At 36.0% G+C, this 65,577-nt stretch overlaps 2 protein-coding genes across 2 annotated transcripts; both read right to left on the reverse strand.

Annotated features, from left to right (window-relative positions):
• Positions 1–33,141: 33,141 nt before the first annotated feature.
• On the reverse strand, positions 33,142–34,283 carry LOC112999587 (uncharacterized). Its single transcript, XM_026125904.1, has 3 exons — positions 34,038–34,283; positions 33,865–33,961; positions 33,142–33,743 (listed from the first exon to the last, which is right to left on the reverse strand). The coding sequence occupies exons 1-3, from the start codon at positions 34,281–34,283 to the stop codon at positions 33,142–33,144; spliced, it is 945 nt and encodes a 314-aa protein (XP_025981689.1).
• A 12,585-nt stretch (positions 34,284–46,868) lies between these two features.
• LOC100813156 (FCS-Like Zinc finger 14) lies at positions 46,869–48,281 on the reverse strand. Its single transcript, XM_003546467.4, has 2 exons — positions 47,427–48,281; positions 46,869–47,211 (listed from the first exon to the last, which is right to left on the reverse strand). The coding sequence occupies exons 1-2, from the start codon at positions 48,053–48,055 to the stop codon at positions 47,046–47,048; spliced, it is 795 nt and encodes a 264-aa protein (XP_003546515.1). The 5' UTR covers positions 48,056–48,281; the 3' UTR covers positions 46,869–47,045.
• Positions 48,282–65,577: the final 17,296 nt, after the last annotated feature.

The raw sequence follows: 65,577 nt of genomic DNA on the forward strand, positions 1-65,577 counted from the left end.
TACTTGTGCAAATGTTTTACGGGATCATAATGGAATGTGGATGAAGTTTTTTCCCCAGAAATATAGGTTTTTGCGTTGTTCTTATGGTAGAGCTTTGGGGAGTCAGAACAGCTTTGGAGATAGACTGGGTGAAAGGTATTCGTAATCTTTGTATTGATACAAATTCTACTGTTAGTATGAAGCTTCTTACTGGCCCTCCTATTCACAACAATTACTATGTTCATATGGTAAGGTATATTAAGCATTAGTTGTCTAAAGATTGACATGTGAAAATGGCTCAAACTTTTCATGGAAAGATTCCTTTCTAGTTCTAACTGTTAGTCTCTTATTAATAATAATAATAAAAATAACTTTGCAAATCACCTGCAACAAATGGAACGTTAGAAGAAAAAGGGATCAAAGGCCCACCAAATACGTGTTGCATGGCAGCAATCTCTTGCAAGTCTCCAGAGAAAAGCTCGCCCCCTTTGAGTTCCATCCCATTTCCACACCAGCTTGAATATATAGAGGGATACTTGGCATCGTTTGGTTATTGGAAACCACTTTCGGTGCCGGTCCTGGGCATAGCTTAGAAAGGGTCCAATTTTTTTTTAAAATATATTTATAATCATGTAGTATTTTTTTATATATTATTTTATGTTATTTTTATAAAAAGATTAAAATTGCTTCCTTGTTTTGTATCTTGAAAATCAAATTAAATATGATATATGATTATAAAGCATAAGAGATTTAATTTTTTTTGCTAGAAGAGTTATATTCATAAATTTATGTTAAATAAATTTTTAAGTAAATGAGTGCTGATAATATATTTTCTAACACACTTTTTTAAATATACACTTTCAAATAACTATAAGTCTATAACATCATGTAATGTAATGAACTTATTATAATAACTCAAAGTGTGTGTTTTTAATCAGATAAGAAATACAAATAACAGTTCAAATTATAAAAAAATTTAAACTAAAATTTAGTATATTAAACTGTGCCCATTTTAATAAAATTACATATCTATTTTTTATGCAAAATAAATTTGTAATTCTAAATATTTTCATATAAGAATCCCTTATTTATTATTTTGCCTCTGGGATCCATAAAGTATCAAGACATTATATATATATATATATATATATATATGAAAAGTCCGACGAGGTCAACAAAAATGGATTTTTGATCGTTATAAAAATTTGAGTTTATATAAACATTTTTGTATACCTTTAGTCGATCACTTATTTTGTATTAGCCTAGTTTCTTAAACTAAATTATAATTGTTAAGGGTGTGTGGAATGGAAATACACCTCAATACATATATATTTTGGATGATGTGATTACTATAAGAAATATTATGTGACATCACTTTTATGTGACATTTTTATGATGTGGCAATTAATATTACATGATAATCAAAACATAAATTTAATGATTTTGAGAAATAAAAATCATTATACCTTTCCCTTATTTTTATATAAGTGGCCAACAATTTAAATAAAGAATTATATAACTAGACATTATTTTATATAAGTTGCTAGCAACTTAATGAAAAAAAAATAGAAAATTAGTGTAACTTTTCCTCTTCAAAATCACTGAATTCATGTCTCATAACAATCACACGAATGTGTCATGTGCACTAATAGTTTATAATTTTAGGAATATTTATTTTCTAATTTTTTTAAATATTAATTTTAGTCCTTATAAAATTTCCACTTTTTATTTATTTTAGTCTCTATAAAATTAAAATTTCATTTTTAGTCTTTAATATTTTTTAATCTTACTTTAGTAATAAATTTTAAAAATCTCTAATATCTTTATTTGGACAAAAGACTATTTATAATTCTTAATTATCTTTATTTTTTAGAAAAAGAAAATAAATTTTTAAAAACTAAAAAAAGATAAAAAGCATTTTTGATAGAAAGACAAGGACAATCATCCTACTATGACAATTGACAAAACACTATGTTTATTGAAATGTATAGGTTTATAAATATGTTTATACAGTCTTATCAAGTTTACAAAAAACATGTGTGAAAATGTATAACTACATCGACTATTCCTAGAATCGATGTAGGAAATGTGCCAAAAATTGAATATCTGCTAGGTTTTAACCGATGTAGACTATACTAGTACAACATCGGTTTTTTTATAAACAAAGCGATGTTGTATATAAACTTTCTACATCGTTTAGTTACATAACCAATGTAGAATGTTATTAAAAAAACACGATCCTCTTTGTTTCCCTCATAATTTTAAAGGACACGTTAAAAAGATTAAACAAAAGTTAATTTAATTTGTGGAAACCACGAATCAATTTAATTTAATACCAGCACTATTAGAAAATATATTTTTTACATTGGTTATTTATGACTTTCAACATCGATTTTTGAACCGATGTTGAAAGTATCGACGTTGATAGTATTATCGTTAACATCGATTTTTAAAAAATCGATGTTAACGTAAAATTACCAACATCGGTTATATAAATAACCGATGTTGCTAATATGAATTACACCCAAAAAATGTATATTAATGTTGAAAGTTAACATCGGTTTTTACAAAAAACCGTAAAAATCTATGTTAATGAATGTGTTACTGTTGATAGTTAACATCGATTTTCTGTAAAAAACTGATATTAACGAATGTGTTACTATTGACAGTTAACATCGGTGTTAACGTTAGTTAACATCGGTTTTCTGTAAAAAACCGATGTTAACGAATTTGTTAATGTTGACAGTTAACATCGGTTGTTTGTAAAAAAATCGATGTTAACGAATGTGTTACTATTGACAGTTAACATCGGTTTTCTGTAAAAAACCGATGTTAACGAATTTGTTAATGTTGACAGTTAACATCGGTTGTTTGTAAAAAACCGATGTTAACGAATGTGTTACTATTGACAATTAACATCGGTTTTTTCAAAAAAATCGATGTTAACGAATGTGTTACTATTGACAGTTAACATCAGTTTCTGCAAAAAAACCGATGTTAACGAATGTTATTATTGACAGTTAACATCGGTTTTTTGTAAAAAACCGATGTTAACGAATGTGTTCCTATTGACAATTAACAAAACCGATGTTGTTTTCAGGAATTTTTTTTTAAAATAATGTCTCTGTTTTTACAAAAAAACCAAAATTTAACCTGTAAATTTAAAATCAGACCACATAACACACAACATATATCATTTGCATTCTGTTTTCAAATAGGTTTTAGCAAAAAACTAACTATCAACAAAGGTTATTCAATGTTAAGATGAAACAACAATTATAAAAAATGTAATGCAAAGTATGTAAACTAATTAAGTAACCTAAAGTTACATAGTTGCCTAACATCCTATGTTTGATTTCTAACTTTTAGATAATACTGTGTCCACTGGATGCGAAGCGCCTTGAATCTCTCTGCTTCCGATGGTCTAACTTCATTAAAATACTGCATGATCAAATAAAAAAATAAATTAATAATGTAATAACAATTATAAAAAACCAACTTTGTTTGAAATAAACAATTACCGTCTCCCAATTATTTCTGAAAGATCCTAAGATTATCGTGGACATCCAGTGCATCACGTAGTGGCCACATTCAGTGATTCCTTTTTGTCTATTACACTAAATACATAATGAAATTTGGATATTAATTAAACGTTAACTACAATTAGTGTACACACACATAAAATATATATAAGTAGAACTTTTATTTAAATCACGTATCTTAACAACAATCCACCTAGCAGCAGCCTTGGATTTCGGTTGTGGAGTATCATCAAGTTCTTTCAAAGTACTAGTGTTGAATATGAGGAACATTAAAATATTGATGTTGTTGAGTTATGCCAATGAAAATGTATTGAAAACAATACTGACTTGTTAATTATTCCCTTAAGGTAGTTGTTTGGCCTGTTACGTAAAGAACAAAACCAGACAACTAGGTTTTCCTTAGGCAGAATGACGACCATTTGCCAGTGTCCGCTGCAGTAGAGATGAATATGGGTTATTGTAGTAGTATAGATTATTTAAATTCAATTATTGTGTTTGACTTACCTATTCAGGTAGGCTCCAAGGTAAACATCTCATTTTGAACTCTGTATCCAACTCTTGATGTAACTTTCGGATTCAAATTGTGATTGCCCAAATCTCTGAATGGACTGTGGCTCGAGGAATCCATACACATAAGAATTTCCCACTCGCACACTTGTCTCAGTTAGATGACTATGTTGTTAAGTCAAAGTTAATTATGTATGAATTTAAAACAATTACTTTGGTAATTAATAGTAATCTAAAATGACTTATAGAATCCACAACTGTATAACAGATATGCTGAGACATTGACCACCATGTGCAATTTCAGAGAGATCTTCGTGCTTTATATACAACGGGAAGTTTTGATTAAACACCTTGAATATGGTAGCATCCCACATAACTTGGAGAGGCTTCAAAAACAGTTGTGGGATGGTCAATGTCATCAGGTACAGAGGATCATCGACCTCTTCATCCGGGCTTTCTGGAGGTTTTGCTGGAGACACAGCTGCCTGTTGATAAAACATAGTTAATTAGCAAGTTTTGATTACAGTGAACAAGTTAATTGAAAAAAATAAATATATAATCAGAGTAAAATACCTGTTCTGATAAACGCTTCCCAAGATGTGTTGGCCAAGCAAGGAAGGTGTTAAGTGTCTGCCCCACTAAGGTAACCTCGTCAGTGGGTACAGGAACGAGAGCCTCTGCATCTTTAACCTCCTCAACACCAACCTTGACTTAGCCATGCAACAAACGGATGTTGTGAACTGTTGTGGATCCCTCATAAAGTCTTCCTAGGGCAACCAGGCGGGAAGGATTTTCTTCAATGTATAGCCCGCATTTGTCTAAGTCACCCGTCCCTGGATCGTTCCCTGTGGGAGCAACACAATTCTCCTTTGTGCTAACACAACCGTCCAAACGGAAAATTCAAGATTGAATACAATGATTAATGCAAACTATCCGCAAGAATCATTGCATCCAATCTCAAACGTGAATCTAAGGTTCACTCATCATGAACACAATTTGTATAGCATATATCAATTGTCATTAATGGCAGTGAACACGTAATAAAAATATTCATTGGTAACAAACATTTGTACCTGTGATGATGAGCAACACGGTCCAAAATGAAAGCAAGAATCAAAGAAATAACTGAATGAACACCTACATCAATCATCATTCCAAAAAACAAATATCAATATGAATGCTACACTCAGAAGCAAAACTCTATAGTATCAACTCATGTAATTGCTACTCAAAGTTAGTTTAATTGCCACTCAGAAAAAAATTCCCTCTCTATTTGAGTAGAAACTCCATCCAAATTGCCAATTATGGCCACATTGAATGATGGAGATCCTATGCTATGAAGTATCATAAAAAAGTCACATTTGGTTGTATCACAATAATGCCACCTCCTGCAATCTCCCCATCCCCATCCAGGCTATTATTTCCAAATTCAAATGCCACTAACTTCACATGGAAAATCAATTAATATCTCCATAAATGGTCTTCTAGTTGTGTGTTTGCGATGACAATGCCATGACTACAAGACTTATCCTTCATGCATGTCTTTGGTTCGTGCCATATGTTTTAGAAAGGTAAAAAAAAAAAAAAAATCCAATCCAATTGGATATTAAATTAACACCTAACATGTGACACACATATATCTAATATCGTTAATATCATTAAATGAGAGAGATCGAAGGATAAAATAACTAAAACTTAAGGTTTAAAAAAATTACTATTAATTTTTATAAAACAAAAAAGATTACATAAACTAACAAAAAGGACTAACATAATTTTTTTTAAAATGTCTTAAAAATTACTTTAGACTTCAATAACCATTGAGTCACCTCTGTGCTAAACCATAAACCTTAAATACTGTACCTGAATATACGAAGGAGTTGTCGCAGCTCGGAATCACCTAGAAAGAGTGGTTGTTTGGTGACAAGTTCAGCTACAATTGAGATGCAATTAGTATTATTAGAAAAGCCTCTACAACTCTTCCTAATATACAAACCAGAAGATCCTTGAATCCTCATGTTCTTACCAAATATGCAACCAACAGACCACTTGTTGACTGTTGAGTAATGGGTAGCTCCCAAGAGGACTTCAGGAGCTCTATACCATAGGGTTAAGTGCCTGCATCAAGACAAACATGATAAAACTACTAGAAAATTAATGTAATTTTCTCTAATACAATAATTTTGATTTAAGTATACTTTGAATATAAAACAAGATTATTTATTTCCTTTTGTTTGAGATGAATTATGAATGATCGGGAGTGTGGCTCAGGGGAGTGTTCTCCTCATATGGGTTAATTAGTTGCTTCACATATCCATGGCTTCCACTGCACTCTAATTTCATATAGTGAGGGATACGTACCTGCAAGGACTTCAACACTTTAGTTTGAGTTTGATAGAGTAATAACAATTTAGGTGGTTTGATAGGCTTTTATCCTTGGATGATGCTAAGGTCACAACCTTTAGGTAATAAACAATAATGGATTAGTCCCTTCCATCAAAGACACAGGTCTTAAGGCATAGTGTCAGTCCTGTCGTATGCAAAACTTTACAACTATGTATGAACTACTTGACATGATAATAATAGTAGTGAGATTGATAACGATGAGACATCGAGTGACAATCCTTATGCTAAAGATGTGTGAGTGATTAACAAGGTGTGTTTGTAGGTTGTCCAATCATGGCTCGGGCTAAGTAATTGACCTTGTTATTTCTATAAAACACCTTCTAAAAAAGTTATTGATATATAAATCGCATTCAAATAAATATATATTATAGTATTTCGATAGTAAAATAATCAAATTGGCTAACTCTACATTACAATTAATGGTGAGAAAATTCGGTAAGTATGCTGGTCACCTATAGTAATATATAAAAATCATTCAGCCATTGCTACGTATCACCATCTGTGCATGGCACAAGCCACTACCTAGTATATAAGTAATAAAGTAAAGAATAAGATAGTCATTACTAATGGAATTTTTGTGTGAGGTATACCATATTTATCAAATCATTGTTATTTATAAAAAAAAGACAAGACATATTAAGTGAGTAAATATAAATTTGCATTCCATGTCCTACAATATACGGATGAGGCTTAGCAATAAAATACATTATCTTAAGAATAGGGTACTGAACTTTCATGCCTTTTCATACGCTTTCATCAAATTTTCAAATCAGCCTATTAAATTTATCAAAAGAAAAAAACTCATTTATAATACATTGTCGAAAAAAATCAGCCTATTGAATAGGTGCTCCCACCCAAATTAAACCAAAGCCTAACCAGAAAAAAATATATACAAAATTATATACAAAATCAGCCTATCGATGACACTAGTAATTAAATTGACTAATGTACAACAAAGTCAAGGAATAAATTGATTAATGCACAGTTGCACAATAAATTTAAGAACCCAAAATAACTAATAGTAGTTGCTAAAGTCTGTGATTAAAATGATTTAGAAACTAAAATAAATAATAATTTAAGGATTAATTTCTTTATTTTTACAATTTTTAGGATTAAAAATTATTGTTTATTATAATTTCAAGGATTGGTATAATGGTTTACTCAATATTAAAGACAAACTTATTTTGTTTAGAATTTTAAACATGATAAATAGTTTAAGGAGCTGTACTCATTACAGGATTCACGAAAATGTTGAGTCCATTACAAGCTACATAGAGAAGAGAAGGGATGTGAATCATATGATGCTACTATATGTCTAACTTGAGGCATTTTTCTCACGGAGTGACTATTTGCTCTGTAGTGTAGATGGGAGCTCCTAAAACACCATACAGCAAAATCGAAGATAACCTTTTAACAAATATGATAACAAATAAGGACTTCTTCGAAACTTCTAAATAAAAGGAACGTCAGTAATTCCACCTAAATATTTTAGTTGTTATCTAAAGAGTATGAAAGAGTGTGTTGCTGACATTTTTCTTGGGACAAATATTTAGATGAAAAATCATCATTCACCATATATAAATATCAATGATGAACCTACATAATCCTCAAGTAGTAGAATGGAAACTCACCTACACTAGCAATCCATCCAGAGAGGTCTAAAGGTGCCAAAGCCTCTAAAATTAGCAAAATAGTTTTTATATCCTGTTCGATCCTAAAGATAAAAGAAAAAAAAAATTAAAGTTAAATATAAGTTGGATCTATTTTATAGAAGAAAAAAAAATAAATTAAGTAAAATGGCGCTGTGTTCACAAAACCAGCAAAACCCTCTCTCTCTCTCTTCGCTAATCGTGGCTTCGCTTCTTGATGGCGTTGTGTTCTTTTTCTATCTCTTTGCTTTTGGCAATTTTAATATGCACTGAGTTCACGCATTGAAAAATAAAGCTCGCTACTTTTCTTTCTTCGAGTGTGTTGGCGACGTGACGGGAGCCAAACGACCTCGTTTTGACTTTTTTTATTTATTTATATTTGAAATTTGGATTTTCTTAGAACATTTGGACTGTAGACACTACTAGAAAAAAAGGTTTCAACATCGGTTATTTAAGACTTTCAACATCGATTATTAATTGATGTTGAAAGTACCGATGTGGAAAGTAGTACCGTGAACATCGATTTTTCAAAACCGATGTTAACTAATAAATACAACATCGGTTATTTAAATAAGCGATGTTATATGATAAGAATTATGAAAAAAAGTTATAAATCTATATATCAACATCGGTTTTTAAAAAAACTGATGTTGTAAGTGACATTTAACATCGGTTATTTTAAAAACCGATGTTAAATGTGACATGTGACATCGGTTTTTAAAAAATTGATGTTGTAGGTGACATTTTACATCGGTTTTTTAAAAAACTGATGTTGAAAGTCATATTTAACATCGGTTATTTAAATATGTGATGTTATATGATACGAATTATGAAAAAAAAAGTTATAAATCTATAAATCAAAAAAATCGATGTTGTAAGTGAAATTTAACATCGGTTTTTAAAATAACTGATGTTAAATGTGACATTTGACATCGATTTTTAAAATAATCGATGTTGTCGGTGACATTTCACATCAGTTTTTAAAAACTGATGTTGTACTTAACATTTCACATCGGTTTTTAAAAAACTGATGTGAAATGTTACTTACAACATCGGTTTTTTTAAAAACCGATGTTAAATGTCACTTACAACATCAGTTTTTTAAAAAACCGATGTTAAAAAATGTTGAGGTAGGTGACAATTAACATCAATTTTTAAAAAAACTGATGTTGTAAGTAACATTTCACATCAGTTTTTTTAAAAACTGATGTTGTTTTAGAATATTTTTTTTAACATTATGTCTGTTTTTCCTATAAATCCCAAAAATAACCTGTAAATTTTAAAATCAGACCACGCAACATATAATTTTCATTCCGTTTTGAAACAGTTTTTACCAGAAAATTCAATGAGAAATTTACCAATTACTATGAATTTAAAACATATTTAATGTTGAGACATGAATTGTAAATTAAGTAAGTAAATATAAACTACAATTACAAAATTGTCTAAACATCCTAAGTTTTATTTTTCACTTTCAAGTAGTACTTTGCCCACTGGTTGCGAAGCGTCTTCAATCTTTCTGGTTCCAATGGTCTAGGATCAGTGAAATACTGCATGATATAATAAAACATAAGTTAATAATATATTAGCAATCATAATAATATGAAATTTGGTGAATTAAAAATTATCATTTCCCAATTATTCTGGAAATTTTCTAAGATTATAGTTGACATCCAGTGCATGACGTAATACCCACACTCAGTGCTTCCTTTTTGTCTATTACACTAAATACATTATGAAATTTAGATATGCAACGACCAGTACAAATTAGTCTACACAGTACTAAAATATAAGTAAAAACATATTGTTTAAATAACTTACTTTAACAACAATCCACCTAGCAGGAGACTTGGATTTACTTTGTTGAGTATTGTCAAGTCCTTTCAAAGCACTATTGAATACAAACATAGATTCTTATTGTACATTTAAAATTTTGATTTACCTGACTAATGCTAATGCAAATGTATTGAAAAACAACACTGACCTATTAATTATGTCTTTGAGGTAGTTGTCTGGCTTATTATGCAACGAACAAAACCAAATGACAATATTTTCCTTAGGCAAAATGACGACCATTTGTCAATGTGCACTGCAGTGGAGACCAATATAGGTTATTATACTATTATACATTATTTGAATTCATTTGTTGAGTTTAAGTTACCCATTCAGGTAGGCTCCTAGGTACACATCCCGTTTTGAATTTTGCATCTAGTTCTTAATGTAATTTTCTAATTCAAATTGTGATTGGCCAGATATCTGAATAGACTGTGGCTCGAGGAATCCATACACATCGATATTCCTGGCTCGCATACTTGTCTCAGTTATATGCCTATTGTTGTTAACACAAAGTAAATTATGCATAAAGGTAAAACAATAAATTAGGTAATTAACAATAATCTAAATTGACTTACAGAATCCACAACTATATAACAGATATGCTGAGACATTGACCACCGTGTGCAATTTCAGATAGATCTTCATGCTTTATGTACAAGGGGAAGTTTTCATTAAACAGGTCAAATAAGGTAGCATCCCACATAACCTGCAATGGCTTCAGAAAAAGCTGTGAGATGGTCAATGTCATTAGATATAGCGGATCATCGACCTCATCATCCGGCCTATCTGCAGGTTTCGCGGGTCCCACAACTCCCTGTTTATCCAACATAATTAATTGACATAATTTAATCACAACAAACATTTTAATTAGAAAAATAAGCATTTAATGACACTAAAATACATGTTCTGATAAACACTTGACAAGATGAGTCGGCCAAGCAAGGAATGTGTTGAGAGCCTGTCCCATGACCTTAACCTCTTTCGTGGGTACAGGAATGGGAGCATCTGCATCTCTAATCTCCTCAACACCAACCTTGACTTGATCATGCAGCAAAGGAATGTTGTGAATGGTTGTGGATCCCTCATAAACTCTTCCTAGGGCAACCAGGCGAGAAGGATATTCTTCAATATACAACCCGCATTTGTATGAGTCATCAGTGTCTGGCCCTGAGGGATCAACACAACTCTCCTTTGTGCTGACAGGAGCAGCTGAAGGACCAATATCAGGTTCAAGAGGCAGTGCGAGTCCCTGTGGTTGCATTTGGCCGAGGGATAACATTAGCTGTTGAGTGACTTTTTCTGTGATTGAATCCTCCAATTGGTCCTTGATTTGTTGCGTCAACTGTTGCAGGTATTCGGGAGCAATGGAGGAGGTCCTTGAAGTTGATCCAAAGTATTGCTTGATGGTTATACAGGCTCTTACAGCATGCACACGACCAGGGTGTTCTGGTCGCCCAATGGCAGCAGTCAGTATATCATGACGTCCATGGGTAACAAAAGAACCCTGTGAGTCCTGCTCCTCAAGCGCATCCTGTGAAGAACACATCTATTCTATACTTAATCACACAATAAAAAAATAATTACAGTTATGAATTGAAAGTGACTTACAATCTTGTCAGCAATTTCCTTTGGTGCTTCAGATGTCATGTCACCAGTTTTCTTGGTGCGGGATAGCTTTCACTTCACGTGTCGTTTGATAGGAGATGGAGGATCAATGACGGTGTCAGTGCTTCCGGATTGAGTAGCTTCCTCTAGTTTTTTCTTTCTCTTCTCATCCATCAACTTTTTTTCTATATATTCATAACCCCCACGAGACATCACGTGAGGGGCAGTGTTTTGTTTTTGGACGGCTTGTGCTTTTTTTCGCACATTCTGTAAAAATGAAACATTAATGAAACTCATGATTACAATGTATTATAATAAGTTCATTTAAAGTTAAAAAAAATGAAAATCACAAATTAGTCACCTCCCATGAAGGGTCTCTAGGGCTTTGAAAAAATTGGGTCCATTTCTCATTGCTAATGCCGTACATTTTGCATACAGTGTCATCGACACTATCCTTGTCAGCTGCAAGTGCCCATTTCGACGTCAAATCAGACTTAAACTGTCTCCACCGCTCCCCCACAGTCTGAAGTATTTTCTTTTTTGTCCTTAAATCAGATGCTTCAGGGATATCAAATTCAGCATAACAAAGAGTAAATTAGGTTTTATTAATACTAAATTCAAATATTTGGCTAACAAACAATATGGAACATGAAATAATACATGATACCTGAATATCCTCCCATATCAAATCCTTCTGAGTAATAGGGACATGCTTCCAATTTTCGTATGTGACATCCACCTTATCACGAGCAACGATCCCTAAATATGTTCTAAATTTCTTGCTGTGGGGACCGTCTGCTTTGCCAGTAACAGGATCCACATGGACAAGGGGTCTCTCTGCCCCAACTGGTCTAGTCGCCAATGATCTTAGGCGTGAGGCCTTTTTAGTCCGCTTCAATGGTGGTGACGACGAATGCGATGCTACACCAGTGGAAGGAGGAGGAGGCGGAGGAGAGTTTGGCTGTGTAGCCATTTGGCTTTAAAAAAAACATTAATTCAATATGTTATAAAAAATAAATGCGTATGAATGTAATTAAATGAATTGAAATTAAGTACAAAATAAAAAAAATTACATTAGACGATGTTAATTAATTCTCCTTCATCGTGATAATTACGATTAGCATGAACATCGTCAGTTTCTTCTCCGACGACATTAGGTGTCAGTTGTGTGGACAAATGACTAACATAAGTATCAATGTATGAATAATCATCTTCAACATTGACACCTATTGTTTTCCCATGTAAAACCACTGACCATGTTTGATCACAAGGGTCTTCGACATAAAATACTTGTTTCGCTTGTTCTGCCATAATGAAAGGATCATTCTGGTAAGCGAGTTTGTTAAGATCCACCAACGTAAATCCCACATCATCGGTCCGTACACCGGTATTACTGTCAACCCACTTACATTTGAAAACACAGACAGTGAATTTGACATAGTTAAGCTCCCAAATTTCTTCAATGAAACCAAAGTAAGGGATGAAAGCTACACAAGGATTGTCATCATGTACACTAGCGAAGTGTTGAGATTCAGCCCTTAGGGTAACCCCACTGTTTTGCATTATACTTTTTTGGTCTTGTGCTTTTGTATAGAAGGAATACTTGTTTATATCATATCCTTGCCAAGTTATAACATTTCTTTTAGGCCCATCTGCTAGCTTTCTCAACATTTCAGAAGCATTATCATCAGCCAAGATTGTGTGTTTAAACCAATCTAGGAAAGTCTTGTTATGTTTTTTCAACATTGAGTTCTTCGACATTTTTGGATTACTTTGTTTGACTAAATTTTCATGACGAACTATGTATGGCAAAACTTCATTACTATTATTCAACACATACAAGTGAGCTTGTTGCAAATCTTCTACACATGGAGTGATGACATGCAGTCCTCTTGAACCCTTACCTCTTACTCTTTCGTCATGCCGAGACTCGGGAAGCCCAACAGGTTTAGCTTTTTCAATGTACTCTGAACAAAATTCAATGGCTTCTTCTGCAATGTACCTTTCAACAATAGATGCTTCAGGACGGTGTAGATTTTTTGTATACCCTTTTAAGATCTTCATCTATCACTCAATCGGATACATTCACCGCAAATAAACAGGACCACAACATTTGATTTCTCTGACTAGATGAATAATTAAGTGAACCATGATGTCAAAGAATGCTGACGGAAAATACATCTCCAACTCACACAATATAATAGTAGCCTCATTTTCCAGTTCGTCTAACTTCACAGGATCAAGAACTTTGCTACATATGGAATTGAAGAAAAAACACAGTCGAGTTATGGCAAGCCTGACTTTGTTAGGCAAAATGTCTCGTATGGACACCGATAACAATTGTTGCATCAAGACGTTACAATCATGAGACTTTAAGCCTACCAACTTAAGATCATTCAAATGCACAAGACTCTTAATATTTGAAGAGTATCCTTGTGGAACTTTGACCCGTCGTAGGAACTGACAAAAACTGATCTTTTCCTTTCTGGACAAAGTATGACAAGCTGGAGGCAAGTATATTTTTCTACCATCAGACCTTGGATGTAACGACGCTCGGATACACATCTCAGCTAGATCTTCACGAGTATTCAAACCATCTTTCGTCTTGCCGTGAATGTTAAGGAGCGTCCCCATGAGACTATCACATACATTTTTCTCCACATGCATAACATCAATACAATGTCTAACATCTAGATCAACCCAGTACGGAAGATCAAACAAAATCGACCTTTTCTTCCATATGCAAGTCTTATTTTTGTCCTTCTTTTGGATCTTTCCAAATATTGTATTTAGGTGTTGAACCCGCTGGAAAATCTGGTCACCAGTCAACGGTACCGGTGCATTTTCATGCTCTTGACTTCCATTAAATGCTTTTTTCAATCGTCGGTAAGGATGATGAGGTTTAAGAAAACGTCGATGCTTAGTGTACACTGTTTTTCTTCCATGTTTCAATTTTATGTAGCTTGTGTCTTCTTCACAGATGGGGCATGCACGATGACCCTTAACACTGTAACCGCTCAAATTCACATGCATTAGAATCTTGGAAAACATCAGAGCTTTAATTTATTATTTACCGTATTATTTATTGTCAAAGACTTTAGGTCACAAAGCAGGAATTTTAAAATCAATTAAGTCAATGGCTTCAATTACTAAAAGAATATTGGATGACGTACATAGACCTTTTCTTCTTCTTTTTTAACCCTTAGCTTGGTTCAATGGTTTAAAAAAAATTAGCATCAAAATATTAATTAATCAAAATAAAATTCTAACAAGTCGTTGACCAAAAAAAAGATTCAAAAAAAATTTGATTAAATGAAAAAAAATTAATCAATACATTCAACTTCATATAATAAAATAATAAATTAAAATACTAATTTTTCAAAAGTTACACATGTGTCATGTGAAAAGAACAGCTGACATCCAAGGTTAGCGTCAGATTATTAAGGTCATATTAGGGGTGATTTTTCATTTATATTTTAAAAAAATTTAAAATCAAAATTATATTTTGTTAAGTTTTCGGTTTCAATTTATTTTGGTTTTTAGTTTTTAAAAATTTGTTGAAAATTAAAAATAGATAAAAATAAGTCAAATATTCTATCTCATCTTACTCCATTACAAAATCATGAAATATAAAAAAATAGACTAAAAAATAATATAAAAAAGAAGTAAGAAGTAGAACTAATGTTAAGGATTTAAAGAAGAAATATCATAAATTTATTAGATACTTCAACATATATACAATTAAAAGAAATATAAAAAAAGGATTGCTTACATGTGATTTCATAAGGATTAAAAAATAATGACAAAGGACTTAAAAAAAGACAGAATTAGAACTAATGATTTCAAAATGCAAACACTATTTTTTATTAGGTCCTATCACGCATTTAGTGACTCTGAACCAGCAAAAAAACTCACTAGAATAGCATGTAAGGCTAGGAGTACATAATATTTAAAAATCACAAAATTAAAAAAGGTGTTGTTTTATTTGTCACGAAATTAAATAGGAGTTCAAATCACAACCACGACCAAGATTCAAAGTCCTAATTCAAAGCATGAAAATAAAAACAAAAAGAAAAATATGAGAACAAGGTACACGGATAATAGAGACGGTGAAGCCAAAAGAAAATAGAGCATTGAAAATAAAAAAACAAAAATAGCATACCAGAAATACCAAACGATTCCAGCCACAGGTTCCGCTAACGAGGCCACGAACCAGTGCGACGGTGACGGCGGTGGCCACAGCGCGATGACGACAAGGGTTTACGCAAGGAGATCAAAAGCAACGCGAATGAGGGACTGATGACTAGGCTGAGGGACCTCTGACGCTTCACAATATAAATGGGCCCTTGGACAAAATGCATTTGGCAAAATGGAAATGCATTTTAGTTTTGATAAAATGGAAATGCATTTTAGTGGGCCCTTGGACAAAATGCATTTGGCAAAATGGAAATGCATTTTAGTTTTGATAAAATGGAAATGCATTTTAGTTCTGACGCTTCACAATATAATATTATTTGGCAAAATGGCAAAATGGAAATACAATATTATTTTAGTTTTGATAGGAAATGCTTCACAATATAAATTATAATATTATCTTAAAAAAGTGGGCCCTTGGACAAAATGTATCACGTTTTGCAAATAAAGATACATGAAGCTTAAAAAATGCATTTGGCATAATTTAATTTTTATAAAGATACACTGTTCTTATTTTTATAAATCCATAATTTAATTTTTATTTTTTAATTAAGATATTTTATTTTTTAAAAATTTGTAATTTTAATAATTGATCATTTCATTTAATTAAGATAGTTCGTCTTTTACTTCTAAAAAATTAAAATTAAAATTAAAATTTTTTATTAAAATAAAAAATGAAATATCTCAATTAAATAATAAAAGAGTTAAAATTATGAATTTTTAAAAATAAAAGATAAAATATTTTAATTAAATGTCGTAAATTTCTGTAATAATTATATTAAAAATTATATCAAAATATTTTTCAATTAATTGATATTATAAAAAAATTGTAACAATTTTTGTTTGCTACTAAGTATATAAATCAATTGATAAGATTGTTTTAATTTAACTAGTGATTTTAAATTTAAGTTTTAATACAATATTAAATATTAATAAGGATGACTTTTTTATAATGAGAACTCGATGATAATCATTTCATAAATGATAATCATACTAAATTTGGGTGTGTCGTGGTTACCAGACCTAATATGCTATTCTTGTTCTCAAACTTAGTTCGTAAATTAAAATTTAATGTTTTATTAAGTAAATCTAAAAAAATATATTTAATTGAGTATTAAAATAACTTTTGACAAAAAATATTCATCACTATTTAAATATAATTCTTTTTCTTTGTTTCTTCTTTCCTAAATAATTTTTTTATTAAATTTATTAACAAAAAATTCACATAATTAACAAATGAAGTTAAAAATAATAAAAAAATGACAAATATAATAAAAATAAATTACATGTGGATTATAATTAACTCTATATTTAAAGACTTAAAACATAATTTTGTGTCTCATGAAAATATTTTTATTTTTGTTCTGAAAAATTTGTTTAAAAATAATAAAAATATCATTTTTTTCAAATATAATAATTAAATAAAAATATATTAATAATAAATTTTAATTTTTTTACGATATAATTATTTTTACCAACATTCTATAAAAATTCTATAAAAGTTAAACTCTATTATTAAAAACAGTTTTTTTTTCAAATTAACTAATATCAAATAATTTATATAAATGTGTGTTATATTTAAATGATAATTATGAAGTAATAAAATTAAAATTACGAAATTCATTTTAAAAATTTAGTTTAATTTTTAAATGCTTACCTTTTGAATTTATTATTGTTTATTAATTATTATTATTTTTTAATTTAAATATAATTAATAACGCAATATATGATTTTTTTTAAATATATAAATAATTAAAAAAAAAGTTTATATTAACATCGGTTATTTGAAAACCGATCTTGTTAAACACTTACAACATCAGTTTTCAAATAACAGATGTTAAAACTGAATTGAGTGTGATTTTGACATCGGTTATTTGGAAACTGATGTCGTTAAGCACTTAGAACCTCGGTTTTCAAATAATCGATGTCAAAATCGCACTAAATTCAGTTTTAATATCTGTTACTTGAAAACTGATGTTGTAAGTCCTTAACAACATCGGTTTTCAAATAACCGATGTTAATAGGACGATGTTAAAACTCATTAGTAGTGAGAGGCGCCTTTTACATTTGAACATTTGGATTTTAAACGAAGATACGATTACCAAGTGATATTTTCTTTTACCTTAAAATACATTTTTTTTCTCTTATCAAATTTATTTGTTTATTTTTATCTTTAAAATATTTTAAATAACACTTTAAACATTAAAAAAATATTATTTAAAATATTTTAAAAACCAAAAATAAAACAAACACATTTTAAAAAACTAAAACAAAAAAATTAAAAATAAAAAAAAATATTAAATTGCAGGAACCCATGTATTTTGTATTTAAGCCCTTTTATTTTTGGAGTTTCCAAAAAAAATGGTAATTTTATAGTGTTGTGAGTCAGTGAGTAAATATAATTAGGAAGAGATTTTGGAGCTCATAAAATAGAAATATTCCAAATACGTACGTTGGCGAAATAAATATATTAAGTTTGATCTTATTCCTACGGTGAAGTTTTAAAATATTTTTTACACCAATGAAAAAATAGAAAGAAAAAAGAGTACTGCACGGGATAAACTTAATATTATGCTAATGGAGATATAAAAGAGGGAAAAAGTTTGTAATGAAATTATTATACAAATAAAATTACTCAAATATTATTCATTGTGGTTGGAATATGATTATGACTGTAGTGCCTACCTCTTTCTCTTCACACAACTGAGAATACAAATTCCACCGTATTGATTTAATTTTCAGTAAAAGTTTGGTAAACAAATTTATGGGCATCTGATCGCTACAAACTAAACATTTTATTTTGTGGTACAGCAACTACAAACAAAACACTAGTATCCGAATAATTTTACAAATTATGCCAGAAAGTTGAATTTCAAGGCAAAAAAAAAAAAAGACCCGTCATAATCCGTATTGAGAGATCTAGAGCAGTTAAGTAAGACACCGATCTTAAAAAAAAGTCTGCTTAAAAAACTCTACACTTCAAAAAACATTGTAAAGTTGTATAAAATATAAAATAAAATAAATGCCTGCTTAAAAAAATAGTAAAACCTCAAGGAGCTTTTTCTACGATTTATGTTTTATAAAAGAAAAAGTCTACACTTCAAAAACATATTTTAAGCCTTCATCACGTAACCCACGCGCTGTTCCTTGGAAAGTTGTATTAAATCATGTAATTATTAGTACACCTGTAAAAATTTAATCCATCATTTATCAGAAGGTTTCCATTTTTATTTGTCTCGTCTTTTTCTTACAATTTTTTGCATTACTTCTGTCGTTTTATCTTTTCTAATCATATTTCAACTTTTTTTTTTATCTAACACATTTTTTTTTGTACATTAGACAGAGTGACCTATTATTTCATTTTGCCTAAGAGAAACTTTTTACACTTAAAAAAAAAAAAAGCTAAGAGAAGGGAGACATTCATGACTTGAAGGTGCCCAAGGACAAAACAAAAAATTTAAAACATAAAAGACTAAAGTGAGAATTACTAAAAGCACTGCATAGTTAACATATTTCTTTTCTACTTCAATCTCATGTCTTTTATTTAAATGATAATCATGAAATAATAAAATTAAAATTACAAAATTTATTATAAAAATTTAATTTAATTTGTAAATGCTTACCTTTTGAATTTATTATTGTTTATTAATTTTTTTATTTTTTAATTAAAATATAATTAATAACGCAATATATAATTTTTTTTAAAATATATAAATAATTACAAAAAAGTTTATATCAACATCGGTTTTTCAAAAAACCGATGTTAATGCATACACGTTAACATCGGTTTTTGAAAAACTGATATTAATGTGTATGCATTAACATCGGTTTTTTGAAAAACCGATGTTAACATATCATACGTTAACATCGATTTTTCAAAAATCGATGTTAACATCATTAGTTAACATCGGTTTTTGAAAAATTGATCTTAACGTATATGCATTAACATTGGTTTTTCAAAAAATCGATGTTAACATATCATACGTTAACATCGGTTTTTCCAAAAAATCGATGTTAACATATCATACGTTAACATCGGTTTTCCAAAAACCGATGTTAACATCATTAGTTAACATCGGTTTTTGAAAAACCGATGTTAACGTGTATGCATTAACATCGGTTTTTTGAAAAACCGATGTTAAGAAGGATACTTTATTTACAAATATGTCACCGCGTTTAACTTAACATCGGTTTTGGACAAAACCGATGTTAATAAGCCGATGTTAAAATTGCTTTTTGTAGTAGTGCAGTAAAATGTGGGATAGAAAAGAACAAAAATATAAGTATAATAAGCAACATGATAAAAACTAATGCAAGAAACAAAAAAAATGTTTGTGGCTACAACACAAATGATACATTTTAAAAAAAAATAAAAAAATGAGTAAAGGAACCCTAAAGTCAAGAATTACTATCTCCACCTTTTAAAAGCGGAGAACTAGAGTCATTTTCCCAGTTTTTAACTTCAAAAAACTTGGCTGGCCTTTTCTAGCCTCATCCTGGAGTGGTGTCTGTTAAAAGGAGGGTTGGGATGACACAGATAAATTACACATACAGTTAGAAGCAAAGCTTCTAAAGATACGGATTATAGAAAATAGAAACTGAAACCACCCACCCACTGCCTTCCCCATGACAATTACTTCTGTTTCTAAAGCAATGCCAGGAATTTAGAGAAAAATGAATTGGAATACACTGACATTATATATCAAACAGAAGGAGAAAAAAGATCTTATTTAGCAAAGATGACTCAATTGTTTACATCAGCAACCAATAGGAAAAACAAGAGAGAGAGAGAGAGAGAGAGAGAATAGGAGGAGACTGAAGGCGGATAAATGTTAGTATGAAATTTGCTCGTCTACCAAGTCCAAGCTTGATTAATCAATTTGGGTAGATTTGGCTACAAATTTATTTATTTATTTCCTTAAATTTATGAATTGTGAATTAAGGATCTATGATCTCTACAAGCTATACATACAGAAGATAGATCCTTGGGTAATTGTTTAGAGTAGCAAATGAAATGAAGTGAAGAGAAGAGGGAGGAGATAGTAATTCTTACATGAACAACATCAAAAGCCATATTCTTACAAACAAATGATAAACTTATTAGCTCCCTCATTTTCTCCACTGCATGTACTGAGCAAGCACGTAGTTCAACTTCCTCTTCAGTCCCTGGACCTATTTTATCCACACCTCATTACTTGGCACAAAAGCCATATTGTTAACAACAACTCATACTACACACAATCTCTCCACCACTAGCCCAGATACTTAACAACTTATTAATAGTACTATGAGTTGATTAGCAAGATTTTTTTTTATAGAATTTATCCATTTAATAGATGGATTTAAGATAGCTAAACCATATTTGACAAATTATTGATAGAACCTCATCACTTGATAAATAATATTCTTGCAAATTCCTAGAAACAAATCAACTACACTCAAGCCAATGCCTAGATTCAAAAAATTTGATGCCAGACCAGATACACTTCAAAACAACAAGCATACATTTACATAACCTCGGCCACTCATACTTGCAAACCCAAACCCAAAAATTAAACATTTATATGCCATGAAACAAATTATAATTTCAAATTTTTTAATTTAAGAATTACATCTCCTTGATCTCTAACGATAACAACTCTTTTGGAACGAAGAATGCGATGCATCTCTAGAAGAATATCAGTAATATCACACCTACAAGAGACATTATTATATATTAATAGAAAATAAATAGTTACTTTGTTTTCCATGGTCAGAACAAATTAGAGAAATTGCTTCCCTTTTTTACTACTAAAGGTTTAAATCATACACTGTACTCCTATATTGAGAACATATCTCACAGAATTGTAAATCCAGAGGTATGATACTAATGATCAAAATAAAAATGTAATTAATAGTAATAAGGCTACTTAAAAAGTCATACTAATTATTTTTTAAATCTTGACCATCTAAATTAAAATTTAACAGTAGTCTATATTTATTGTTCTTCTCTCTCTCTCTCTCTCTTTATGCATGCATATATGTATATTCAACGTATCATATCAGGCTCAAAGATGATATTATTTGTGTTACTTTGGTTCTTGAAAGTTTCTGATTGTATTAATTTGATTTTCTAACAAGTTTGCAACTTTGATGTCATAAACTTGTAAATTAAGAACATTGAAGATCAAAACAACACAGTTTGCTCAAATAATCTATACTGGTATGATTAAGCTTACTTGTCCATATACATACTGAATACACCACTAGCATGTATCAAGTCATATGTTCGTGGGTATGTCGAAAAGGGCTCACCTACAATCAAGGCAATGGTGTTCCTTCATTATTTCAATCTCAAAAGTACATACTCAGATGCAAACAGAGACAAAGTGATAGCAATGGAACACAGAACAACAATGGAGTACACAACAACAACAGGCCCAAGAGAATTATCAGGAAACCAGCCCACTATCAGGACTTTGTCTGAATTGTACAATCAAATCCTTGTTGACTAGATAATAGGATAATAGCAATTATAAATTTGTTGTAAGAATTGGTTTGGGACAATAACCAATTTTGTTGTTTTTTCATTTCAAGTTTGTTACAGGACAACTGGCCAATTAGTGGAATTCAACTTTGTTATCCATTTTTATGTAATAAATACATTATCAACAATGAAATTAAGCATGGAGGAAAATTACCATTAGCTTGTAGTGCCTAGTAGATAATCAGATTCCTAACAATTCTGGTCCGACCTGCCCTCATGTCGGAGCGTACCACGCACCAAACTTCCCTCGAACGTCTCGAGGAGGCCGTGAACAAGCTCACCCAACACCAGGCCACCCTATCCCAAAACCACCAAACACTTACCCAAGCCAACACCGACCTCAACCTGAAACTGGACTCCGTCCTTGATCGTCTCGCTGCCCTCACCAACACACCACCATCGCCCAAACCACCCCCATCACCTCCACCCACACCCCATCCTCGCCCAAACATGAAGCTCGAAGTTCCACGCTTCGATAGCCAAGATCCCCTTGGATGGATCTTTAAAATTACGTAGTTCTTCGATTATCAAGGTGTTTCTGATGCTGAGCGCCTGACTGTTGCTTCATTCTACATGGAGGGACCTGCACTTTGTTGGTATTAGTGGATGTCGAGGAATGGCTTCATGACATCGTGGCTGGCAATGCTCCAAGCCTTGGAATCCCGCTTTGCTCCGTCGTATTACGAGGATCCGTACGACCCATTTTTCAAAATCCAGCAAAGAGGCATAATCAACGATTATCTGTCGGAGTTCGAGTGCCTTGCTAACCGCGTTGTCGGGCTCACTCCACCACTCTTGTTGAGCTGCTTCATCTCGGGCTTGTCCCCTAAATTACGCCGCGAGGTATAGGCCTTGCAGCCCATGTGCTTGCCACAAGCAATGGTGCTGGCTAAGCTCCAAGAAGACAAGCTCCTCGACCGCCACCATAGCCACCGCCCCACTCACCACACCTCGGCCACCCCTTACCATCCAAACCTCCCACCCAACCCCCCATCATCACCCTCTGTTCATCTATACGTTAACATCGACAACGTTAACATCGGTTTTTATACAAAACTGATGTTAATCTATGCGTTAACATCAATTTTTATACAAAACCGATGTTAAATGTTTATAGGTTAGCATAAGTTTTTAAACAAAAACTAATGTTAATCTATAAGTTAACATCAGTTTTTTTATAAAAACTGATGTTAACGTTTTGAATATTAACATCGGTTTTCTATGAAAATCGATGTTGTTTTTAGTTTTTTTTTTTAAATACACTTTCTGTTTTTACAAAAAACCCAAAATTTAACCTATAAAATTGAAATTAGACCACAGATCACAACATATATCATTTGCATTTTTCTTTCAAACAGTTTTTAGTAGAAAGCTATATTAAACTATCAATTGATAACTATTAGTAAATGATTTATTAATCAATGAAGAATATTCAATGTTCAAATGACATAGCAATTGGAAAAAATGTAAAACAAGGTAGTAAACTAATTAAGTAACCTAAAATGAAATAATTCCCTAACATCTTAAGTTCCTTAACATCCTAACTTTGATTTCTAACTTTGAGATAAAATTGTGCCCACTGGATGCGAAGCGCCTTCAATCTTTCTGCTTCCAATGGTCTAACATCGTTAAAATACTACATGATCAAATAAAACATAAGTTAATAATGTAATACCAATGACAAGAAAATAAACTTTGTTTGAAATAAACAATTACCGTTTCCCAATTATTCCTGAAAGTTCCTAAGATTATCGTGGACATCCAGTGCATGACGTAATAGTCACACTCAGTGCTTCCTTTTTGTCTATTACACTAAATACATAATGAAATTTGGATATTGATTAAACGTTAACTACAATTAGTGTACACACACATAAGCAGTATATACAAGTAGAAGTTTTAGTTAAATCGCGTACCTTAACAACAATCCCCCTAGCACCAGCCTTGGATTTAGGCTGTGGAGTATCATCAAGTCCTTTCAAAGCACTGTTGAATACGAGAAACATTAAAATATTGATGTTGTTTAGTTATGCTAATGTAAATGTATTGAAAATAATATTGACCTGTTAATTATTCCCTTAAAGTAGTTGTCTGGCCTGTTATGCAAGGAACAAAACCAGACAACAAGGTTTTCCTTAGGCAGAATGACAACCATTTGCTAGTGGTCGCTGCAGTGGAGACAAATATGGGTTATTGTAGTATTATACATTATTTAAATTTAGTTGTTTTGTTTGACTTACCCATTCAGGTAGGCTCCAAGGTAGACATCGCATTTTGAACTCAGCATCCAACTCTTGATGTAACTTTCCGATTGAAATTGTGATTGCCTAGATCTCTAAATGGACTGTGGCTCGAGGAATCCATACACATCGGAATTCCCCGCTCGCGTACTTGTCTCAGTCAGATGCCTGTTGTTGTTAAGAAAAAGTTAATTATGTATGAATTTAAAACAAAAACTTAGGTAATTAACAATAATCTAAATTGACTTACAGAAAGCACAACTGTATAACAGATATGCTGAGACATTGACCACCGTGTGCAATTTTGGAGAGATCTTCGTGCTTGATGTACAATGGGGAAGTCTTGATTAAACACCTCGAACACGGTAGCATCCTACATAACCTGGAGAGGCTTCAAGAAAAGCCGTGGGATGGTCAATGTCATCAGATACAGGGGATCATCGACCTCGGCATTCGGCCTATCTGGAGGCTTTGCTGGAGACACAGCTGTCTGTTTATCAAACATAGTGAAATAACATAATTTAATTACAGTGAACAAATCAATTGAAAAAAGAAGCATATAATTAGAGTAAAATACCTGTCCTGATACACGCTTCACGAGATGTGTCGACCAAGCAAGGAAGGTGTTCCGTGCCTACCCCACTAGTTGAACCTCGTTAGTGGGTACAGGAACGAGAGCCTTTGCATCTTTAACCTCCTCAACACCAATCTTCACCTGACCATGCAACAAAGGGATGTTGTGAACAACTGTTGATCCCTCATAAAATCTTCCTAGGGCAACCTGGCGGGAAGGATTTTCTTCGATGTACAGCCCACATTTGTTTGAGTCACCCGTCTCTGGATCGGTCGGTGAGGGATCAACACAACTCCCCTTTGTGCTAACATGAGTAGTTGAGGGACCAACCTTAAGCTCCAAAGGCAGTGCAAGTCCCTGTGATTGCATCTGTGATTGAAGCTGAGACTGCATCTGGCTAAAGGATGCAATCAGCTACTGAGTCACTTTTTCTGTGATCGACTCCTTCAGCTGGTCCCTGATTTATTGAGTGAGCTGCTCGAGTTCTTCGGGAGGAATAGAGGAGGAACTGCGGGAGCTTCATGGAGCCGATCCAAAGTATTGCTTGATAGTGACATCGGCTCCAGCAGCACGCATACGGCCAGGGTGTTCTGGTCGCCCAATGGCAGCAGTTACGACATCCTGACGTCCATGGGGGACAAACGAACCCTGTGACGCCTACACCTCCAAAGAATCCTGTACATAACACATATATTTGTCCAAGGAATTCATAGAATAAACAAACATAATTACAATTCTTAATTTATATTTAACTTACAATCTTCTCAGCAATTTCCTTTGCGGCCTCAGACGTCATCTGCTTTGTTTTCTTGGTGAGGGCCATTTTCCACTCCACGTGTCGTCTGATGGGAGATGGAGGGTTAATGACACCCTTAGTGCTTCCGGACTGAGCGACTTCCTCCAATTTTTTCTTTGTCTTCTCAGCCATCAGCTTCTGTTCTAAATAATCATAACCCCGACGAGACAACACGTGGGGGTCGGTGTTTTGCTTCTGGATAGCCTGTGTTTTTTTTTTTGCACATCTTGCAAAATTCAAACATTAATGAAAATGATTTCTACAATCTATTATAAGAACAGAATTTTTAGTGGAAAAAAATTCAAATTACAAAGTACATACCTCCCACGAGGGATCTCGGCGGGTCTAACAAAACTGGGCCCATTTCTCCTTGCTAATGCTGTATTTTTCACAGACAGTGTCGTCCACATCGTCCTTGTCGGCTGCAAGTGCCCATTTCCTGGTCAAATAGGATTTTAACTACCTTTACCACTCGCCCACAATCTGAAGAACTTTCTTCTTTGTCCTATTGTCAAAAGCTTCAGGGATTTCAAATTCCGCCTGACAAACAATAAATTAGGTTTTATTGTTAGTAAATTATAAATTTTGGCTACTAAAGAAAATCAAAGAACAAAACGAACATACCTGAATATTCTCTCATATAAAATCCTTATGAGCAGCAGAAACTTCCTTCTAGGTCTCGTATGTCACGTCGACCTTATTACAAGCGACAATCGCCACATATGTTCTTAATTTCTTCTTTTGAGGACTGTCGGCCTTGCCAGTCACAGGATTGACGTGGGCCACTGGGTCTCTCTGCCCCAGGTGGTCTAGTGGACAAGGATCGTAGCCGTGTGGCTTTGTGTGTCTGCTTCATGGTAGACGGAGACACTGATGGGTTTGCAGGAGGAGGAGGAGAAGGAGAAGAAGAAGGAGGAGGCGAGCCAGGTGGAGTAGCCATGGTTCTATAAATAGTAAAATTTAAGTTAGTTAACATTATCAAAAACCACAGTATGAGTTATGTAAATCAATTTACCGAAATCAAATACATAATTAGATATATAAATTAGACGATGTTAATTAATTCTCCTTCATCATGATCATTACGATTAGCATGAACGTTGTCAGCTTCTTCTTCTCCGACGACGTTAGGAGTCATTTGTGTGGACAAAGGACTAACATAACTGTCCACGCACCACCTTTCATCAGAAGGGTCTTGCACATAAAATAGCTATTTAGCTTGTTCTGCCATGATGAAAGGGTCATTGTGGTAACCTACTTTCTTTAGGTCTACCAACGTAAATCCTACTTCATCAGTCCATACACCGGTGTTGCTGTCAACCCATTTACATTTGAAAACACATACAATAAATTTGACATAGTTAAGCTCCCACATGCATAACATCAATACAATGTCTAACATCTAGATCAGACCAGTACGAAAGATCAAAGAAAACAGACCTCTTCTTCCATATGCAACTCTTACTTTTATCCTTCTTTTGGGTCTTTCCAAATATAGTATTCAGGTGTTCAACCCGCTTGAAGACCTGCTCATCAGTCAACGGTATCGGCGCAGTTTCATGCTCTTGACTTCCATTAAAAGCTTTTTTCAATTGTCTGTAAGGGTGATGAGGTTTTAGAAAACGGCATACCTAGTGTACACTATTTTTCTACCATGTTTCAGTTGTATGTAGCTTGTGTCTTCTTCGCAGATGGGGCATGCATGATGACCCTTAACCCTGTAACCGCTGAGATTCTCATATGCTGGAAAGTCATTAATGGTACAAAAAAGCATTGCACACATTTCAAAAGTCTCCTTGCGAAACCCATCAAACACTAAAACCCCCTCGTCCCACAACTTTCTCAGGCAAATTGTAAATTACTAGTAGGACTGGCCATGAACTATGTTGAGTGCTTAAATTGCCATATGGATTCATTTCATCACTGGCTAGTCCAAGCCTAAGATTTCTTGTCTCTTTCTCGAAATCCGAATACAAACCATCAATCTTCTTCCACTGCAAGCAATCAGCCAGATGATAGGCCATTCCATCAGAGTTTCTCCCATTTGCATGCCAGGTAAGGTCTTTTGCATCGTCTCCATTAGCAAAAAGACGCTTAAACCTTGGAATGATGGAAAGATACCACAACACCTTCGCTGGAGGGCCCTTCTTTGAGTTTTCATCAAAATTGCAGTCCTCATCATCCTTCACTTTGTACCGTGACGCCCCACACCTAGGGCATTTGGACATTTCTTTGAATTCATGCCTGTACAGTATGCAATCATTCGGGCAAGTATGAATCTTCTAATACTCCATACCCATCAGACACAATATCTTCTTGGCCTGATAGTAACTTTTAGGCAACGTGTTTTCCTCTGGAAGCAACTTGTGCACTACTTGGAGCAGTGAAGTAAAGCTTTTGTCACTCCACCCATATCTAGCCTTGACATTAACCAGACTTAACACCACTGACAACAGTGTCAAGGAATTCTTGCACCTCGTATACAATGGCTTCTTTGAGTCACTTTGTAATCCATCATACACAAGGGCATGTGCTTGCTGAAAAGACTCTTGTCCAAGGTCACGAATCATATCCTCCAAGCGATCTCCCATTTCTATATCAAACAGTTCAGATTGGGGCCCACTCTACATGTCTGTCATTTCATCATGCCATATCCACGTCGTATAATTTCTCTTAATTTCATCACACAACAGATGCTCCTGTATGTCATCCAGTATTTGTCGTCTTCCATTCAAACAATTGATGCAAGGACAATAATATTTTCCATCTTCATCTGGTCGACCTCTTTCTGAAGCAAATTGTAAGAACTGCTCGACGCCTTCCTCATATTTTGGGCTAATGCGACTTCCATTCATCCAACTTCGATCCATCTAAGTAATAACTCCATGATACTCACAAAGTTATTCGATGCATGAAAATCTCACGTTTTTATTATAGGTGTGGCCCTATCCCATTCAGGAAGACCGTCTTTTATGGTAGCTTGATACGTCAGGGTTAATTCTATTTTGTTAAATTTGACAAAATTTTGGCAGCATTTCGCATTGGTCTCCAAGTACACGACATGAAATCGGTGAAATTAATTTCCCGATAATCGAGTATGCACTCAGAGAACAACTAGAAATGCATTGTACTGAAATTTCATCAAATTAAACAAAATAATTTTAACCTTAACGCATGAATCTACCATAAAAATATCGATCTCCCCAAACTGTCCAAACAGACAATTCAAGATTGAATACAATGGTTAATGCAAACTGTCTGCAAGAATCATTGCATTCAGTCTCAAACAGGAATCTAAGGTTCACTCATAATGAACACAATTTGTATATCATATATCAGTTGTCTTTAATGCTAGTGAATAAGTCAAACAATCATACACATTAGTCAGGACAGTCATACAATGTGAATAAGTCAAACAGTTTCAAGCAAGTTAATGTGTCATGATTTTCAAGCAAGTTAATGTCTTATGATTTTCAAGCAAGTAAGACTCTGTGCATTCATATTAGTGAAAATAATTTATCTTATTTAGCGGGAGATTCTATTTTTAATTTTTTGTACAATTTTTTTAGTCAACAACAATGATGCATTATGAGTAACTGCAGTTTTATATTCAGATATGAACTATTTAGTTTGTGTTCTATTGGTTATGGCAATTTGAAATTCTGAACATCATTACATCCAACAAACCGCAGATCACCTCCTTGTGTTCTCTTGTTTGCATATTCTTCTTCCATTTCCTCTCCATTTGTTTTCTCTATTTCTATTTTCGGGGAACTAGTTATTTCATCCTCAGTCCTATGGGATACGTACTCCCGTGGTTTTTTTTTTTTTAGGTGGGGATGTGCAATTTGACCTCTTGTGGCTATAGTTGTTGTTCTCTCTCCTGTAGCTCAGAGATCAGAAAATGAATTTGGTTAAATTTGCTTAGCACCCTCCTCTTTCCTTTGTTGTTTTCAGATCTTGGTTCTTCCATAATCATTTTGTCCTCTGAGGCATTTAAGGGGGCAGTGATGAGCTTTCTATTGCATATTCATGACATTGGGATGGGGTTTTGTTGGAGAAAAGCGAGTTCTACATCCAGAACTTTGGCATGCTTATGCTGGTCCTCTTGTTTCTTTACCAGCTATTGGAAGCCGAGTGGTATACTTTCCACAAGGTAACAATGAACAGGTGAGTTAGATTATAGCTCTTAGAGACAAATCCTTGTGGTAGCTATCTGGATTTTCTTTTACTATAGTATGTGTAAACTGTAAAGTAATAAAACAAATCTTCAAATCCTGGTCCTGAAGATGATGTTTTGGTTACTTGCCTTCTATATTGTGACATGAATTGGTTCTTTGCCTGTTGTACACTTGAACTTGGACAAAACTCTATAGTTTCAGAACAAATTATAAGTTAATACAAATTGTATCAATGTTATCCTATCGTCTAATTAATTAGCACATTTTATTATATGACAATGTACACATTTAGCACCATTGATTCTAAAACTATTGTCTGGTTGGATTTTTTTACTAAATTATTCAATAGATTTTTTTCATTCAAATCCATGAAGGTCAAGTAATGATAGTAGTACTGACAAAGTTTACTAAATCGAGCATGACAATAAGAGAGGCAAAAGCTTATGCTTTTAGGTGGGCTATTCTGACAATGGCAGTTGTGTATCACAGTAGCCCAATATGAATCAGATTGTCGATCTACAACTTTGCCAAGCTTAGAAGAATGAAAATCATCATGGAAGAGATTTTTTTAATGGGCTGATTGACGATTGAAGAAGGCTTGTCCCAAAGAACTCAAGTAGGAATGTGTTGTTCATAAGAGGACAAGGAACTGGTGATTGGGACAGTATCTGGTACCTGAAAGATTGCCTGCCTACGAGATCTAGAGGTGTTGTTTGTCCTTATAGTTGTGTTTTGTGTAATGAAGAAATAGAAAATGTATGGCATGTGTTTTTAACTTGCTCCAAAAGTGTGGAGATTTGGCAGTCAATAAATTTTTGGCCGATCATGCGGGCATAATTATATCGTTTTGAGGATATTTGGTTGAGATTAAATAGGAGAAAAAAAGAAGAAATTTTTAAATTTTTGTGTGGTCTCACACTTTTATCTTTCTATTTTAATTTAAACATTTCTTCTTTTTTTTCTCTTTGGATTTCTTTCCTCTTCTCTCCAACCAAACAATCTCTTAAGGAGCTTTTTTTTCCAAAAAATTTCAGGTCTGTTCAACAGTGCTCGAGCCAAGTTTGCCACCCTTTTGTGGAGCATTTGGAAAGGAACAAACATTAAGCTCTGGGAGAACAAACCAATTCAGTCACAACAACTAGTATCACTATCCAATCAATTTCTATTGGATTGGCTAACTATAAGAGAGGTGTCCAGCTCTGTCCAAACCCAGCTACAACAATCTCATCTTGTCTCATGGGAAGCACCACTCGAGGGATATCTAAAAATCAATGTTGATGCTGCTTTTCATACAAGTCTAAATGTTAGTAGTTGGGCTTCTGTGTTTTTTTTAGTTCTTATACTTTGTATTTTAATTCTCTTTTAGTCCCTATAGTTTGAAAGTAATATTTTTAGTTCCTATAATTTGTATTTTAATTACCTTTTAGTTTTTACTACAAAAAAATATAAAAACAATTAGCTACAAATTAGTTATAAATTATCAATTATTTTTTTATTACAAATTATCTTACGATAAATTAGTTACGAATTACTTGCTAATATTTTTGTAGTTAATTGTAATTGATAGTATTACTTATATTCTGATTGTAAGGACTAAAATGGAATTAAAATATAAAGTATATGGACTAAAAAGATCACTTTCAAACTATAGGGACTAAAAGAGAATTAAAATACAAATTATAAGGACTAAAAAACTCACGTTCAAAACTATAAGGACTAAAAGAGAATTAAAATGTAAATTATAAGGACTAAAAAAATCACTTTCAAACTATAGAGACCAGAAAGGTAAGAATCGTGAAATTATAAAGACCAAATGAATAATTTAACCAAAATTTTAATAACATTTTTACTGGCATTAATATTACTAATTGGATAGTAAAATACCGGTAGTTAATGGATTGCCATTATATATTTGTTGCTAAAGATGTATTTTGGAGTAGTGTTAGTTTGGAAAATGTCCTGTGACATTTTCAACAAATAATTTAATCAAGAATTTCAACAATATTGTCTTTGAAATAATTTTCATAAAAGACAATATTTTCAACAAATTAATCATTAAGAATTTCAAAATAATTTGTAGCCTTCATCCACGTCTAAGTGTTCGGTGTGAATCCATTCGCCCTTCATATGTACCATTTTATCAAAAAAATAAAATAAAATTCACACTTAACCTTTTCTTTAATTTAAATAGAAATAGAGTTTTTTTATCAGTTTTTAAAAATAAATTCAAAACAATATATATCTTATATATTGTACATTTTATCATAAATTAAAATAAAATATTATTAAATTATATTAATATTTCCATATTTTATATATAATTGACCAAAATTTATTTTAAATATGAAATTTATGCAGACCTTATATGTATTATAAAAACTCATACCTAAAACTTTTACAAGTTACCAATCATCAATTCTAACCATTAATATATCAATGATCTATAAGTGGTAGGGGTGATGGCAGCAAAGGGCCACCAGATGGCAGGGGTGGCGATAAACAACGTGTTCTATTCAAAGATATGATCATGGGGAATAAGGAGATTGCTCCACCACGTCAAAAGGTTGATTTGATATGGCAAAAACCAGCAACAATAGTGTACAAGGATGACAATCGTGTGAAGCCAATGGTGCACATAGTTGACTTTGTTTTTGAAGTTTTGTGTGCGCCATGGGAAGATGCTTTGGTCGCCAAGCTTCTTGGAAAGTGTATTGGTTACAATGTAATGAAAGACAGGTTAACATGCCTGTGGAGATTAATTGTAGGGTTCGATATCCTTGATATTGACAACAATTTCTATATGGTGAAATTTGATATGGAGATGGACATAACCAAGGTCATGAAGGAAGGGTGATAGAGATAAAGGAAGGGATAAGCACGATTCCTTGTGTTCGAGGCCAAGGTACCTCCTCACTACACTAAATAGTTTGTATCAAATTTCACTCTATGTGTTGTTATTCATATATTGATGTATTTATAGAGTTTATCAGGCTATATCATAACAGAAATGATTCCATTTGCTAACAGCCTATACAATTCCACTACTAACAATTATCACAAACTTTGGTGTTTTCCTACAGCACACTAACACTAGTGCTCCCTGCATTCCCTACACGAAATCCTTCAGATATCCAGGTCTGATGTTGTTCCTTTTGGGCCTACCTTCTTGGGCTGGTATCTCCTCTTGGTGGACTCCAACTTCCAATTCCTCAAGAGGTGAAGGGTTGTGACCCTGATTGCTATCAATAACATCTCTTGACAAATGCACCTTGTCCTCCAGGTGCAACACATCAGACACCGTGGACCACTTTTCCCAAGTGGCTTCCTTAGGGGGAAAACCTTGCCATTGGATAAGTACCATTCGTGTGGGTAGGGTAGTGGAAGAGTCAAACTTAGAATCAAGTTTTACGAGTGGTTCGAGAATAGGGTGGTTGTGAACCACATGTGGAGGTAATGGATTGGTGTCGAGAACAAGGGGACCATAGTGGGGGCATAACAAAGAGCTGTGAAATACTGGATGGATGTGGGAATTTGCTAGCAAGCGAAGGCAATACGCCACATTGCCAATGAGTTCTAGTATTTCAAAAGGTTCGAAATAGCGCTTGGTGAGTTTATGGTGGGCTGTTCTCGAGACCGTCGTTTGGCAAAAGGGTTGGAGCTTGACATAAACCCATTGTTCCTCCTGGAAATCCTGATGACGGCGTTTAGCATCTGCATAGCATTTTATAGTGGCCTGAGCTTTCGCAAGTCACCATGGAGAGCCTCGGAGATGGCCTACCTGGTGACCAAAAGTGAAATTATGACCGCGTTTGGTGATAAACCCGAAACATACTGAGAGATAGAAGGGGGTTTCTTACTGTAGATAACTTCATAAGGAGTGACTCATGTGCTTGAATGGACATAGGTATTGTACGAGCATTCCGCCAATGCTAGGAATTTGTACCAATCAGAAGGATGGGCATAGACGAACGACCGGAGGTACTATTCAAGGATGCGGTTCATGACCTCTGTCTGGCCGTCGGACTGGGGATGGTAAGCGGTACTCATCCTAAATGAGGTGCCACTAATCCGGAATAATTCTCTCCAAAAATTGTTGATCAATAAGGGCTCTCTGTCGGAGACTAAGCTTTGGGGAAATCCATGAAGCTTGCAAACAGTATCCAAGAATAGATTAGCCACCTTATAAGCCAAGAATTGTCGGGGCACTACACCAAAGTGTGCACCTTTAGAAAAGCGGTCGACCACCACCATATATGGGATTATGGTAGATGGGTAACGAAATCCAGTGATAAATCTTCCCAGATGCCAGAAGGGATGGGCAATGGCTGTAACAGCCCTGCAGGTCGTCGAGTAACATGCTTGATTTGTTGGCATGTGTGGCAGTGTTTAACAAAAAACTTGACATCGGAAAGCAAAGTATCCCAGGTGAAATTGGCTTTAATGCGATGAGCTGTTTTGGTTACCCTGAAATGGCCGCCGAGAGGTGTACTATGAAAATCATGCAGAATGGATTGAATGAAAGGGTTTTCACTGTTAAGCCATATGCTCCCTTTATAGAATAATAGTCCATTATCAAATTTGAAATCTGGAAAAGCAGTAGAAGTGACTGCTTGGACCTTATTCTGAAAAGTTGGGCTTTGTTGGAATGTTGCTCGAAGTTGGTCGAGGAAGTCGAGCTGAGGAAGGGAGAGAATGAACAATTGGGCCTCAGGAGTGATATCAATTCTCGAGAGGGCATCTACTACCACGTTCGATTTGCCACTCTCATACTGGATATGATAATCATAACCAATGAGCTTTGCCAAGTAATATTGCTATTTTGGGGTCTGTATGACTTATGTCATCAAGTCCTTTAAGCTACGGTGGTCAGTGAGGATGTTGAACTGGTGGCCGAGCAAGTATTGACGCCACTTGCAGATTGCCGAAGTCATAGCGTGAAGTTCACAAACATAGGTGGAAGCTCTCTGTAGCTTTGGGTTGAATTATTGGTTGAAAAGAGCAATTGGACGATTTTGTTGCATGAGGATGGTGCCCATGGCGAACTCGGATGCATCAGTTTCCACAACGAAAGGCAAAGAGAAATCAGGGGCTGTGAGCACTGGCGCCTTCGTCATTGCTTGCTTTAAGTTGTCAAAAGAAAGTTGAGCCTGTGAGGACCAAAGGAAATTGTTGCGGCATAGCATAGAAGTGAGAGGGGAAGCCATTTGCGCATACCCTTTAATAAAGTGACGATAAAACCTAGTAAGTCCCAAGAATGTCCATAGATCCTTTTGACAAGATGGTGTTGGCCATTGTACCATGGCAGCGATCTTAGACGATTCTGGTTCAATACTGTTGCCTGAGATTATGTGGCCTAGATACTCGAGTTGGCGTTGGGCGAATAAGCACTTGGAACGTTTGAGGAAAAGTTTAGCATTCAACAGGGTTTTAAGCACCACTTCCAAGTGGGTGATGTGGGCCGAGAGGGAATCACTATAGATAAGGATATCATCAAAGAAGATGACCGTGAATTTCCTCAAGTACGGGATGAGTATCTCATTCGTTGTGGCCTAGAATGTTGAGGGCGCGTTGCATAAACTGAACAACATCACGCAGTATTCACAATGGCCATGGTGCGTTCGAAAAGCAGTTTTGGCAATGTCCTCGTTGGCCATTAATATCTGATGGAATCCCTGCCATAGGTTGAGCTTGGTGAACCAGGAGGCGTGACCAAGGTCATCCAACAATTCGTCGATCGTTGGCATGGGTAAACGATCACGAACAGTCACAGCGATTAAAGCACGGTAATCCACGCACATCCGCCAATAGTCATCTTTCTTTTTTACTAGTAGCAATTGTGAGGAGAAATGGCTTTGGCTAACACGGTTGAGGCCAGATTCGAGGAGGTCTGATACTTGCTTCTCAATTTCTGACTTCTAGAAATAAGGGTATCGATAGGGGCGGGCATTGATGGGTTTAGTTGAAGGAAGGAGGTTGATGTGGTGGGTAATCTGACGTGGAGGGGGAAGGGTAGTTGGTTTGAGGAAGATGGGGGTAAATTGGGAAATGATGACTTGGATAGCAGGTATGGGTTGGGGAGGTTCAGGAGGGTTGGGTTGTGGGTTAGAGTGCACTGAAAGATGGAATAAGGTGGAGGTGGAGTTGGTCTGGATCATGCACCGAAGTTGTTTAGGGGATGGAGGTAATAGGCCATTGGCAACATCAACATGAATGGTAAAGAAATTGCCCATATGTTCAAACTGCATGGAGAGGGTGGTGTAGTTAGTAATTACAGGCCCAAGATGCTTTAGCCAGTCCACACCCAAAACGATGTCAGCTCTCCACTAATTGGTAAAACATGGGGGAAGGGATAAGCGTGATTCCTTGTGTTCGAGGCCAAGGTACCTCCTCACTACACTAAATAGTTTGTATCAAATTTCACTCTGTGTTGTTATTCATATATTGATGTATTTATAGAGTTTATCAGGTTGTATCATAACAGAAATGATTCCATTTGCTAACAGCCTATAGAATTCCACTACTAACAATTATAACAAACTTTGGCACGCGTTTTCCTACAGCACACTAACACTAGTGCTCCCTGCATTCCCTACACGAAATCCTTCAGATATCCAGGTCTGATGCTGTTCCTTTTGGGCCTACCTTCATGGGCCGGTATCTCCTCTTGGTGGACTTCAGCTTCCAGTTCCTCAGGAGGTGAAGGGCTGTGACCCTGATTGCTATCAAAGGGCCATGGATGATATTTGATCATTATCTTACAGTTCAAAAGTGGTCTCCAAATTTTGTCTCCCCGGTGGCAAAGATTGACAAAACACTTGCATGAGTAAGCTTTCTAGGCCTTAATTTTTTGTATTATGATGAAAGCATTCTTCTTGCTTTGGCCGCGGCTATTGGCACTCCAATACGAGTGGATTCTACAATGTTGGACGTAAGGCGTGGAAGTGTTTGTGTGAAAATCGATTTGGATAAACCAGTGATAGAGAAGGTTTGGCTCGAAGGTTTTTCTAGTATAAGGTGGAGTACAAAGGACGGCACCAAATTTGTGTTGGTTGCGGACATTATGGTCATTTAGCTCGCAACTGTTCTAAAGCAGTGTCTTCTGTTCAGAATGTTGCTCCGGCGGCGGCGGCACCAATGGTGATGCGAAGGGCAAGCAAGTTGTTGTTGCATCTATGAGGCAGGATGCGGGGTCCACTTCATCAAACATTCCAATTGGAAACTTCAATACAAATAATGGGAATATTAATGGCGAAGACAAGTCAATTACTGCCAATGATGAGCTGCATGGTGATTGGTTGGTGGTGAAACGCAAATCCCGTAATAAACCAAACAATCAGGATAAAGATGGAGGGACTAAAAATCAGTGCCAATCAAGAGTGAATGATAAAGATAAGAATAATATTCTTATTCGCTCCAAAACAAACAAAAGGAGAGTGACAACGTTCAGAACCACAGTCACATGATGCAAGGGGAACCTTTAATTTGAAAATGAGTGATCGTGCACTAACTCATTATGTGGGGGCTTTTGCGCTAAATACACAGTCCCCATGCAAGCTATTTCACCCAACAGATTTGTTGTACTACAAGGAAATGAGGATGATCAAATGCAACCTATGGAGATAGGAAAATCAACTGACCAACCAATGGTGGGCCAGCAGGATATGGTACTTGAGACATCCTTGGGTGACCATAATGCGACAACTTAGACTAAAGTACCAAGTTTCTAGTCCATGCTCACCTGTTATTATGGACTTGTTTTGTAATTTTAACATTGTGGCATTGAACATTATGGGGCCTTGGGTAAGGCTTCAAGATGTCATGTTCGGGACAGTTAATTTGCACCATCCATCTATGTTTCTGGTTTTTGAGACCCATGGTCCTTTTTCCAAAGTAGAAACTTTTTGGAATAATTTGGGTTTCAATCCGTTGTTTATTCAAGAAGCAGTGAGCCAGCCATTCAGGTGGCATTTGGGTACTATCTTCAGTAATTGATGTTACATGTTCTCTACTTTATTCTGACTGGCGGCTCATGTTTCCTCATGCCCTTCTTGAGGTTCTTCCAATGCATCATAACTTAGATCATAATCCACTGATTCTCAGCTGCTTGAAAGTGAGGAGCAGAAGGGTAAAGTCTTTCCACTTCCAAGCTGCCTAGATATCTCATCCTAATTATGAATCAATTGTTCAGAATACTTGGGGGTCTACAGATGGTAATATAAAAAATCCAGAGAGCAGTGGATTAAATTTGGGAATAAAAACATGAAATTTTTCCACACACAAGCTGCCATAAGGAGAAGAAGAAATAAGATTTATCGCCTAGATATTAGTGGAATCTAGTGCACTGATGAAGAGCAAAAAGAGGCCATATCTTTCTTCAAAAAGCTCTTCCACTCTGCCGATCACTGCCAACCAGAATGTCTATAGATCCCAGTCATTCCTCAGGTTAATCAGGAACTCTACAATAGCCTTGTCCAACCAATTTCTATGGAGGATGTTAAGTCAGCTATTTTTCTATGAATTTTAACAAAGCCCCAGGTGATGATGGCTTCCAACCCATATTTTTCAAAACGTATTAGGATGTGGTTGCTACTAAAGTGTGAACTATGGTAGCTACAACTTTCTCTATAGGAGAAACTGATTTGTGTCTCGCAGAAACTCTCATTATGTCAATTCCTAAAGTGTAGGCTCTAATGTCTTTTACGGATTTTCGACCTATAAGTTTATGCAATGTGTTGTTCAAAGCTATCTCCAAAGTGCTGGTCAACAAAATTCGCCCTCATTTGGATCACTTGATTAGACCACTTTAGAGTAGCTTCATTCCCAACAGGGGTATGTCTGATAATTCTCTAATCTGCCAGGAAGTTGTTCATCATATGCATAAGATGAAGAGAGGAAAAAAAGGAGTTGTTATGTTCAAAATTGATTTTGAAAAAGCGTATGATAGAGTGGATTGGGGTTTTTTAAAAATGACACTACAAGAATTTGGTTTCCCTCTTCAGATAGTTACTCTAATTATGAATTTCACCACTTCCACCAAGCTATCACTGAAATGGAAAGGTGAGAAGCTACAAAGTTTTGAACCCAACAAAAGTCTTAGATAGAGAGATCCCATGTCTCATTATCTGTTTTTGATATGCATGGAAAAATTATCTTTGTTTATACAACAGAAGGTATAGGAGAGAGCTTGGTTGTCAGTAAAGCTTAAGTCTAATGCTCCCAGTATCTCTCATCTATTTTTTATGGATGACTGCTTGCTTTTCACCGAGGCCAAATCTTCCCAAGTGAAATTTGTTAAAGAGATTCTTGATGTTTTCTGTCATCCTTTTGGATTGCGTGTTAATATCCACAAGTCCAAATTCATGACATGCAATGATGTGTCTAATGCAAAAGTGGATAAGTTTAAAATGATCTCTCACTTTCATCACACCAGGCAAATAGGTAAATATCTTGGATTTCCTATGCTGAAAGGGAGGATAAAGAATAGTGATTTCAACTTTGTTCTTGACAAGATCAATTCAAGACTAGCTGGGTGGAAAATGAACTTGTTGAATAGGGCACGTCGTGTGACCTTAGCTAAGTCAATTCTCTCCTCAATGTCAATATACATTATGCAAAATTTGTGGTTCCCGAAGGGCGAATGTGATTGAACTGATGCATCAACTCTAACCTAACCCAAAGCTCGTGGTGGTTAGGGATTAGACCAGCAAGAGATGTCAACATTTCTCTTCTTGGAAATCATTCATGGGAAATGATCCATGATAGGAACAAGTTATGGGTCCAGTTATTAGAGAAACAATACTTGCATGGGGGGAACTATATTACATGCAGAGGCGGTGGAGGGCGCATCATATACATACAACTCTATAATAAAGGCCACTGATTTTCTCAAAACTTGTGCCATATGCAAATTTTCAAGACGCTGAAATGAGACAGCGTGATATATATCACAATGGGAGATGGTGTCTTGATATGTTGGCAACTACGATTTCAAATGAAGTCAAGGAGGAATTTCAGAATCATGTCATCAATAATGAGTAGGATGATGTTATCATATGGGGACCTTCAAGCAATGGTGTTTATGTTAGAAAAATAAAATAAAATAAAATAAATAAATGAGAAGAAATGTAAAGTCTTAAACTAAATAACAAAACAATAATAGTAAAATAATTTTAGAACATGAATCAACAATGCGTTATATCAAACAATAAGTATAAAGGAAAATAATTCAAGGGAGAAATTTTGTTAGCTTGGGTTGAAGTGTGCAAACGTTATTCTTAAAGAGAAAACGCTTCCATTGAATTGGTGGAAAATCTGATTGTGCTCTTCTCCCAAGATACGACAACCCATTGGTTCCGATCGTGTGCAACGAAAAGATCCCCGAACCTTTTGAACACCAATGCTCTTACTCTCAAAAATAAGTTTTTATAAGAAAAGGAAGAAAAAAATTTAGAGAGAAAGAAATCAAATTGTTTTCATGCTGGTGTGTTTTCTATCTAGAAGAATATAGATATATATAAGCATAAACTCCTTTATGCAACAACAAAAATATGATCGTTGGAAACCAACAAGTATCAAAACAAACATAACAAATATGTAACAAATTGCATTGACCCATTAAAGCAAAATCTTAGAAAATATAGGAAATCTAATTTTACGCAACAGATGCTAAAACAAATAATTTATTTTATAAAAACAGAATTAATATGATTAACATATTTTTATAAATTTTAAATTATAAAACAAATATTTACTAACATTCCCCACATAAATTAAAATTTTAAAATATTTTTTTTAAAATAATTTGTATAGAAATGTAAAAGAAAGAGCATGTGATATTGTATTTCGGTATAAGGAACCTTCCGGGTTTGAGCCTTATACCTAGTGAACTTCCACCCGAGAAAAATGTAGTGACTTAATTGTCTTGAACTACACCTTCTTAAACCGGACTTTAGTACACAACCCCTACAATATTGACGTTCATTTAGGTTCTAATTAGTGGTAGCGCGTTACACGGTCTAGCGCATATATCTTGTTTCGTGAGTGTCACTAAGAGATTAGCTCATATCTCACAATGGCGGCCCCACCACCACACTCACTAGGTGAATCCTCGAAAAGAGTGATTTGTCACCCTCACCCCTACAATAATTGTTATCGGATTCATTAAGAGGTATTTTTTTTATCAAAAAATACACATATATAAATACCTCAACCTTAATATTGTCACAATTTATAATACACCTCGTCATAGGAATGAGAAACGGAACAACTCCACAAAATTTTATTTTGGTGTACTTTAGTCAATAAGCAATGTCGCTGTTACCCGTTGAACTTCATTCATGGGATCACCAATCACACGGAGACGGGTGTCCATTGTTGTAAGTAAATAATGGGCTTCAGTCTCATTCCCCTTGACGACTCAAGTACTTGTTGGCGCATCAACCCTTTTGTAAGGGGATCCGCAATATTATTTTTTGACCTGACAAAGTCAAGAGAAATGGTACCATGAGAAATCAAATTTCTGATAGACTTATCCCTTACTCTTAGGTATCTTCTTTTTTCATTAAAATTTTTGCTAGTAACTTTAGATATAACAACTTGACTATCACAATGCATTGGAATTGGAGGTATAGGTTTATTCAAGAATGGTAAATCACATAACAAATTTTTAAGAAACTCAGTCTCACTAGTAGCAGTATCTAAAACAATAATTTTTTCTTCCATGGTAGAACATGAAATAATAGTTTGTTTAGCATATTTCCATGATATTGCACCATCAACTAAAGTAAAAACATAACCACTTGTCAATTTTGTTGCATCAGAATCAGAAATCCAATTTGCATCACTAAATCCCTTAATTACTGCAGGAAAACATGTATAATGAATGCCATAATTAATGTTTCCTTTTAAGTATCTAAAAACTCTTTCTAATGCAATCTAATGAGAATGATCAAGATTATTAGTATACCTTCCTAATCTACCAACTGCATATGCAATGTTAGGCCTAGATAAGTTTGCAAATGCAACAAAGAACCAATAATTTGAGAATATTTATGTGAAGAGATTCCTTTACTCAAATTTTTCTTTAACTTAATGGATGAATCATAAGGAGTAGAAACAAGTTTCACATCAAAATAATTAAACTTTTTCAATAACTTTTCAACATAGTGTGATTGGGTTAAAACTATGCCATCATTTTTCTTTATAAGCTTAATACTCAAAATCACATCTATAGGACTAAGGTCCTTTATATCAAAATTACTAGATAAGAAAGACTTCACATCATTTATGAAATGCATACCACTACCAAATATCAATATGTCATCCACATTCACACATTTATCATTATTATTGATTTGAAAACCATACAAAAGAACAACTTGATCAAACTTTTCGTGTCATTACTTTGGAGCTTGTTTCAAATCATATAAAGATTTACCAAGAATCTATAAGTAGTACTATGCAAAGAATATCCAACAAAAACATAATCAACAGTCTTTGGTCCAATTTTCCTTTTCTTATTAATAGGGATGTTAACCTTTGCTAGACACCCACACACTTTAAGATATTTTAGATTTGATTATCTTTTTCTCCATAGCTCAAAAGGGGTTTTTTTTAAAAAATAATTATAAGGTACCATATTAAAAATACAACATGCAGAATATAAAGTTTCATCTAAGTGTTCATTTTATTGCTTTGTGTGTTGTATTTTCACAATGTTTATTATTATTTTTAGCAAGGAGCTACATATATAGAGACAACCAATCACCAACGTGTAGCAATAATGTTAAACAACAGAAAATAAAAACCAAACAACAAACTTCCTAATTTTAAAGACTTGTAATGTTAAAAAAAATTGACCAAGTAAAAGATAGCTCCCTAACATAGGAATAGAAGTAGTGGGATGCTTTTAGTTTTTTCACGAAAACTAATTCTAAAAACATTTTATCTTTAAAAACCATAATTGATAAAGAAAATATATTTTAATTTTAAATTTCAAATTATAAGAAAATATTTTCCAACAATCTCCCACTAATTTCAGATTTAAAGAAATAAAATAATATAATAAAAACATTTTTAATAAAGTATAATACATTGTGTTCTCATCAATTAATTGTCCAGGCTTACTAGGAAGAGGCTCAATCATATCCATTACAAATATTTTGATAAAACAGAATGTTACTTGACAAAGGACTATACAAGATTCTAAGACTATTAAAAAATTAAAATAAAATAAAACAAATAAATGAGAAAAAATATAAAGTCTTAAACTAAATAACAAAACAACAGTAACAAAGTAACTTTAGAACATGAATCAACAATGCACAACAATAAGTATAAAGAAAAATAATTTAAGGAAGAAATTTTGTTAACCTAGGTTGAAGCGTACAAACAAACATAACAACTTATCGATATCAAAACAAACTTAACAAATACATAATAAATTGGATTTGACCCATTAAAATAAAATCTTAAAAAATATAAAAAATCTAATTTTACATAACAAATCCTAAAATAAATAATTTATTTTATAAAAACAGAATTAATATAATAACATATTTTTATAAATTTTAAATTATAAAACAAATATTTCCTAACACTTTATACGTCTAACTCTACCTTCAAATAGCTAATTGCCGAGAGTCCATCACCTAATACACACCGTGTCAATTGGTCCTGGGTCTAGAAGATGCAGCTACCAGAAAACATTCTTCACTTCCTTTGGCTTACCTTTCAAGGTAGCCTACCAACTAACATTTGTCGCGTTTACAGACACTTGTCTGTTAATGATTTGTGTTGTAGGTGTACTAGTCAGCAAGAGACCACATGTCATCTTCTTCGGGATTGTCCTAACTCAACCATGGTTTGGAAGCACTTGAAACTGGATTCTCATACTCTTTTCTACATAACGAATGTGTATGACTGGCTAGTCTCCAACCTCAATAGCGATAATGGAATTATGTTTGCCACTGGCTGCTAGATGTTGTGGAAGGCACAAAATGCAAAAATCTTTCAAGACAATTCATGGCATATCTGGAGAATCATAAGTCAGATACAGATTCTACACCAGTATATTAACTGTTCAAATAGGCGTGCAATTACTTACAAGCAGCAGCGTGAAGTCTTGTGGAAGCGTCCCCCACCAACTGCTATCAAAATTAATACTAACGGCAGTTCACTGGGGAACCCAGGAAAAGTGGGATATGGAGGACTATTTCGGGATCATTTAAGGAACTGGATTAGCTGGATTCTCAGGACATTGTGGGATATCAACGAGTTTGAAAGCATAATTGTTTGCTGTATTTCATGGACTCCAAATAGCATGGAATGAAGGATACATAATCATCCTTTGTGAGACTGATTGCAAAATGGAGATTCGTCTCATCCATGGCACTACAAATCACTACCATCAATAAAAAGCTTCTTAGTTTGAATAGGCAAGTTACTCTGCAACATACACTTGGTGAAGCCAACTCATGTGCAGATTGGTTATCCAAGTATGGTGCAAGTCAAGATCAATGATACTTTGTTTGGGATCATTTTCCATCTTAGCTAGCTACTCTATTGCTCTCTGATGCTTGGGGGGTGATTCACTTGAGGATGTAATTTAGTTACTTTCCTCTGTGCTTCTCTTGTTCTTTTCATTTCCCACTCATAAAAAAGACATTCCTTTTTTTTTTTTCCAACTTTCCCCTCTGAGCAGGGAGCACAATGATGTTTAATTTTAGGAAAAAGATGGCAGTGGACATGCAATGTGGTAGTGGGGCATATGCCTATGAATGATAAAAGGGGTTCCTAGCATAAAGTAGCTCGGAGTGGAGTGGAGCCATAATAATATGATTCCTTTATATTGAGTTTTTTTTTCTTCACTATATGTATTTTTTTGTTGTACACAATTTAGTTCAAATCGAGTAAAATTATCATAGGAGATAAAAAAATTTCTCAAAATATTTAATATAATTACATATTTAAAATTTAAATTTAAGACTTTTGATTAAATTAAAATAATCTCACATCAATTAATTGACATGTTTAGTGATTTTATAATAAGAGGCTCTCTAGCTTGTTGATTTTATCTTATTTTCTTTTTTCCATTTATAGTGGGAATTGATGAAATTGGGCCACACCAAGACTTGGATTCCCTAGTGATATTCACTCCACCTGGTGCTTAATTTCAAAGTGGTCCATCCCATGGTCCCTACTGTATTAGCATCCACTTAAACACGACGAAATAACACATTTATGAGACAGCTTGATGTTTTGTTCAACCATAAGTTTCAAGATAAGAACACCGTTTTCTAATCCACACTAGTATTTCTTTGGAGTGAAATCATGTAAATTTTGAGATTTTTTCACTGATTTCTCCTAAATTTCACCCAACAAAAAATAGATTGGTGCGTTTTTGCTACTACTTCACTTTGGACGAGATCCATTGGACATATATTTACTTCAAGGATCTCATCTCTTAATTTAATCTTAAAATTTGTTAATTTTAATTTATGAAAAAAGTGAGAAATTTATCAAAATGGCGAGGTGAGATATAGGTTTCACTCTTACTTTCTTGAGTTCAGCCCACTGATGGAATTATTCTTTTTTCCCCCTCTATTTTGAAACGAGCTATATAAAAGGAGAATTCTTATCGTAGGAGGGTGGTTGGGACAGTTGCTTTTAACCCCGATACCACGACTTATTAAATATGGAAAGTATATTTTTTAATCATATAATCATTTATAAATAAGTTTTAATTGTGCATTTTATCATTCAACTATTATTATTTTACTAATCTTACTACCTAAATTTTTTCTGCATATTTTATCATCATTTTTTTTTGCACATTTTACCACAATATTTTTTAATTTTTGCAAAATGATAATATTCAGATGATAAAATATGCAATTGAACGTATAAATAATTAAGCTTATTTTTTAAAAAATTTAATAATTTATTGCTGCTGTTAGGTCGCCAATGTTAGTGTTCTTATGAGAACATATTCTTCCTTGTTGCATGTTTGGCAGCGTTTGAACTCCATACATCTATATCCAAAGTGAGTAAACAATATTCCAAAAAAGATTATGTTTTGTTGGATGAAGCTAAAATTAAGTTTGGCATTAAATAAAGTATGGTTGAATAAAAATATAATAAAACAATTTTAGCATTAAAGTATCATATTATATTTAATTTAAATTTGATGTAAATGTAAAAACTTTTTAACATGAAGTATTTCACTTTAAAATTAATTTTAAGTAAAAATTATTTTACAAAATTAACATAGTTCAAAATTAATCTTGCAAATATTCGTTCAAACACACTATCAATATTGTTCTTTTACAAGAATAGTAAATGAACAAAAAAGTAAGCTAGTAATTTCAAATATCATGTGTAAGTTTTTTTAATTAATTTATTTTAAATAATTTTGTATAATGATTATAAAAATATAAAATTGTTTCTTGCTCATTATATATATTTACATCCTATTTCTGGAGATTATACATGACTTTTTTAGGAATTGAGAAAAAGAAAAAGAAAAAGAAAATCTCATTTAAATAACATTACGATCACTCAATCATTTCTCGACTGTGTTAAAAGCACTGCTATCAAAACAGAATTAAACACGAGGTGCCCACCTATTTAATTATGAACTGCCACTTGTTAAAGCTGATTGAACAAAGTGATCAAAAAATTATTATGTTTCCTAAAAGACTTGACCTCAAAACAGAACACAGCAGAAAGCAAACTAAAAAACAAAAAAAAGTACAGAGTAAAAGGATAGAAGGAAACAGAACAAACTAAATCTGCAATTGAAATCGCAAATTTATAATTTTCTGAGATACAAGAAGAAGAAGAAAGAAAGCTCTTATTAGTATTCAACTAAATCAAAATCTCTACTACTTTTTCGATCAAAAAATTTTCTATGGTTACACCACTAAGATTTCTTAATTTTCTTTTACATACATAGCCTTATATGATGTGAATTCAAAGTATATATGAGTCTCTACCAGAGACAGAAATTAAACGCTAAAGGGCCACAATCCCAGTTGAAAACATTTGGTCCCTTGCTGTATATGGTGAACTTGACATCTCCACAGACCTTGAAGCTTCTGATCTACACCGTTCCTTGCGTTCATCGTCCATTGATATTTGCCTTGAACGACACTCGTTGCTACAAAATGCTTTTTCTCCTCTGTAAACACCGATACAAAATAAATCATTAGTCCAACTTAAATCCCATAACCAAGGTTTTAAATATCATCAATTGTGGTTTTATCGCGTTGCCCAAATCACGGTCGCCGACCCTTTTTTAAAACCTTGCCCATAACTAAAAAAAATTGAATAAATAATAAATAAAATGATCGAATTTTGAGCAAGAAGGACTTTGGAATATGAATTTGTAAGTACCTGTACATGTAAATGTCTTTGCCATGGAGATTCTTTCGGCACAAGTGACACGAGCTGAGAAAATCCGAGGTGGGATATGACGGTTCATCTTCTTCAATATTTAAAGTTTGCGTTGGTGGGATTCTTCTAACACCACCAACACCAACGTTGTTGTTGTTGTTGTTGTTAATATTATAGCAGCCATGTGTTAGAATTCCACGTTCACCGCCATCATAATAAACCTTAGTGATGGTCTTGTTGTTAGGTACATGGTATGTCACAAACGTGTAATCCTCGGAGCTTCCAACGGGAATTTCATTCACACCCTTTTGAAACCCTTGATGGTTTTTAACTGGGATTGGTACGGATCGGTTTGAATTTGACGTGCAAATAACGGCGTGTTTGGGCACAACGTCATGGCCTTGTTCCTCGGATGATGATTTTTTATCAAGGGCCACCACAATTCCTAGACCTACACCACCAAGGTCATAGCTTTTAAGACCCTTTGGTGATTGCATCTTCAAGTTCATCATGTCAAACGGGCTTCTAGGGCTTCTTCCGAGGGCATCAAAAAGCTTGGTGGTGCAGTCGCCGGAGACCAATAATTCGGAGATTTTTCCAATCCGCGGCTGGGGCCTCTTCCCCAACATGGCTACAAATTTGTGCTCAGGTAGCTAGAGTTGTGGAGAATAAGGATGGAGGAGATGGGTGTGTGTTTGTGCCAAAGGTTAGTGTGAAGGGTGGGATGTGAGATGTGGGTGTCTTTTATAAGACCAACTAGGAAGGGTATCACAGATGTTGTAATATAATTGATGGAGTGGTTGGACTAAGCCCGTGGTTTTGTTTGGAAGTATGTGGGAGATGATTGCTAGAGATATGTCCAACAAATTATTTTTAATTTATTTATAGAGTTTTTCTTAATCAAAAGGTATTCCAGATTTTTTGTTTGATACTAGATTAATCTACCTTTTACTAGGTTGACACTTTAAATTGATATTTTCAGTTATGATTTCATCTTTGAGTTAAAAATTAAATTTTAAAATTAATTAAAAATTAAGTGTCGAATAACCTGTTTTAGATTTTTTAATTAATTTATCGAGTTATTAAACATATGTTTATTTTACTAATTCTATTGCACCTTTAAAAAGATGTGCATGTTGTGATTGTTTAAACGTTAATATTATTTATGGGTCACTTGTATGATGAATTTTACTGAAAGTGAAATAATTTTTTACGATACCTAAGTAAATTTGAATTCTTAGATGTGTTGATTTTAACATCAATGATTAATATTTTTCTTTCTTTTTCTTTTTCTCCTTTTTTGTTTCTCTTTCCCAATTTGTCCCTAACTACTCCGATTATTTAATCGCCTGATTTGCCTATCCTCCCTCCTTTCCTCCAACCTCAAACCCAAACCTTCGAGGCACCACATTTGCAACACTGATCGGCACCAAAGCGTACTTGCCGACTGTAACTCACACCTTCTGTTCGAGTGCACTCTTGGTGTGTCATTGAAAGACATTATTGTTTCATCTTAAGGTCTAGTAACGGATGCATCATTTTGTGTTCCTTAGTTACTTTCAAATGCAGCGTCGGGATGAGACAAAGGGAGTGGTTGGCAGTAGCGGCGTGCAATGGTTTGCGTTCACAAGCAAGGAAAGGTTTCATGGTGGTTCATCATTTTCCTTTGAGAATGGATTTCGTAGTGCTTGCATTGGCTTTTTTTATAAAGAATTTGATTTAGATTTGTTTCTTGAGTGTGATATTCTGAATTTCTGTCGTTGGCTTTTGTTGGATTTTTTTTAATGTTGGATCCTTGTTGTTTGTTATTTTCTTGAAAATCATTCATAGTTATGGGGAAACAATGATTCTATCAGTGATAAAGTGACATTTGTGATGGAAAGAAAGGTAATGGAGAGAGAAGGAATGACAGAGGATAAAGAGACTAGACGATCCGAGAAACGAAATAATCAGAGACAAACTGAAAAAGAAAAAAAAATATTAATTTTTGATTTTAAAATCAGCACATCCAATGAATTAAATTTATTTAGATACCATGCCAAAAATATTTTACTTTCCTAATGTAGAATCTGTCCACTTGTACATGGACCAGTTTCCGAAAAAGTATTTTCAATGATTAAGACGTCACAAAAAATTGTAGCACAGCATTAGTTTAATATGGGTAAGTGCGTAATTGGGTGGTTCGATTATACAAATAATACGGCAGGCAATGGAGTAGTTTAATTGTTAATTTTACACACCAAGGTTGATATTTGAGTTGCGCTTTCACCAATTCCTTATAAATGGAATACTACATAAGTGGTGTGTAAGTACTTTGCTAAAAAAAATTAAATTGGATGCATGTTGTATGTGGTTTTGGAGTAGGATAATTTCTCTTAGACAATATAACAAAACATTTTAATAGTGTTTATATTTTTTTTTCATTGAAGATGTCCTTCAATCGATAATTGAAAATTAACTATTTTTAAGGTGTAAAAATTACTAAAATGAGTTGTGTTCCTGTAAGCAGAATCTTTTTCCATTTATATGATCAAGAATCAATTGTAGATACTCTAAGAAAATCAATTGAATATTTAAGGGCATATATTAAATTAAATACTTAATCAAAGACTACGCGGCCGGATATATTATTTCTAATTGTAAGTAAACCAAACTCCCTCCCCATCAATAATTCCTTAACCCTGATTGGAACTTGGGAATAAATAAAAATTAAAATAACACACTTTTGGGTGTCTTTGTTCACTCAAAGAAACCATCTTAACCGTTGAATGAAGCGGGACGTGTCGTTTAAATAATATGCAAGCGCAATTAGGTTATACTTGTCTCCGATTGATCTGGTCTTTCTTTTTTCTTTTTTTTTTAGAGAAAGTTGATCTTGTCTTAAACTTTGAAAAGATTAATTTTGGTTAAATTATTCAGAAGTTTTAATTATTTGAATATTTTTAATTTTTTTAATCGAGACATTGAACTTGTATTTATTTTTAATTGAGTCTTTTTGTTTAATTGTTTATATAAAAAATTAATTGTCTAGAGTCAATTTGTAGGTTTATAGTAAGGTTTTAGGGTGAAGCCTAAAGAGGCTTGTGAAAGAAAATAATACTTGAGTGAATCTATTAGTTAAAGAACATGATTGAAGATACTAGATATAGAATCTTTAGAAATGAGAATGTCATAAGAGATGCGAGAGTACTCATTGTATATTTGAGAGGTGACAATATTGAATTTTAAGACTAATTAAGTCCTTGTGATTAATTTTTATTAATGAAAGTTAGAGATAAGAGATAATATAGATATATGTTGATAATAACTCTTTCTTCAAATGCCAAATAAAGGAGATTATAATTTTTTTTAATATTTTTTTTAGTTATTTATATAAGAAACAAACAACTAATTCATCAAAACATTAAGGATATTGAGTTTAATTTCACTTAGACCAACAACATCTTACTATTTTGTTTAAATGATCATTTATCTTATTAAATTGCAATAAATGGACACAATTTTTATGATTTTGATATTTTATTATTTTACTATAACCATATATTTGCAATATTGCACATCAAATTGCAAGTATATGTGGAGGAAGCTAGGATAGGTTTGTCAATATAGTGGAGAAAGAACATGAGGTAGCTAAGAGCTAACATAGAAGAAGAATTCATATTATATCAAGCTCTAGACCAGGTTTTTATGTTGTGTATATTAAACCCACCTTATTTGAGAAAGATAGTCAAACTTAATAGTCATTGGATCAATAGTTGAGAAATAAAATGTTCCTAAACATCCCCATTATTAAAGTGGGTAATCCTTACTTAAACGCATATATTAAGAGTATTTAAAAATAATTTTATTTAAAATAATGTACTTAGCAAAATTTGGAGTTGTCTCACGTCAATATGGATGTGACCAAAGTAGGCTCCACGATCTCGCATGTTGGATTGGGATTTCCCTTTGTTAAGAGGACAAAAGGACGAACCTGCAAAATAAAGGACTCTGATGCTCCAGTAAGTATGTGAGTTATGTGAAAATGAGTCATGAAAAGGATGATATAGAACCTGATACTTATAGAGTGGAGTGGGAGCTATGAGTCCTTGTTTGTAAGGGTTGTTATGGTGTTGTAACAACCCTTGTAGATAATTATTAGCTTGTAGATAATAACTAGTAGATAATGTGTAGCTTATAGATAATAGAATACTTGCCACATGATAAGGAGGTTATAACATATTCAAATAATGAAATGGTTAGAGATAACCTGTCGGTTTGGGAGCCCAGCTACTAAGGGCGAGACGTCTGCACTCTTGTGCCAAGGCTGACATGGAGGGATGAGGTGTTTTGGAGTGCCACATAGCTTACCATGTGTATTTAGTGGACCCTAGACAATACATAATCCCCCAAGCTATGATAATAGAATACCTGCCACATGATAAAGAGGTTACAACATATTCAAATAATGAAGTGGTTAGAGATAACCTGTTAGTTTGGGAGTCTTGCCGATAAGGGCTAGACGTTTGTGCTTCTGTGCCAGGGATGAGATGGAGGGTTGATTGTGTATTGGAGTGCCACGTAGCTTACCATGTGTATTTAGTGAACCCTAGATAGTACATAAGCCTCCTGAGCTCTGAGCCAGCTTACAAGCGAAAGAGGTTGTCTGATGTCAAGAAAGATTGTCTAGTGTTGAGGGTAGTAGCCTTGACAAGTAAGAGGGTCACGAGTTCGTCGAACCCCTAGGTATGGACAAGTGTTGTCTGGTGTCGAGAGTAATAACCTTGACAGGTGTGAGAGTTGCAGGTCTGTGAGGCTTATCAAGCCCCCCCAGCCTGGACAAGTGTTGTATGGGTTGCTGTTGTTAAGTTGTCCAGGGGGGCATGCTTTTGGTTTTCTAGACGAAGTCAGGCATGTCAGGTGAGGGGAGTCCCTATATTTGAAAATTCTGCCCTTTTATGACCTTTGGAGAATGCATTGAAGACAAGCATTTTGTTTGTCTTTTACTGCAGGCGAGTGCAGTGCACGCGCGTTGCTCTTGCATACGTGTCACCTATGGAGTGGGCACGTACTAGAGATGTGGTGAGTGGGTAGTGGGGCTGCATCGTGGTGCGAACTTTTGGGGCATCATTTTAGCTCCTGCCCGTTACCAAAGAGTCACACCCTCTTTAAATAGAGTGTATGTTTGATTTATGATCATCATCTCTTTTGAACTTGTGCTTCCTTTTCTGAAATCTCCTTGCATTCTTGCGACCTTTGCGATCTTTCTTTCTTCGATTGTCTCTCTTGTTTTAAGGTACATTCCTTTCCAGAATGTCTTTCATCTCTGACTCCACCATGGGTATGGACAGTAGTGACTCCAGGGGTTCAATTTAGCAACCCCTAGTGGACCGGGAGGTCATCCCAATCGGTGGTTCCTCCTCAAAGAAGACATGCCATGGAGCCTCTGATAGCGAGTCCTCTTCCTCAGAGAGGTTGACGGCTTCACGTCGTGTTGGTGGAGGCACCTTTCGCTTATGTATGAGGGCACAACCTTCTATTGCTTCTATGGACGAGGAACCCGTTCCAGTCACCACGATTCTCCTTTTTTCTGTTTCTGGGGGAGCAAGAAGGAATGGTGACGAGGATATTAGGGCTTCCCCCATGTGCATCGTAGCCACAGTGTTGGGTCGCCTTCATCCTCTCTTGTCGTCGTTGGCTATGAGTGGGTAAGGAAGGATGTCTTGAAATATCTCTCCTCCATTACTTTCGTGGTGAGTGTCGCCGCTCTGCATCGCCAGGTGAAATTGGCCAATCCGGAGGGTACCTACAAGATAGTCGTCCAGGCTTGCGGGAGTGACGATTTTCCCTTTTTAAGGGTAGTGTCGGGTAATCCGCCCTTCTTTTTTATGTACCACTATCTTTTTTATGTTTTGGGTTTGGTTCTCCCCTTGAACGCCTTCCAATGTGCTCTACTTCAGCACTTGAATGTAACCCCTCTCAACTTCACCCCAATAGTTGGGCTATGGTGAGGGCCTTCGAGTTTCTATGCCCCTTCTTCAACATCTGACCTAGTGTGTTGGTGTTTTTGTATTTCTTTCAGATGAAATTGGCAAGCAAGATAGGCTGGGTCTCCTTGCACAACGTGTCTAAGAAGTTGTTCGAGTTTGACTAGAAGGTGTTTCACTGCTTCTAGGATCATTTCTTCAAGGTCCTAGCTACTGACGTCATGGCTGATGGGTTGCCACTGATATTCAACCGAGACGGGGAACCCTGCTTCTCGTTCTACTGCAGTCAGACCCTACTAGGTTCAAGTCGTTTGAAGAGGATCTATTGACCCTGGTGAAGAGGGTTGACAAGGTTATCTTAGTGCAACTTTCAGGCTCACTAGATATGCGGGGCATTCTGTCTCTTCCTTTGTCAAATGCTCCTTTTGCTACCTTGGACAATAAAATATTTTTCCTTGTCTTTCTCTATGTCTGATGTCCACCGTCACTGTACCCTTTTTGAGTGCTAGTGTGATGACCACAAGCGCTCTAGAAATTCCACGTCCTTCTTTTTCAACTCCACCGGTTCCCCCCTCGGCTGTGTTGGCATCAGGGTCTCCTTCTTCCTCTTCCCACCCCAATGTCTCCTTAGATAAAATCTACAGTTCTCGTGATGTCGATTCACTATGGGGTATGGGTTATAAGCCAAAGTAGAAAACCCTGGTTGGCTTTGTGTCTCTCTTTGATAAAAATCTTATTCAGTCAGTTGGGGTTCTTAATGTAACTGACTCTATAAAGGTCTTCCTCCAAAGAAGTCTGGCGATTTTGGAGGAAAATGGACAACAACACTAGGAAGCTCTGAGTAAGGTGATGTCCTTAGAGACTGAGATTGCCAAGTGGAGGGCCACTACTCAAAATGTTTGGAGAGTGGAGCATCCTAAGGTGGCCAATGCCATTGTAGCCTTAGTTGAGGTCGTGAGTTCAAACCATCGACTATTATTCAAGGTTGGTAATGTTCTTGTCAAGCTGCTGCGCACCAGATTGGATGGTGATGAGTTGCTTAGGCGCTGCAAGGGCTTGCAAAGGGAGAAAAATGACTTGACAGACAAAGTGGAGAGCACTGCGATAGAGAAGGATGAGCTTGCCAAGGTGGTTGCTGACCTCCAGGCCCAATTGAAGGAGTCAGAGTCCAGGCTGGAGGAGTTTGAGTTGAGGGCATCAAAAGAGAGGGAGGCCAGCAAAAAGCTTGAAGAAGAGTTGTTGGTGTATAAGAAAGAGGTTATGGAGAAGCATGAAAAGGGCTTTCATAAGGCCGTTAGGCAGGTCGGGTTCTTTGCCAAGGATCTTGACTTGGGTTTTTTTATCTTTTTAAGGACGTGAAGGATGATGTTCTGCTTGAGGAAAGAGAGATAGTTGTTGAGGAGGAGGATGCCGGCGAGGAACAGGGCATTGGGGTCAATTTTTAGACAATTTTTTCTTTGTTTTTACTTATTGGATTATGTGCTATAATGGCTTTGTAATTATAAAAATGATTGTTCTTCTTTAATATGTATGCTTTCCTTTGTTGACGAGTTTTGCTTCGTTTGTATGTCTTATATGTTGCCTTTTGTCTATGCAATGCTCCTTTGCTTGTGATAGTAAGGATAGTTTGTTTTGATATGAGTGAGATCTTTGACAACGTAGGAAGTAAGACCTTGGCGGTCTTGTGTGAAATATAGCACTAGATGACACGAGATAATCTCGTGTTTGATTTCGACCTGCTTAAAGGTCTTGTCACTCATCTTGGTGATGCTTCCTTTTTCTTTGCAAAGCTTTTCCCTTTATGCTTGTGAGGAGTTAGTTTGACTTTCACCTGATTGAAGGTCTTGCTGACTAGTCTGGTGGTAGTACGTTTTGCCTTATAGAATTTGTACCTTTGACTATGGTTGTCGTAGTTCCCAAGGAGTGATCTTACCAAGGGTGTGCCTTATATTTTTTTAAGAGTGTGTACCAAAGGTGCACCTTGGGTTTCTTGCATTCCTATAGAGATAAAATTTAAGAATATGAAAGCTTGTGAAGGGTAGACCTTGCATACCTTGAGTTCCTGCGAAGATGAAACTTAGCAACGGAGAGGCTCACCAAGGATGAACCTTGGGTTTAACGAGCTTTGGACCAGGGACGCATTCGTGTTGGGTTTTGGAGAGGCGAACCTTGGGTTTGTCCAGCCTTTGGAGAAGCGAGACTCACCAAGGGTGTACCTTGGGTTTGACAAGCCTTTAGAGAAGCGAGACTCACCAAGGGTGGACCTTGGGTTTTATGAGCCTTTGGAGAAGCGAGACTCATCAAGGGAAAACCTTGGGTTTGAGGAGCCTGTGAATATGCGACCAGGAATGCCTCCATCCTGGGTCTTTTCGGGGCTCACCAAGGGCAGACCTTGGGTTTGATGAGCCTTTGGAGAAACAAGACTCACAAAGGGCCGACCTTGGGTTTGACGAGCATGCGAAGATGCGACCAGGAATGCCTTCGTCCTGGGTTTTGTTAGGGCTCACCAAGGGTAGACCTTTAATTTGACGAGCCTTTGTAAAGTTGACACAAGGAATTTAAAAAACTAAAGAGAGGTAAACTTTATTCAATGTAGTCAATTAAGAACAAATTCCCTTCGTTCCCCAGACATGCCTCGTTAAAACCTCTCAAGCCCAAACACTGATTTTTCTCTTTTGGGACAAAAGACTTGAGAAGGGAAAAGAGTACAACACCCGGTCTTCCAGTAGGTCAACTGAAATAGAACTTTAGATGGGTAGCATTTCATGTTCTTAGAATTGTTTTACCATCTAGTTCTTATAGCTTGTAGGCTCCATTGTCTAGGCTTGCTATGACCCTGAATGGGCCTTCCCAGTTGGGACCAAGCTTTCCTGCTCGGGGATCTTTTCTGGCTTCACCTTGGACTCGCCATACAAGGTTGCTAGGCTGGAAGGCTCGAGGCTAAACCTTTGTATTATATCTTCTTGATGCTCAAAGCTTGGTGGTCTCTTCTTTGATTCTGGCTATCTCTTGGACTTCATCCTTTGTCTCTAGTTCTACCCTAATGTTTTCTTCATTTTGTTGTTCTTGGAACAACAATCTCCTTGTCGATGGTTCCCTAACTTTGACAGGGATCATAGTGTTTGTGTCATATGTGAGTCGGGAAGAAGTTCCATTGGTTGTGGGTTAGGGTGAACAGTGATAAGCCCAAAGTATACTAGGGAGTTCCTCCTTCCACAAACCCTTAGACTTGTTGAGTCTAGTGTGTAGGGCTTTAAGGATGACTCTGTTGGTTGCCTCCGCTTGACCGTTGGTCTAGGGGTGTTTGATAGAGTTTACAAGGTGCTTGACACCTAGCCTCGTCATGAATTCTTTATAAGCTTAAGCTTTTAATTAAGTACCGTTGTCGGTGAAAATGGCGTAAGGGAGGCCATACTTGCATATGAGGTGTTTTCAGGTGAACTTCTCTACCTCGATGGCTGGAATTTCTTGTAATGGCCTTGCCTCGACCCACTTAGTCAAATAGTCAATGGTGACCAATAAGAACTTGACCTATCCTAGGCTTTTGGCAATGGTCCCAGTATTTCCATCCCCTATATGGCGAAAGGCCAAGGGGAAATCATGCTATGGATGTTGTCGGGGGGTGTGCATGGAACATTTGCGAATTCTTGGCATTTTTTGCACCTCCTTGTGAAGTCAAAGGTGTCGGCCTTAAGTGTTGGCCAATTGTGCCTGACGTGCACTACCTTTGTTGCCATAGAGTGTCCCCTGAAGTGGAGGCCGCAAATTCCTTTATGTAACTCTCGCATGACATAGTCTGTCTGTTGGTTGTTCAGGAACTTGAGCAAGGGTGTTGTTAACCCTTTTTTGAATAGTTCGCCATCAAGGATGACATAGTAACTAGCCTTCCTTTTCAGGCATCGGGCTTCATTTTCTTCTAGTGGTAACAACGCTTGGATTAGCAAGTTCTTATAAGGGGTCACCCAGTCTGGCCTTCTCCTCCTTTCCTGCCATGACCTCCTTGGTGTCTATGGTTGGTGCTTGGAAGGTCTCCTGGATGATGGTCTTGAGGTGTTCAGTCTTCTTAGTGCTTGCCAACTTGGAGAGCAAGTCTACCCTTGTGTTTTTTCCCTTAGTATGTGATACATCTCAAAACAATCAAAATCATCAACAAGGGTTTTGAACGTGTGATAGTATCTGAGTAGCACTGCCTCATTGTCTTCATATTTGTTTGCAACCTGTCCTTGGACAAGCTACGAGTCATTGTACCACCTGAGTTTCCTCGCTCCAACTTCTTTTACCGACTTTAGGCTTGCTATAAGTGCTTCGTATTCGGCCTAATTATTTGATGCCTTGAAATTAAATTTGAGGGTTTGCTCTAGGTGACATTATTGGGGCCTTCTATGATAATACCTACCCCACTTCCTTTTTCATTGGACACGCCATCTACGTATAGGTTCCACCAGTCTTGAGTAGGTCAGATGCCGCTAGTAAATTCTGCTAGAAAGTCTACCATGAATTGGGTTTTCATGGGGCCATGAGGCTCATGTTAGAGATCAAACTCTAACAATTCAACAGACTAAGCTACCATCCTTCTTTCTAGCTCAGGCTTTCGTAGCACCTACCTGATAGGGTTTGTCTTGACCACGATTTGGTGACTCTGGAAATACTACCTAAGTTGTTCGGCCGAGGTTATAAGTGCCAACACTACCTTCTCTATCATTTAGTACCCCTTCTCCGCATCCTGAAGGACACGACTAACAAAATAAATGGGAATTTGGTGTTTCCCATATTCCTGGAGGAGGGCAGAGCTGATGGCCTCTTTTTCTATTGAGAGGTAAAGGAGCAAGGGTACTTCAGGCTTTGATCGACTCAAGATCGGTGGTGTTGTGATAGTTTTCTTAAAGGCTAAGAAGGCTTGCTCGCAAGCTTCATCCCACGGGAATGGCTCGGTTTCTGGAGTAGCTTGTAGAATGGCCTTTCCTTCTCTGCAAGCCTCGGGAGGAACCTGGACAAAGATGCTAGTCTACTGTTCAACTTTTGAACTTCCCCGATGTTAGTAGGACTGTGCATTTCTAGTATCATCGTGCACTTGTCAGGGTTGGCTTCATATCCCCGGTGAATAATCATGAAGCCTATAAATTTTCCACTGCAAACCCCAAAAGTGCAATTTTCAGGATTGAGGCACATGTCGTACTTGCGGATCTCTCTAAATACCTCTTCCAAATCTACCATGTGGTGGGTCACGCTATAAGACTTGATGACCATGTGGTCCACATAGACTTTGGCATTCAGGAATATTTGTCATCGGTCCATGAGCCTTTGGAATGTGGCTCCTACCTTCTTCAGTTCGAAGGGCATGACCCTGTAACAAAAATTGGCGTCTTCGGTGATGAAGGCGGTTTTTTCCTCATCGGGAGGGTGCATCCTAATCTGGTTATACCCTAAATAAGCATCCAGGAAGCTTAACAATTGGCAATCAGATGTGCGCCATCCACAAGCTTATCGATGTTGGGCAAGGGATATGCGTCCTTGGGGCATGACTTGTTAAGGTAGGTGTAGTCAGTGCACATATGCCATTTGCCATTGGCCTTTTCTACCATGACAATGTTGGCTAGCCAAGTTGAATATCTGACCTTCTAATAAACTAAGCCTTGAGTAACTTGTCAATCTCTTGTCTGACCACCTTTTGTCGCTCTTCTCCCATCTTTTTTTTTTCTTTTGTGAGACTAGTTTGGTCAGAGGATAGATGGCCAATTTGTGGCATATGATGCTAGCATGCATACTTGGCATATTAGACAACTGTCATGCAAATAGATTTGTGTTTCTTCGTAGGACTTCTGCTACATGTTTGTACTTGTCGCTAATGAAGTCCTTGCTGAGCTAAGTACACTACCCAGGTTTGGGTCCAAGTTGTAACTTGACAAGCTCTTTGATTGGTTTTGGGCCTTTATCAATAATGTCATCACGCAGGTCTACATCGAATACCTCATCTTGATCTCTCCTAGTTGCTTCGTAGACGGCCAGGGTCCTTATTGGAGATTTTTCGCCCACGCTCATGACTTGACTGTCGCTACCACCAAATGTGGGGTGAGGCTTTCTCGGCTCTCTAATAGGAGGATAAAGAGCCACCTTCAAGCTTTTAGCATAGCATTATCGGGCCTACTTCTAGTCTACCTTGACAGTTACGATCTCACCCGTGAATGTTGGGAACTTCATCTTAAGGTGTGGTGTAGAGACGATAGCTCCGAGCTCATTTAACGGTTTCCTATGAGTCAAAGTAAAATAAGAAGTATTTGCATCCACAATTAAGTTCCTGACAGTGAAGCTCCATGAGAGCTTGCCTTGACCAAAGGTGGTCATTAGGTCTACGTAACCTCTGATTTCTACTCTTTCTCTCACAAAAACAAGGAGTGGTCCATAGTGTGATTGAACCATATTAGGTGAGACTTCGAGCCTCTAGAATGTCTTCCAATAAGGTGTATTCATGGAACTGCCTTGGTCGATAAAAACCTTGGACCCCATGAAATTGGCGATGACAATAGAGATGACCATGGGGTCATCCTAGTTGATGGGATTGATGCCTTTGAAGTCTTTGTCAGTGAATGTTATGGGAAGGAGGCTTCTCGATGATTGTATGTCGATGCAGTTGACGTCAATGTCTCTTATGGTGTAGAGATGATGCTTTCAGGACTAGCTGAGCAACCCTCCATAAGAAAATCTGCCCGCAATGGTGTTGATTACACCTCTAATCTGCTGAGTGGGTTCGTCCTCTTGCTCTTACTGAGGTTGATGCTCATGCCTTTAGGGATGATGCCTTTGTTTTCCTCTCTCTTCCATCCAGTCTCTCCTTCTATCGGCATCTCGAACCCTATGATGGTCATCTTGGTGCTTGCCAAACCTGCCTCCAGTTCAGCTGTCATCTCAGACCTAATTTGTATGAGTTCCTTTATTTTGTCTTTGAGAGCCCAACAATCTTCAATATTATGGTTGTGATTGCGATGGTACCTACAATGTTTAGTTTTTTCCAACCCAGGTCTAAGAGGGGGTATAGGGGGTAACTGTATAGGTATCTTTGCAGTGAAGACTTCTTCATGAATGGTGGCTCGATTTGCTGTCAAGGGTGTGTAATGCTCGTACTTTGGTCTCTTTGGAAGGGGCTGGCGTTTGTCTAGTTTGTGCCGCTTGTTCGACTTGTGTGAGTGAGTCCTTGCGCTACTTTCACCTTTCTCTCTCGTTTATCTAGCCTGTCGAACTTCGTTTCAGAACCTCAACATTTCTTCCATCTGAATGTACCCTTTGGCTCATTCGCGTAGCTCGCCCATGCTGCTAGGAAGTTTCTTGCACAGACTATCAGCGAACTTGCCAAGTTGCAGGGCCAACAACATAAAGTGTAAAGCCACCTCAGGATTGAGATTCCTGATTTGGACAATAATTCGACTAAACCTGTCCACAAATTTGTGTAGTGACTCATCATCAGCCTGGCATAAACTAGCCAAGGCTGCAGATGTCATGCGGTGCGACCAGCTCGTTACATACTGGAACTAAAGCGTTCGACAAGGGTGTCAAAGCTGTCAATGGACTAGGGAAGGAGTCCACCGTACCACGCCAATGTCACTCCTTTGAGGGAAATTGGAAAGACTCAACATGGGATCACATCGTCATTGTTGTATAGATTAGCCTGGGTGAGGAACGCATAGCGCTCCAGGTTCAAGGGTCTCTAGATCAGTGGTTCCGTCATAGCGCTCCAGGTTCAGGGGTTTCTAACCTAAAGGCAAGTCTACCTCTATGATGCGATCGACAAAGAGGTGTCGACGAGTCATCCATCCTTCATGCCGATGTATGTGCGAGACGTTGTGGTAGTTCAGGGAATTGCTGGTATGACAGGGATGTGATTCACCCTGGGTGCGCTTGTTGATTGTAAAACTCGTCGTGGTTGGCCTTCAATTTTCTAAGTTCTTCTTTGTAACAGCGTTCCATCTCTGCTATGCGTGCTTGAAGTTGAAATAGAGCATCATTGTCCATCATGGTCGTCAAAGAAAGGTTAGAGTTTTCTGGGAGTGGGTCTTGCCGAAGGCCAAAGCGTGTACTAACTATGAATGTGGGTGGCCACAAGGGGAGTTTTATCGTGGCCCCACGGTGGGCGCCAAATGTAATTACCAAAATCTAGAGTTAGCTGGCATTGGGGTTGACATAGTCACGAAGGGTTCCACGATCTCCTACGTCAGATTTACAGATGTCCTCTACCTGGGAAACACAAAGGATGACTTGTAAAACAAAGGACTCTCACGCTCAAGTAAGTCCATGCGTGAGTAAGTTGAGAATGAATCAAAAAGGGGAGATAGAACTTGGTATTTACAGTGTTGGATGAGAGTCTCGGGTCCTTATTTTCGAGGTTGTTACAACAGAGTAACAATTCTTATAGATAATTTGTATCTACTAGATAAGTGGAGTGTCTGTAATTTGAAAAGAGGATAATAACATTATCATTAGAATTCAAATATATGAACAACCTATCGTTCCAATAGTCTGACTGCTAAGGGAGTTACACCCATGTTCCTGTAGTAGGGATGACGAGGAGGATTGACATGTATATTCCAATGCCACATCACTTGTCATGTCAATTTATGGACCCCAAGCAATACAATGTCGATAGATTTGGGCAAGCTACAATCAGTAATGCAATCATAGACAACATTGACGGGCTTCTTCTTACATTTTGCATTCCAAGGAATAAGACCTAATGGATACCCAATGATAGTTAATATCAAAGGTGCACATGCTAGGGAACATTTTTCAGCATATTTGGATTCATATTTACTAGATACAATGTTTCGGCTAACTAGCACACTTGGAAGATTATCATCAGCTTGCGTGAAACCAAACATAAGCAGTATAATAATTATAATTCTAATAGTTTTCATCTTATTTTTCTGTCACAACTCTTCACCAAGTCTTTACAACCTATCTAAGAATTTTGTATAAATATTAAATTCTTGTTATTTTTAAGAAAAATGATCGTCAATTTATAGGCATAAGATAATTCTTCTAAAATGAAATTAACTTAACAAAATTTTGCATCAAATTATTCCAAGATTTTGCATTACATTTAGTTGACTTATGTTCTTTGACTAATAAAATATATACATATTTATGTAAAGTCAATAGTCTAAATGAGTATTATGAATCATAATTTGTTTTAACTTAACAAATTGACTAAAAATAATATATATATATATATATATATATATATAATATAATATAAAAAATAAATCATATAATGTAATATGTCAAGGTACAAGCCTTACACACCCCTGACGACCAATCCCACTACAATCCTTGAGAAGGCTATCAACTTGGAGGTACCCATCAAGCTACCTCCATTGCGTCCTCCCAAGCTAGGGTTAGACACAACCAAATACCATAGGTATCATCGCGGTATCAGTCACAACATAGAAGATTGTTGGGCCCTCAAAGACAAAATAGAAGAGCTCATACAGGCTGGGTATCTAGCCCAGTTTGTTCATAGGCCAAACAACCACCAAGCTGGAGCGAGACTCGGAGGACACCAATAGGATCAACACAAGAATCACGACACGAACAGAAGAAGGAACAAAGCAGAAGATTGCGGGAGACAAAGACACCGCCAATAAACACACGATCGATAACCTCCACAAAAATTGTATCCTACCCAGCAAATTAGAGGTGTGATCAACACCATTGCGAGTGGATTCTCCTATGGAGGACAGTCCAGCCAGTCTCATAAGCGTCACCTCAACGCCATCCGAGACATCAACATCAACTGTGTCGATACACCATCACCACGAAGTCTCCCTCCCATCACTTTCACTAATAAAGACTTCAAGGGTATCAACCCCATTAACCAAGATGACCTCATGGTTGTCTCCATCATAATCGCCAACTTCATGGTGTCCAAGGTCCTCATCGACCATGGCAATTCCATTGACATCTTATACTAAAAGACATTTCAGAGACTTGAAGTTTCGCCTAACACCATCTAGCCTCACATCGGTCCACCCCTTGGCTTCGTAGGAGAAAAAGTAGAGACCAGAGGCTATGTTGACCTAATGACTACCTTCGGTCAAGGCCAGCTCTCGAGGAGTTTTACAATCATATATTTAATTGTCAATGCAAATACCTTTTATTTTGCTTTGATTGGCAGGAAAACACTCAACAAGCTCAGAGCCATTTCCTTCACTCTGCATTTGAAGATAAATTTCCCCACCTTGATGGGAGAGATCGTGACTATCAAGGCTGATTAGAAGTAGGCACAACAGTGCTACGTAGAAAGCTTAAGAGTGGCACCCTATCCTCCCACTGGGGAGGCCACCAAGCCTCAGCTCACAGCGGATGGTACCACTCAGGTCAAGAGCATGGAGGAAAGGTTTCCAGTTTGAGCCCTAACTGTCTACCAAGCAAGCCTGGATGACCTATTCAATGTAGATCCACACAACAACACTTTTGATAGAGGCCCAAAGCCTATCGAAGAACTCGTCAAGCTGCAGCTCGAACCCAAACCCAGGCAGTGTATGTAGCTCAATAGGGACCTTACTAGCCATGAGCACAAACACATTGGTGATGTCCTACACAGGAACAAGGACCTGTTCGCTTGGCAGCCATCTGACATGACGGGAATCCACCCCAGCATTATCTGACGCAAGCTCGTCATTTGTTCTTAGGCCAAACCTATATTACAGAAGAAGAGGAACATGATAGAAGAACGACACAAAGCGGTCTAAGAAGTAGTGGACAAGCTTCTCAAAGCCAACTTCATAAGAGAAGTTAGATATCCCACCTGGCTCGCCAACATCGTCATGGTCAAAAGGCCAATGACAAATGGCGAATGTACATTGACTACACTGATCTGAACAGGGGCTGCCCCAAGGATACATACCCTCTGCCCAAAATCCATAGGCTAGTCGATGGAGCATTTGGGTTCCAAGTTCTAAGCATCCTGGACGCGTACTCTGGATACAACTAGATCCAAATGCACGCTCTAGACTAGGAGAAGACGACATTTATCATTGAAGATGCCAACTTTTGCTACATGGTCATGCCCTTTGGCTTCCAAAATGCAAGCATTACATACTAGAGATTGATGGACCAAATTTTCAAATAGCAGATCGGATGCAACATCGAGGTCTGCGTCAATGACATGGTTGTCAAGTCTCAAAGCATAGCCCAACACGTGGCAAACCTAGAAGAGGTCTTCGAAGAGCTCCGCAAATAGGACATGCGCCTCAACCCGAAAAAATGTACTTTCAAGGTCAACAGAGGCAAGTTCCTGGGCTTCATGATCACACATTAGGGAATAGAAGCCATCCTCGACAAATGCACAACCATATTGGAGATGCATAGACCTACTAACGTCCAGGAAGTCCATAAGCTAAATGGTAGACTAGTATTCCTATCCAGGTTCCTCCAAAAGCTCGCCGAAAAAGCGAAGCGTTCTACAAATTGCTCAAGAAAACTGAGTCATTCCTATAGGATGATACATACGAACAAGCCTTCTTAGCCTTCAAGAAGACCATTGCCACATCGCCAGTCCTGAATCAACCTAGGCCAGGTGTACCCCTACACCTATATCTCTTAGTAGCTGATGAAGCCGTTAGCTCAGCCCTTGTACAAGAGGAAGGGAAGCACTAGCTCTCTATCTACTTCACCATCCGTATACCCCATGACACCAAGAAGCACTATCAAATGATAGAAAAGGTGACGCTAGCACTCATTACCTCGGCCTGACGTCTCAGGCCCTATTTCTAGAGTCATCAAGTGGTAGTCAAGACGAACTACCCCATCAAACAGGTTTTGCGAAGCATGAACTAGCAGGGAGGATGGTGGCATGGTCCGTAGAACCTTTAGAGTTTGATCTCTAGTATGAAACTCGTAGCCCCATGAAGACATAGTTCATGGCAGACTTCCTAGTAGAATTCACTGGGAACGACCAGACCACTTGAGACTGGTGGAGCCTCTATGTTGACGGTGTGTCCAACGTGAAAGGGAGCGGGGTAGGAATCATCCTCGAAGGACCTAATAATGTCACTATAGAGCAAGCCCTCAAGCTCAACTTCAAAGCCTCAAACAATTAGGCTGAGTATGAGGTGCTCATTGCAGGTCTAAAACTAGCAAGAGAAGTTAGGGCCAAGAAGCTATAATGCTACACAGACTCCCAACTTGTCCAAGGG

The sequence above is a fragment of the Glycine max genome, chromosome 15 (assembly GCF_000004515.6).
Source record: "Glycine max cultivar Williams 82 chromosome 15, Glycine_max_v4.0, whole genome shotgun sequence".
Taxonomy (NCBI): domain Eukaryota; kingdom Viridiplantae; phylum Streptophyta; class Magnoliopsida; order Fabales; family Fabaceae; genus Glycine; species Glycine max.

Bases quoted from the DNA above. Each gene is read 5' to 3' on its own strand.
- LOC112999587 (XM_026125904.1), bottom strand. From the start codon at position 34,283: ATGGTGGTGGTCGACCGCTTTTCTAAAGGTGCACACTTTGGTGTAGTG. The intron at 33,962-34,037 runs GTCATGAACCGC...ACAAATTCCTAG, and splicing joins AGTCCGACGGCCAGACAGAG to CATTGGCGGAATGCTCGTAC. The intron at 33,744-33,864 runs GTATGTTTCGGG...AATGCTATGCAG, and splicing joins AAACCCCCTTCTATCTCTCA to ATGCTAAACGCCGTCATCAG.
- LOC100813156 (XM_003546467.4), bottom strand. From the start codon at position 48,055: ATGTTGGGGAAGAGGCCCCAGCCGCGGATTGGAAAAATCTCCGAATTA. The intron at 47,212-47,426 runs GTACTTACAAAT...CGGTGTTTACAG, and splicing joins AAAGACATTTACATGTACAG to AGGAGAAAAAGCATTTTGTA.